The sequence below is a fragment of the Chiloscyllium plagiosum genome, unplaced genomic scaffold, assembly GCF_037043375.1.
Source record: "Chiloscyllium plagiosum isolate Xiang-an unplaced genomic scaffold, Cpla_swu_hap1 HiC_scaffold_12, whole genome shotgun sequence".
Classification (NCBI taxonomy): Eukaryota; Metazoa; Chordata; class Chondrichthyes; order Orectolobiformes; family Hemiscylliidae; genus Chiloscyllium; species Chiloscyllium plagiosum.
This window is the reverse complement of record NW_028270150.1, coordinates 104,060,398-104,128,734: the sequence shown is the minus strand read 5'-3', so window position 1 is coordinate 104,128,734 and position 68,337 is coordinate 104,060,398. Positions and strand designations below refer to the sequence as shown.

General features: G+C 54.8%; 2 non-coding genes and 1 pseudogene across 3 annotated transcripts; 2 read left to right on the top strand and 1 right to left on the bottom strand.

The window, feature by feature from the left end:
• Positions 1 to 38,242: 38,242 nt before the first annotated feature.
• LOC122554906 (NACHT, LRR and PYD domains-containing protein 3-like) lies at positions 38,243 to 49,795 on the bottom strand (annotated as a pseudogene). Its single transcript, XR_015758948.1, has 7 exons — positions 49,734 to 49,795; positions 48,060 to 48,137; positions 47,801 to 47,876; positions 40,810 to 42,529; positions 38,816 to 38,902; positions 38,517 to 38,684; positions 38,243 to 38,360 (listed from the first exon to the last, which is right to left on the bottom strand). The product of XR_015758948.1 is annotated as an NACHT, LRR and PYD domains-containing protein 3-like (transcript).
• A 4,275-nt stretch (positions 49,796 to 54,070) lies between these two features.
• On the top strand, positions 54,071 to 54,142 carry trnag-ucc (transfer RNA glycine (anticodon UCC)). Its single transcript has one exon. It is a non-coding gene; the product is annotated as a tRNA-Gly (tRNA).
• A 9,579-nt stretch (positions 54,143 to 63,721) lies between these two features.
• On the top strand, positions 63,722 to 63,793 carry trnag-ucc (transfer RNA glycine (anticodon UCC)). Its single transcript has one exon. It is a non-coding gene; the product is annotated as a tRNA-Gly (tRNA).
• The last annotated feature ends 4,544 nt before the right edge of the window (positions 63,794 to 68,337 follow it).

Here is a 68,337-nt window from a genome sequence, read left to right as displayed (position 1 = left end):
GGGCCATGGGGTGGTTATGGAGGTGGGGTCAGGGGATGGTTATGGAGGTGGGGTCAGGGGATGGTTGTGGAGGTGGGGTCAGGGGGCGTTTGTAGAGGTGGGGTCAGGGGTTGGTTGTGGAGGTGGGGTCAGGGAGTGGTTGTGGGGTTGGGGTCAGGGGTGGGTGTGGAGGTGGTGTCAGGGGGTTATTGTGATGATGGGGTCAGGGGGTGGGTATGTAGGTGGGGACAGGCGGTGGGTGTGTAGATAGGGTCAGGGGAAGGTGTGGAGGCGGGGTCAGTGTCGATGGTGTGAGGGCGGGGTCAGGGGGTGGTTGTGGAGTTGGGGTCACGGGGTAGGTGTGAATATGGGGTCGGGGTGGTTGTGGGGATGGGGTCGAGGGTGGGTGTGGACGTGGGGTCAGGGGGTGAATGTGGGGATGGGGTCAGGTGGTAGTTGTGGGGATGGGGTCAGGTGGTGGTAGTGGAGGTGGGGTCAGGGGGCGGGTGTGGAGGTGGGGACAGGCGGTGGGTGTGTCGGTTGGGTCAGGGGGTGATTGTGGAGGCGGGGTCAGGACGTGTGTGTGGAAGTGGGGTCAGGGGGTGGTTGTTGAGGTGGCGTCAGGGTTAGGTGTGGAGGTGGGGTCTGGGTTTGGATATGGAGGTCAGGTCTGGGAGTGGTTGTGGGGCTGGTGTCAGCAGGTGGCTGTGGACTTTGGGTAGGGGGAGGGTGAGGAGGTGGGGTCAGGGAGAGTTGTGGGGGTGGGGAAATGGGATGATTTTAGAGGTGGGGTCAGGAGGTGGTTGTGGAGGTGGGGTCAGGGGAACGGAGTAGAGTTGGGACCATGGGGTGGTTATGGAGGTGGGGTCAGGGGATGGTTGTGGAGATGGGGTCAGGGGGTGTTTGTAAAGGTGGGGTCAAGGGGTCAGTATGGAGGTGTGGTCAGGGGGTGGTTGCAGAGGTGGGGTCAGGGTGTGGTTGTCATGGTGGGATCAGGGGGTGGTTGTGGAGTTGGGGTCAGGGGGTGGTTGTGGAGGTGGGGTCAGGGGGAGGGTTCAGGGGGTAGTTGAAGAGGTGGGGTCAGCGGGAGATTCTGGAGGTGGGGTCAGGGGTGGGTGTGAAGGTGGGGTCAGGGGGTGGTTGTGGAGGTGGGGTCAGGGGGTGGTTGTGGAGGTGGGATCAGGGGCTGGATGTGGAGGTGGGGTCAGGGTGTGGTTGTGGAGGTGGGGTCAGGGGGTGGGTGTGGGGGTGGGTTCAGGGGGTAGTTGAAGAGGTGGGGTCAGGGGGTGTTTGTAGAGGTGGGGTCAGGCTTTGGGTATGGGTGTGGGGTCAGGAGGTGAGTGTGGACGGGGGTCAGGGGGTTGGTGTGAAGGTGGTGTCAGGGGGTGGGTGTGGAGGTGGGGTCAGGAGGTGGTTGTGGAGGTGGGCTAAGGGGATGGGTGTGTAGGTGGGGTCAGGGGTGTGGGTGTGGAGGTGGGGTCAGGGGGAGGCTGTGGAGGTGGGGTCAGGGGTTGAGTGTGGAGGTGGAGTCAGGGGGTGGGTGTGGAGGTGTGTTCAGGGGGTGGTTGTGGAGGTGGGGTCAGGAGGTGGGTGTGGAGGTGGGGTCAGGGGTTGGGTGTGGAGTTGGGTCGGGGGCAGGTGTGAAGGTGGGGTCAGGGGTGGTTGTGGAGGTGGGGTCAGGGGGTAGGTGTGGTGGTGGGGTCAGGGGATCGGTGTGTATGTGGGGTCAGAGGTGGTTGTAGGATGGGGTCAGGTGGTGGTTGTGGATGTGGGGTCAGGTGCGAGTGTGGAGGTAGGGCCAGGATGTGGGTGTGGAGGTAGGGTTAGGGGGTGGGTGTGGAATTTGGGTCAGCGGGTGGTTGTGGAGGTGGAGTCAGGTGGTCGGTGTGAAGGTAGGGTCAGGGGTTGAGTGAGTAGATGGGGTCAGGAGGTGGATGTGGAGGTGGGGTCAGGAGGTGGATGTGGAGGTGGGGTCAGGGTGTGGTTGAGGTGGGGTCAGGGGGAGGGTGTGGATGTGGGGTCGGGGAAGGCTGTGGAGGAGGGGTCAGGGAGAGGGTGTGGAGGTGGGTTTTGGGGGGTGGGTATGGAGGTGGCATCAGGGGGTGGGTGTGTAGGTGGGGTCAGGGTTTGGTCGTAGAGGTGGGGTCAGGGGGTGGTTGTGGAGGTGGGTTAAGTGGATGATTAGATTAGATTACTTTACAGTGTGGAAACAGGCCCTTCGGCCCAACAAGTCCACACCGACCCGCCGAAGCGTAACCCACCCATACCCCTACATTTACCCCTTACCTAACACTACGGGCAATTTAGCATGGCCAATTCACCTGATGTGCACATCTTTGGACTGTGGGAGGAAACCGGAGCACCCGGAGGAAACCCACGCAGACACGGGGAGAATGTGCAAACTCCACACAGTCAGTCGCCTGAGTCGGGAATTGAACCCGGGTCTCTGGCGCTGGATGGTTGTGGAGGTGGGATCGGGGGTCTTGTTGTGGAGATGGGATCAGGGGGAGGGTGGGGAGGTGGGGTCAGGAGGTGGTTGTGGGGTTGGAATCAGGGGGTGGTTATGGAGGTGAGGTCAGGTGGCAGGTGTGGAGGTGGGGTCAGGGTGTGGGGGTGGGGTCAGGGGAGGTTGTGTAGGTATGGTCAGGGGGTGGTTGTGGAGGTGGGGTCAGTGTGGAGGACGTGGGGCAGGGTCAGGGGGTTGTTGTGAAGGTGGGGTGACAGGGTGAGTGTGGGGGCGGGATCAGGGGTGGTTTTGGATGTGGGGTCACGGGGTAGGTGTGCATGTGGGGTCAGGGGTGGTTGTGTGGATGGGGTCGGAGGCAGGTGTGTATGTGGGGTCAGGGGTGGTTATGGAGATGGGGTCAGGTGGTGGTTGTGGAGGTTGGGTCGGGGAACGGTGTGGAGGTGGGGTCGGGGAGAGTGTGTAGTTAGGGTCAGGGGAAGGGTGTTGAGGCGGGGTCAGGGGTGGTTGTGGGGATGGGTTCAGGTGGTGGTTGTGGGGATGGGGTCAGGTGGTAGGGGCGGTGGAGTCAGGGGGTGGTGGAGTCAGGGGGTGGGGGTGGACGTGGGGTCAGGGGGGGTGTGGAGGTGGGGACAGGCGGAGGGTGTGTCAGTTGGGTCAGGGGAAGGGTGAGGAGGCGGGGTCAGAGTGGAGGATGTGGGACGGTGTCAGGGGGTGGTTGTGGAGATGGGGTGACAGGATGGATGTGGGGGCGGGGTCAGGGGTGGTTGTGGACGTGGGGTCACGGCGTACGTGTGTATGTGGGGTCAGGGGTGGTTGTGGTGATGGGGTCAGGGGGCAGGTGTGTGTGGGGTCAGGGGTAGTTGTGGAAGCGGTGTCAGGGCACGGGTGTGGAGGTGGGGACGTAGGTAGGGTCAGGGGGTGGGTGTGGAGGCGGGATCAGGGGGTGGTTGTAAAGGTGGGTTCAGGGGAAGGGTGTGGAAGCGGGGTCAGGGGTTGGGTGTGGAGTTGGGTTAAGGGAAGGTTGTGTAGGTGGGGTCACGAGGTGGGTGTGGAGTTGGGTTTAGGGGGTGGCTGTGGGGTTGGAGTCAGGAGGTGGTTATGGAGGTGCAGTCAGGTGGCGGGTGTGGAGGTGGGGTCTGAGTGTGGGTGTAGGGGTAGGGTCAGGGGTGGTTGTGTAGATATGGTCAGGGGGTAGTTGTGGAGGCGGGGTCAGGGGAGGATGTGGGGGCGGGGTTAGGGGGTGGTTGTGGAGTTGGGCTGACAGGGTGGGGGTTGGGTCAGGGGGTGGTTGTGGAGTTGGGGTGACAGGGGTGTGGGGGCGGGGCCAGGGGTGGTTATGGACGTGGGGTCACGGGGTAGGTGTGTATGTGGGGTCAGGGGTGGTTGTGGGGATGGGGCCAGGGGGCAAGTGTGGAGGTGGGGTCAGGTGGTGGGTGTGTAAATAGGGTCAGGGGAAGGTGTGGAGGCGGGGTCAGTGTGGATGGTGTGGGGGCGGGGTCAGGGGGTGGTAGTGGAGTTGGGGTCACGGGGTAGGTGTGACTATGGGGTCAGGGGTGGTTGTGGGGATGGGGTCGGGTGTGGGTGTGGACGTGGGGTCAGGGGATGAATGTGGGGGTGGGGTCAGGGGTGGTTGTGGGGATGGGGCCAGGTGGTGGTTGTGGGGATGGGGTCAGGTGGTGGTAGTGGAGGTGGGGTCAGGGGGCGGGTGTGGAGTTGGGGGTCAAGGGGGTGTGGAGGTGGGGACAGGCGGTGGGTGTGTCGGTTGGGTCAGGGGAAGGGTGAGGAGGCGGGGTCATTGTGGAGGATGTGGGGGCGGGGTCAGGGGGTGGTTGTGGAGATGGAGTGACAGGATGGGTGTGGGGGCGGGGACAGGGGTGGTTATGGACGTGGGGTCACGGGGTAGGTGTGTATGTGGGGTCAGGGAGGTTGTGGTGATGGGGTCAGGGGGCAGGTGTGTGTGGGGTCAGGGGTAGTTGTGGAAGCGGTGTCAGGGCACGGGTGTGGAGGTGGGGACGTAGGTAGGGTCAGGGGGTGGGTGTGGAGGCGGGATCAGGGGGTGGTTGTAAAGGTGGGTTCAGGGGAAGGGTGTGGAAGCGGGGTCAGGCGGTGGGTATGGAGTTGGGTTAAGGGCGGTTTGTGTAGGTGGGGTGAGGAGGTGGGTGTGGAAGTGGAGTCAGGCGGTGGTTGTGGAGCCGGGGTCGGGGTTAGGTGTGGAGCTGGGGTCTGGGTGTGGCTGTGGGGGCGGGGTAAGGGGGAGGTAGTGGGGGCTGGGTCAGGGAGTGGATGTGGAGATGGGGTCAGAGGTGAGTGTGGACGTGGGGTCAGGGGGTGGATGTGGAGGTGGGGTCAGGGAGAGTTGTGGGGGTGGGGACAGCGGATGGTTGTAGAGGTGGGGTCGGAGGTAGGTGTGGACGTGGGGTCAGGGGGTCGTTGTGGAGGTGTGGTCAGGGATGGTTTTGGAGGTGGCATCAGGGGGTTGGTGAGTAGGTGGTGTCAGGGGGTGGTTGTAGTGGTGGGGTCAGGGGGTGGTTGTGGAGGTGGGTTCAGGGGATGGTTGTGGAGGTGGGATCGGGTGTAGTTGTGGAGGTGAGGTCAGGGGAGGGTGTGGAGGTGGGGTCAGTGGGTGGTTGTGGGGGTGGAGTCAGGGTGTGGGTGTGAAGGTGGGGTCAGGGGTTGGGTGTGAAGGTGGGGTCAGGGGGTGGGTGTGGAGGATTGGACAGGAGGTGGCTGTGGAGTTGCTGTGGTGCTGGGGACATGGGGTAGTTGTCGAGGTGGGGTCAGGGGGTGGTTGTGGAGGTGGGGTCAGGGAGTGATTGTGGGGGTGGGGTCAGTGGGTGGCTGTGGAGTTGGGGTCAGTGGGTGAGTGTGAAGGTCGGGTCAGGGGGTGGTTGTGGAGGTGGTGTCAGGGGGTGGTTGTGGAGGTGGTGTCAGGGGGAGGGTGTAGAGGTGGGGTCAGGGGGTGGATGTGGAGGTGGGGTCAGGGGGAGGGTGTAGAGGTGGGGTCAGGGGGTGGATGTGGAGGTGGTGTCAGGGGGAGGGTGTAGAGGTGGGGTCAGGGGGTGGATGTGGAGGTGGTGTCAGGGGGAGGGTGTAGAGGTGGGGTCAGACTTAGGTGTGAAGGTGGGGTCAGGGAGTGTTTGTGGGGGTGGGGTAAGTGTGTGGTTGTGGATTTGGGATCAGGAGGTGGGTGTGGAGGTGGGATCGGGAGAGGGAGTAGAGTTGGGGCCATGGGGTGTTTGTGGAGGTGGGGTCAGGGGGTGGTTGTGGAGGTGGGGTCAGGGGGTGTTTGTAGAGGTGGGGTCAGGGTGTGGTTGTGGAGGTGGGGTCAGGGGGTGGGTGTGGGGGTGGGTTCAGGGGGTAGTTGAAGAGGTGGGGTCAGCGGGAGATTCTGGAGAAGGGGTCAGGGGGTGTTTGTAGAGGTGGGATCAGGCTTTGGGTATGGGTGTGGGGTCAGGAGGTGAGCGTGGACGGGGGTCAGGGGGTTGGTGTGAAGGTGGTGTCAGGGGGTGGGTGTGGAGGTGGGGTCGGGGTGGGTGTGGAGGTGGCATCAGTGTGTGGGTATGGAGGTGGGGTCAGGGGGTGGTTGTGGAGGTGGGTTCAGGGTTGGTTATGGAGGTGGGATCAGGGGGTAGTTGTGGAGGTGGGGTCTGTGGTGGGTGTCGAGCTGGGGTCAGGAGGTGGTTGTGGGGGTAGAGTCAGGGCGTGGGTGTGAAGATGGGGTCAGGGAGTGGGTGTGGCGTTAGGGTCAGGAGGTGAATGTGGAGGTGGTGTCAGGGGATGGTATGTGTGGGTGTGGTCGGGGAGGGTATGGAGGTGGGGTCAGGAGGTGGGTGTGGAGGTGTGGTCACTGGTTGGATGTGGAGGTGGGATCAGGGGTTGGGTGTGGAGTTGGGGTCAGGGGTTGGGTTTGGAGGTGGGGTCGGGGGAGAGTGTGGAGTTGGGGTCAGGGGAAGGGTGTGGAGGTTGAGTCTGGGAGTGGTTGTGGGGCTGGGGTCAGGAGGTGGTTGTGGAGTTTGGGTAGGGGGAGGGTGTGGAGGTGGGGTCAGGAGGTGGTTGTGGAGTTGAGGTCGGGGGAGGGTGTGGAGGTGGGGTCGGGGGAGGGTGTGGAGGTGGGGTCAGGGGATGGGTGTGAAGGTGGGGTCAGTGAGTGTTTGTTGGGGTGGGGTCGGGATTGGTTGTGAAGGTGGGGTCAGGAGGTGTGTGTGGAGGTGGGGTCAGGGGTTGGGTGTTGAGGTGGGGTCAGGGGTTGGTTGTAGTGGTTGGGACGGGGGAGGTTGTGGAGGTGGGGTCGGGTGTTGGGTGTGAAGATGGGGTCAGGGGTGGTTGTGGAGGTGGGCTAAGGGGATGGGTGTGTAGGTGGGGTCAGGAGTGTGGGTGTGGAGATGTGTTCAGGGGGTGGGGTCAGGAGGTGGGTGTGGAATTTGGATCAGCGTGTGGATGTGGAGGTGGGGTCAGGTGGTCGGTGTGAAGGTAGGGTCAGGGGTTGAGTGAGTAGATGGGGTCAGGAGGTGGATGTGGAGGTGGGGTCAGGGTGTGGGGGTGGGGTCAGAGGGAATTTGTGGAAGTGTGGTCAGGGTGTGGTTGAGGAGGTGGGGTCAGGGGGAAGGGTGTGGATGTGGGGTCGGGGAAGGCTGTGGAGGTGGGTCAGGGAGAGGTTGTAGAGGTGGGTTTTGGGGGGTGGGTATGGAGGTGGGGTCAGGGGGTGGATGTGGAGGTGGCATCAGGGGGTGGGTGTGTAGGTGGGGTCAGGGTTTGGTTGTAGAGGTGGGTTCAGTGGATGGTTGTGGAGGTGGGATCGGGGGTCATTGTGGAGATGGAATCAGGGGGAGGGTGTGGAGGTGGGGTGAGGAGGTGGTTGTGGGGTTTGAGTCAGGAGGTGGTTGTGGAGGTGGGGTGAGGAGGTGGTTGTGGGGTTTGAGTCAGGAGGTGGTTGTGGAGGTGGGGTGAGGAGGTGGATGTGGAGGTGGGGTCAGGGGTGGGTGTGGAGGTGGAGTCAGGGGGTGGGTGTGGAGCTGGGTTCAGGGGGTGTTTGTTGGGGTGGAGTCAGGGAGTGGGTGTGAAGGTGGGGTCGGGGGCGGGTGTGAAGGTGGGTTCAGGGGTGTGTGGAGATGGGGTCAGGGGATGGGTGTGTAGGTGTGGTTAGGGTGTGGGTGTGGAGGTGGGGTCAGCGGGAGGTTGTGGAGGTGGGGTCAGGGTGTGGTTGTGGAGGTGGGATCAGGGGGAGGCTGTGGGGTTGGAGTCAGGAGGTGGTTATGGAGGTGCAGTCAGGTGGCGGGTGTGGAGGTGGGGTCAGCGGGAGGTTGTGGAGGTGGGATCAGGGGGATGCTGTGGTGATGGAGTCAGGGGGTGGGTGTGGAGGTGGGTTCAGGAGGTGGTTATGGAGGTGCAGTCAGGTGGCGGGTGTGGAGGTGGGGTCTGGGTGTGGGTGTAGGGGTGGGGTCAGGGGTGGTTGTGTAGGTATTGTCAGGGGGTTGTTGTGGAGACGGGGTCAGGGGAGGATGTGGGGGCGGGGTCAGGGTGTTGTGGTGTTGGGATGACGGGGTCGGTGTGGGGGCGGGGTCAGGGGTGGTTGTGGACGTGGGGTCACAGAGTAGGTGTGTATGTGGGGTCAGGTGTGGTTGTGGGGATGGGGTCAGGGGGCGGGTGTGGAGGTGGGGTCAGGCGGTGGGTGTGTCGGTTGGGTCAGGGGGTGATTGTGGAGGTGGAGTCAGGGGGTGGTTGTGGTGGTGGGGTCAGGGGGTGATTGTAGAGGTGGGGTCAGGGGTTGGTTGTGGAGGTGGGGTCAGGGAGTGGTTGTGGGGGTGGGGTCGGGGGTGGGTGTGGAGGTGGTGTCAGGGGGTTATTGTGAAGATGGGATCAGGGGGTGTGTATGGAAGTGGATTTTGGGGGATGGGCATGAAGGTGGGGTCAGTGGGTGGGTGTGGAGGTGGGGTCAGGGGGTGGGTGTGGAGGTGGGGTCAGGGGGTGGGTGTGGAGGTGGCGTCAGGGGGTTGGTGGGTAGGTGGGGTCAGGGGGTGGTTGTAGTGGTAGAGTCAGGGGGTGGTTGTAGTGGTGGGGTCAGGGGGTGGTTGTGCAGGTGGGTTCAGGGGATGGTTGTGGAGGTGGGATCGGGGTTAGTTTTGGAGGTGAGATCAGGGGAGGGTTTGGAGGTGGGGCCAGGGTGTGGGTGTGGAGGTAGGGTCAGGGGGTGGGTGTGGAGCTTGAGTCACTGGGTGGTTGTGGAGGTGGGGTCAGGTGGTCGGTGTGAAGGTAGGGTCAGGGGTTGTGTGAGTAGTTGGGGTCAGGAGGTGGATGTGGACGTGGGGTCAGGGTGTGGGGGTGGGGTCAGAGGGAGTTTGTGGAAGTGGGGTCAGGTTGTGGTTGAGGAGGTGGGGTCAGGGGGAGGGTGTGGATGTGGGGTCAGTGGGTGGTTGTGGGGGTGGAGTCAGGGTGTTGGTGTGAAGGTGGAGTCAGGGGATGGGTGTGGCGGTGGGGTCAGGGGTTGGATGTGGAGGTGGCATCAGTGGGTGGGTGTGGAGGTGGGGTCAGGGGTGTGGGTGTGGAGGTGGGGTCGGGGGAGGGTGTGGAGGTGGGGTGAGGAGGTGGTTGTGGGGTTTGAGTCAGGAGGTGGTTGTGGAGGTGGGGTCAGGGGTGGGTGTGGAGATGGAGTCAGGGGGTGGGTGTGGAGGTGGAGTCAGGGGGTGGGTGTGGAGCTGGGTTCAGGGGGTGTTTGTTGGGGTGGAGTCAGGGAGTGGGTGTGAAGGTGGGGTCGGAGGCGGGTGTGAAGGTGGGTTCAGGGGTGTGTGGAGATGGGGGCAGAGGATGGGTTTGTAGATGTGGTTAGGGGGTGGGTGTGGAGGTGGGGTCAGCAGGAGGTTGTGGAGGTGGGGTCAGGGTGTGGTTGTGGAGGTGGGATCAGGGGGAGGCTGTGGAGGTGGAGTCAGGGGGTGGGTGTGGAGGTGAGGTCAGGAGGTGGTTATGGAGTTTGGATAGGTGGAGGGTGAGGAGGTGGAGTCAGGGGGTGGGTGTGGAGGTGGGTTCAGGGGTGGCTGTGGGGTTGGAGTCAGGAGGTGGTTCTGGAGGTGCAGTCAGGTGGCGAGTGCGGAGGTGGGGTCTGGGTGTGGGTGTAGGGGTGGGGTCAGGGGTGGTTGTGTAGGTATTGTCAGGGGCTTGTTGTGGAGGCGGGGTCAGGGGAGGATGTGGAGGCGGGGTCAGGGTGTTGTGGAGTTGGGATGACGGGGTCGGTGTGGGGGCGGGGTCAGGGGTGGTTGTGGACGTGGGGTCACAGAGTAGGTGTGTATGTGGGGATGGTGGTCAGGGGGCGGGTGTGGAGGTGGGGACAGACGGTGGGTGTGTAGATAGGGTCAGGGGAAGGTGTGGAGGTGGGGTCAGTGTCGATGGTGTGAGGGCGGGGTCAGGGGGTGTTTGTGGAGTTGGGGTCACGGGGTAGGTGTGAATATGGGGTCAGGGGTGGTTGTGGGGATGGGGTCGAGGGTGGGTGTGGACGTGGGGTCAGGGGGTGAATGCGGGGTGGGGTCAGGGGTGGTTGTGGGGATGGGGTCAGGTGGTAGTTGTGGGGATGGAGTCAGGTGGTGGTAGTGGAGGTGGGATCAGGGGACGGGTGTGGAGGTGGAGTCAGGGGGTGGTTGTGGTGGTGGGGTCAGGGAGTGGTTGTGGGGTGGGGTCGGGGGTGGGTGTGGAGGTGGTGTCAGGGGGTTATTGTGAAGATGGGATCAGGGGGTGGGTATGGAAGTGGGTTTTGGGGGATGGGCATGAAGGTGGGGTCAGTGGGTGGGTGTGGAGGTGGGGTCAGGGGGTGGGTGTGGAGGTGGGGTCAGGGGGTGGGTGTGGAGGTGGGGTCAGGGGGTGGGTGTGGAGGTGGCGTCAGGGGGTTGGTGGGTAGGTGGGGTCAGGGGGTGGTTGTAGTGGTGGGGTCAGGGGGTGGTTGTGCAGGTGGGTTCAGGGGATGGTTGTGGAGGTGGGATCGGGGTTAGTTGTGGAGGTGAGGTCAGGGGAGGGTGTGGAGGTGGGGTCAGTGGGTGGTCGTGGGGGTGGGGTCAGGGAGAGTTGTGGGAGTGGGGACAGGGGATGGTTGCAGAGGTGGGGTGAGGAGGTGGTTGTGGGGTTTGAGTCAGGAGGTGGTTGTGGAGGTGGGGTGAGGAGGTGGTTGTGGAGGTGGGGTCAGGGGTGGGTGTGCAGGTGGAGTCAGGGGGTGGGTGTGGAGGTGGAGTCAGGGGGTGGGTGTGGAGCTGGGTTCAGGGGGTGTTTGTTGGGGTGGAGTCAGGGAGTGAGTGTGAAGGTGGTGTCAGGGGGTTGTTGTGAAGATGGGATCAGGGGGTGGGTATGGAAGTAGGTTTTGGGGGATGGGCATGAAGGTGGGGTCAGTGGGTGGGTGTGGAGGTGGGGTCAGGGGGTGGGTGTGGAGGTGGGGTCAGGAGGTGGGTGTGGAGGTGGCGTCAGGGGGTGGTTGTGCAGGTGCGTTCAGGGGAAGGTTGTGGAGGTGGGATCGGGGTTAGTTGTGGAGGTGAGGTCAGGGGAGGGTATGGAGGTGGGGCAGTGGGTGGTTGTGGGGTGGGGTCAGGGAGAGTTGTGGGAGTGGGGACAGGGGATGGTTGTAGAGGTGGGGTTAGGAGGTGGTTGTGGAGTTGAGGTCGGGGGAGGGTGTGGAGGTGGGGTCAGGGGTGGGTGTGAAGGTGGGGTCAGGGAGTGTTTGTTGGGGTGGGGTTGGGATTGGTCGTGGAGGTGGGGTCAGGAGGTGTGTATGGAGTTCGGTCAGGGGTTGGGTGTGGAGTTGGGGTCAGGGGTTGGTTGTGGTGGTGGGGTTGGGGAAGGGTGTGGAGGTGGGGTCGGGGGAGGATGTGAAGATGGGGTCAAGGGGTGGTTGTGGAGGTGGGCTAAGGGGATGGGTGTGTAGGTGGGGTCAGGGGTGTGGATGTGGAGGTGGGGTCAGGGGGAGGCTGTGGAGGTGGGGTCAGGAGGTGGGGTCAGGAGGTGGGTGTGGAGGTGGGGTCAGGGGTTGGGTGTGAAGGTGGGTCGGGGGCAGGTGTGAAGGTGGGGTCAGGGGTGGTTGTGGATGTGGGGACAGGTGCGAGTGTGGAGGTGGGGCCAGGGTGTGGGTGTGGACGTAGTGTCAGGGGGTGGGTGTGGAGCTTGAGTCAGCGGGTGGTTGTGGAGGTGGGGTCAGGTGGTCGGTGTGAAGGTAGGGTCAGGGGTTGTGTGAGTAGTTGGGGTCAGGAGGTGGATGTGGACGTGGGGTCAGGGTGTGGGGGTGGGGTCAGAGGGAGTTTGTGGAAGTGGGGTCAGGTTGTGGTTGAGGAGGTGGGGTCAGGGGGAGGGTGTGGATGTGGGGTCGGGGGTAGTTGTGAAGGTGAGGTCAGGGGAGTGTGTGGGGGTGGGGTCAGTGGGTGGTTGTGGGGGTGGAGTCAGGGTGTTGGTGTGAAGATGGAGTCAGGGGATGGGTGTGGCGGTGGGGTCAGGGGTTGGATGTGGAGATGGCATCGGGGGTGGGTGTGTAGGTGGGGTCAGGGGTGTGGGTGTGGAGGTGGGGTCGGGGGTGGGTGTGGAGGTGGTGTCAGGGGGTTATTGTGAAGATGAGGTCAGGGGGTGGGTATGGAAGTGGGTTTTGGGGGATGGGCATGAAGGTGGGGTCAGAGGGTGTGTGTGGAGGTGGGGTCAGGGGGTGGGTGTGGAGGTGGCGTCAGGGGGTGGTTGTAGTGGTGGGGTGAGGGGGTGGTTGTGCAGGTGGGTTCAGGGGATGGTTGTGGAGGTGGGATCGGGGGTAGTTGTGGAGGTGAGGTCAGGGAAGGGTGTGGAGGTGGGGTCAGTGGGTGGTTGTGGGGGTGGGGTCAGGGAGAGTTGTGGGAGTGGGGACAGGGGATGGTTGTAGAGTTGGGGTTAGGAGATGGTTGTGGAGTTGAGGTCGGGGGAGGGTGTGGAGGTGGGGTCAGGGGGTGGGTGTGAAGATGGGGTCAGGGAGTGTTTGTTGGGGTGGGGTCGGGATTGGTTGTGGAGGTGGGGTCAGGAGGTGTGTATGGAGGTGGGGTCAGGGGTTGGGTGTGGAGTTGGGGTCAGGGGTTGGTTGTGGTGGTGGGGTCGGGGAAGGGTGTGGAGGTGGGGTCGGGGGAGGGTGTGGAGGTGGGGTCGGGGGTGGTTGTGGAGATGGGGTCAGGGGGTAGGTGTGGTGGTGGGGTCAGGGGATCGGTGTGTATGTGGGGTCAGGGGTGGTTGTAGGGTGGGGCCAGGTGGTGGTTGTGGATGTGGGGTCAGGTGCGAGTGTGGAGGTGGGGCCAGGGTGTGGGTGTGGAGGTAGGGTCAGGGGGTGGGTGTGGAGCTTGAGTCAGCGGGTGGTTGTGGATGTGGGGTCAGGTGCGAGTGTGGAGGTGGGGCCAGGGTGTGGGTGTGGAGGTAGGGTCAGGGGGTGGGTGTGGAGCTTGAGTCAGCGGGTGGTTGTGGAGGTGGGGTCAGGTGGTCGGTGTGAAGGTAGGGTCAGGGGTTGTGTGAGTAGTTGGGGTCAGGAGGTGGATGTGGAGGTGGGGTCAGGGTGTGGGAGTGAGGGTGGGGTCAGAGGGAGTTTGTGGAAGTGGGGTCAGGGGGTGGTTGAGGAGGTGGGGTCAGGGGGCGGGTGTGGATGTGGGGTCAGGGGTGGGTGTGTAGGTGGGGTCAGGGTTTGGTTGTAGAGGTGGGGTCGGGGGTGGTTTTGCGGTTGGAGTCAGGGTGTGGGTATGAAGGTGGGGTCAGGGTGTGGGTGTGGGGGTGGGGCCAGGAGGTGGATGTGGAGGTGGGGTCAGGGAATGGTTGTGGAGGTGTGGTCAGGGGGTGCGTGTGAAGGTAGGGTCAGGGGTGGGTGTGGAGGAGGGGACAGGGGGTGGCTGTGGAGGTGGGGTCAGGGTGTGATTGTGGAGGTCGAGTCAGGGGGTGGTTGTGGTGGTGGGGTCATGGGGTGATTGTAGAGGTGGGGTCAGGGGTTGGTTGTGGAGGTGGGGTCAGGGAGTGGTTGTGGGGGTGGGGTCAGGGGTGGGTATATAGGTGGGGTCAGGAGGTGGGTGTGGAAGTGGGTTTTGGGGGATGAGCATGAAGGTGGTGTCAGAGGGTGGGTGTGGAGGTGGGGTCAAGGATGGGTGTGGAGGTGGCATCAGGGGGTTGGTGGGTAGGTGGTGTCAGGGGGTGGTTGTCGTGGTGGGGTCAGGGGGTGGTTGTGGAGGTGGGTTCAGGGGATGGTTGTGGAGGTGGGATCGGGGGTAGTTGTGAAGGTGAGGTCAGGGTGTTGGTGTGAAGGTGGAGTCAGGGGATGGGTGTGGCGGTGGGGTCAGGGGTTGGGTGTGAAGGTTGGGTCAGGGGGTGGGTGTGGAGGATTGGATAGGGTGTGGCTGTGGAGTTGCTGTCAGGGCGTGATTGTGGAGGTGGGGTCAGGGGGTGGTTGTAGAGGTGGGGTCAGGGGGTGGTTGTAGAGGTGGGGTCAGGGTGTGGTTGTGGTGCTGGGGACATGGAGTGGTTGTCGAGGTGGGGTCAGGGGGTGGTTTTGGGGGTGGGGTCAGGGGGTGGTTGTGGATTTTAGATCAGTGGTTGGGTGTGGAGGTGGGGTCAGGGTTGGGTGTGGAGATTGGGTCGGGGTAGGGTGTGGAGGTGGGGTCGGGGGAGGGTGTGGAGGTGGGGTCGGGGGAGGGTGTGTAGGTAGGGTCAGGGGAAGGGTGCGGAGGCGGGGTCAGGGGGTATGTATGGAGGTGGGGTCAGGGGGTGGGTGTGGAGGTGGGGTCAGGGGAAGGGTGTGGAGGCGGGGTCAGGACGTGTGTGTGGAAGTGGGGTCAGGGGGTGGTTGTTGAGGTGGTGTCGGGTTAGGTGTGGAGGTGGGGTCTGGGTGTGGCTATGGAGGTCAGGTCTGGGAGTGGTTGTGGGGCTGGTGTCAGGAGGTGGTTGTGGAATTTGGGTAGGGGGAGGGTGAGGAGGTGGGGTCAGGGAGAGTTGTGGGGGTGGGGAAATGGGATGATTTTAGAGGTCGGGTCAGGAGGTGGTTGTGGAGGTGGGGTCAGGGGAACGGAGTAGAGTTGGGGCCATGGGGTGGTTATGGAGGTGGGGTCCGGGGATGGTTGTGGAGGTGGGGTCAGGGGGTGTTTGTAGAGGTGGGGTCAGGGGTTGGTTGTGGTGGTGGAGTCAGGGTGTTGGTGTGAAGGTGGAGTCAGGGGATGGGTGTGGCGGTGGGGTCAGGGGTTGCGTGTGAAGGTTGTGTCAGGGGGTGGGTGTGGAGGATTGGACGGGGGTGGCTGTGGAGTTGCTGTCAGGGCGTGATTGTGGAGGTGAGGTCAGGGGGTGGTTGTAGAGGTGGGGTCAGGGGGTGGGGTCAGGGGTGGGTGTGGAGGTGGTGTCATGGAGTTATTGTGAAGATGGGGTCAGGGGGTGGGTATATAGGTGGGGTCAGGAGGTGGGTGTGGAGGTGGGGTCAGGGATGGGTGTGGAGCTGGGATCAGGGGGTTGGTGGGTAGGTGGTGTCGGGGGTGGTTGTCGTGGTGGGGTCAGGGGGTGGTTGTGGAGGTGGGTTCAGGGGATGGTTGTGGAGGTGGGATCGGGGGTAGTTGTGAAGGTGAGGTCAGGGTGTTGGTGTGAAGGTGGAGTCAGGGGATGGGTGTGGCGGTGGGGTCAGGGGTTGGGTGTGAAGGTTGGGTCAGGGGGTGGGTGTGGAGGATTGGACAGGGTGTGGCTGTGGAGTTGCTGTCAGGGCGTGATTGTGGAGGTGGGGTCAGGGGGTGGTTGTAGAGGTGGGCTCAGGGGGTGGTTGTAGAGGTGGGGTCAGTGGGTGGTCGTGGGGGTGGAGTCAGGGAGAGTTGTGGGAGTGGGGACAGGGGATGGTTGTAGAGATGGGGTGAGGAGGTGGTTGTGGGGTTTGAGTCAGGAGGTGGTTGTGGAGGTGGGGTGAGGAGGTGGTTGTGGAGGTGGGGTCAGGGGTGGGTGTGCAGGTGGAGTCAGGGGGTGGGTGTGGAGGTGGAGTCAGGGGGTGGGTGTGAAGGTGGGGTCGGGGGCGGGTGTGGAGGTGGTGTCAGGGGGTTATTGTGAAGATGGGATCAGGGGGTGTGTATGGAAGTGGGTTTTGGGGGATGGGCATGAAGGTGGGGTCAGTGGGTGGGTGTGGAGGTGGGGTCAGGGGATGGGTGTGGAGGTGGGGTCAGGGGGTGGGTGTGGAGGTGGCGTCAGGGGGTTGGTGGGTAGGTGGGGTCAGGGGGTGGTTGTAGTGGTGGGGTCAGGGGGTGGTTGTAGTGGCGGGGTCAGGGGGTGGTTGTAGTGGCGGGGTCAGGAGGTGGTTGTGCAGGTGCGTTCAGGGGATGGTTGTGGAGATGGGATCGGGGTTAGTTGTGGAGGTGAGGTCAGGGGAGGGTGTGGAGGTGGGGTCAGTGGGTGGTTGTGGGGGTGGGGTCAGGGAGAGTTGTGGGAGTGGGGACAGGGGATGGTTGTAGAGGTGGGGTTAGGAGGTGGTTGTGGAGTTGAAGTCGGGGGAGGGTGTGGAGGTGGGGTCAGGGATGGGTGTGAAGGTGGGGTCAGGGAGTGTTTGTTGGGGTGGGGTTGGGATTGGTTGTGGAGGTGGGGTCAGGAGGTGTGTATAGAGTTGGGTCAGGAGTTGGGTGTGGAGTTGGGGTCAGGGGTTGGTTGTGGTGGTGGGGTCGGGGAAGGGTGTGGAGGTGGGGTCGGGGGAGGGTGTGAAGATGGGGTCAGGGGTGGTTGTGGATGTGGGGTCAGGTGAGAGTGTGGAGGTGGGGCCAGGGTGTGGGTGTGGAGGTAGGGTCAGGGGGTGGGTGTGGAGCTTGAGTCACTGGGTGGTTGTGGAGGTGGGGTCAGGTGGTCGGTGTGAAGGTAGGGTCAGGGGTTGTGTGAGTAGTTGGGGTCAGGGGGTGGATGTGGACGTGGGGTCAGGGTGTGGGGGTGGGGTCAGAGGGAGTTTGTGGAAGTGGGGTCAGGTTGTGGTTGAGGAGGTGGGGTCAGGGGGAGGGTGTGGATGTGGGGTCAGTGGGTGGTTGTGGGGGTGGAGTCAGGGTGTTGGTGTGAAGGTGGAGTCAGGGGATGGGTGTGGCGGTGGGGTCAGGGGTTGGATGTGGAGGTGGCATCAGTGGGTGGGTGTGGAGGTGGGGTCAGGGGTGTGGGTGTGGAGGTGGGGTCGGGGGAGGGTGTGGAGGTGGGGTGAGGAGGTGGTTGTGGGGTTTGAGTCAGGAGGTGGTTGTGGAGGTGGGGTCAGGGGTGGGTGTGGAGGTGGAGTCAGGGGGTGGGTGTGGAGGTGGAGTCAGGGGGTGGGTGTGGAGGTGGAGTCAGGGGGTGGGTGTGGAGCTGGGTTCAGGGGGTGTTTGTTGGGGTGGAGTCAGGGAGTGGGTGTGAAGGTGGGGTCGGAGGCGGGTGTGAAGGTGGGTTCAGGGGTGTGTGGAGATGGGGGCAGAGGATGGGTTTGTAGATGTGGTTAGGGGGTGGGTGTGGAGGTGGGGTCAGCAGGAGGTTGTGGAGGTGGGGTCAGGGTGTGGTTGTGGAGGTGGGATCAGGGGGAGGCTGTGGAGGTGGAGTCAGGGGGTGGGTGTGGAAGTGAGGTCAGGAGGTGGTTATGGAGTTTGGATAGGTGGAGGGTGAGGAGGTGGAGTCAGGGGGTGGGTGTGGAGGTGGGTTCAGGGGTGGCTGTGGGGTTGGAGTCAGGAGGTGGTTCTGGAGGTGCAGTCAGGTGGCGAGTGCGGAGGTGGGGTCTGGGTGTGGGTGTAGGGGTGGGGTCAGGGGTGGTTGTGTAGGTATTGTCAGGGGCTTGTTGTGGAGGCGGGGTCAGGGGAGGATGTGGGGGCGGGGTCAGGGTGTTGTGGAGTTGGGATGACGGGGTCGGTGTGGGGGCGGGGTCAGGGGTGGTTGTGGACGTGGGGTCACAGAGTAGGTGTGTATGTGGGGATGGTGGTCAGGGGGCGGGTGTGGAGGTGGGGACAGACGGTGGGTGTGTAGATAGGGTCAGGGGAAGGTGTGGAGGTGGGGTCAGTGTCGATGGTGTGAGGGCGGGGTCAGGGGGTGTTTGTGGAGTTGGGGTCACGGGGTAGGTGTGAATATGGGGTCAGGGGTGGTTGTGGGGATGGGGTCGAGGGTGGGTGTGGACGTGGGGTCAGGGGGTGAATGCGGGGTGGGGTCAGGGGTGGTTGTGGGGATGGGGTCAGGTGGTAGTTGTGGGGATGGAGTCAGGTGGTGGTAGTGGAGGTGGGATCAGGGGACGGGTGTGGAGGTGGAGTCAGGGGGTGGTTGTGGTGGTGGGGTCAGGGAGTGGTTGTGGGGTGGGGTCGGGGGTGGGTGTGGAGGTGGTGTCAGGGGGTTATTGTGAAGATGGGATCAGGGGGTGGGTATGGAAGTGGGTTTTGGGGGATGGGCATGAAGGTGGGGTCAGTGGGTGGGTGTGGAGGTGGGGTCAGGGGGTGGGTGTGGAGGTGGGGTCAGGGGGTGGGTGTGGAGGTGGGGTCAGGGGGTGGGTGTGGAGGTGGCGTCAGGGGGTTGGTGGGTAGGTGGGGTCAGGGGGTGGTTGTAGTGGTGGGGTCAGGGGGTGGTTGTGCAGGTGGGTTCAGGGGATGGTTGTGGAGGTGGGATCGGGGTTAGTTTTGGAGGTGAGATCAGGGGAGGGTTTGGAGGTGGGGTCAGTGGGTGGTCGTGGAGGTGGGGTCAGGGGGTGGTTGTAGAGGTGGGCTCAGGGGGTGGTTGTAGAGGTGGGGTCAGGGGGTGGTTGTGGTGCTGGGGACATTGGGTGGTTGTCGAGGTGGGGTCAGGGGGTGGTTTTGGGGGTGGGGTCAGGGGGTGGTTGTGGATTTTAGATCAGTGGTTGGGTGTGGAGGTGGGGTCAGGGGTTGGGTGTGGAGGTTGGGTCGGGGGAGGGTGTGGAGGTGGGGTCGGGGGAGGGTGTGGAGGTGGGATCGGGGGAGGGTGTGTAGGTAGGGTCAGGGGAAGGGTGCGGAGGCGGGGTCAGGGGGTGGTTGTAAAGGTGGGTTCAGGGGAAGGGTGTGGAAGCGGGGTCGCGGGTGGGTATGGAGGTGGTGTCAGGGGGTGGCTGTGGAGGTGGGGTCAGGGGAAGGGTGTGGAAGCGGGGTCAGGGGGTGGGTATGGAGGTGGGGTCAGGGGGTGGGTGTGGAGTTAGGGTCAGGGGAAGGGTCTGGAGGCGGGGTCAGGACGTGTGTGTGGAAGTGGGGTCAGGGGGTGGTTGTTGAGGTGGCGTCGGGGTTAGGTGTGGAGGTGGGGTCTGGGTGTGGCTATGGAGGTCAAGTCTGGGAGTGGTTGTGGGGCTGGTGTCAGGAGGTGGTTGTGGAATTTGGGTAGGGGGAGGGTGAGGAGGTGGGGTCAGGGAGAGTTGTGGGGGTGGGGAAATGGGATGATTTTAGAGGTGGGGTCAGGAGGTGGTTGTGGAGGTGGGGTCAGGGGAACGGAGTAGAGTTGGGGCCATGGGGTGGTTATGGAGGTGGGGTCCGGGGATGGTTGTAGAGGTGCGGTCAGGGGGTGTTTGTAGAGGTGGGGTCAGGGGTTGGGTTGTGGTGGTGGGGTCAGGGAGTGGTTGTGGGGGTGGGGTCAGGGGGTGTTTGTAGAGCAGGGGTCAAGGGGTCAGTATGGAGGTGTGGTCAGGGGGTGGTTGCAGAGCTGGGGTCAGGGTGTGGTTGTGGAGTTGGGGTCAGGGGGTGTTTGTGGAGGTGGGGTCAGGGGGTGGGTGTGGGGGTGGGTTCAGGGGGTAGTTGAAGAGGTGGGGTCAGCGGGAGACTCTGGAGGTGGGGTCAGGGGTGGGTGTGAAGGTGGGGTCAGACTTAGGTGTGAAGGTGGGGTCAGGGAGTGTTTGTGGGGGTGGGGTAAGTGTGTGGTTGTGGATTTGGGATCAGGAGGTGGGTGTGGAGGTGGGATCGGGAGAGGGAGTAGAGTTGGGGCCATGGGGTGTTTGTGGAGGTGGGGTCAGGGGGTGGTTGTGGAGGTGGGGTCAGGGGGTGTTTGTAGAGGTGGGGTCAAGTGGTCAGTATGGAGATGTGGTCAGGGGGTGGTTGTAGAGGCGGGCCCAGGGGGTGGTTGCTGAGGTGGGGTCAGGGTGTGGTTGTGGAGGTGGGGTCAGGGTGTGGTTGTGGAGGTGGGGTCAGGGGGTGGGTGTGGGGGTGGGTTCAGGGGGTAGTTGAAGAGGTGGGGTCAAGGGGTGTGTGTAGAGGTGGGCCCAGGCTTTGGTATGGGTGTGGGGTCAGGAGGTGAGTGTGGACGGGGGTCAGGGGGTTGGTGTGAAGGTGGTGTCAGGGGGTGGGTGTGGAGGTGGGGTCAGGATGTGGTTGTGGAGGTGGGCTAAGGGGATGGGTGTGTATGTGGGGTCAGGGGTGTGGGTGTGGAGGTGGGGTCAGGGGGAGGCAGTGGAGGTGGGGTCAGGGGTTGAGTGTGGAGGTGGAGTCAGGGGGTGGGTGTGGAGGTGTGTTCAGGGGGTGGTTGTGGAGGTAGGGTCAGGAGGTGGGTGTGGAGGTGGGGTCAGGGGTTGGGTGTGGAGTTGGGTCGGGGGCAGGTGTGAAGGTGGGGTCAGGGGTGGTTGTGGAGGTGGGGTCAGGGGGTAGGTGTGGTGGTGGGGTCAGGGGATCGGTGTGTATGTGGGGTCAGGGGGGGTTGTAGGATGGGGTCAGGTGGTGGTTATGGATGTGGGGTCCGGTGCGAGTGTGGAGGTAGGGCCAGGGTGTGGGTGTGGAGGTGGGGTCAGGGGGTGGGTGTGGAGGTGGGGTCAGGGGGCGGGTGTGGAGGTGGGGACAGACGGTGGGTGTGTAGATAGGGTCAGGGGAAGGTGTGGAGGTGGGGTCAGTGTCGATGGTGTGAGGGCGGGGTCAGGGGGTGTTTGTGGAGTTGGGGTCACGGGGTAGGTGTGAATATGGGGTCAGGGGTGGTTGTGGGGATGGGGTCGAGGGTGGGTGTGGACGTGGGGTCAGGGGGTGAATGCGGGGTTGGGTCAGGGGTGGTTGTGGGGATGGGGTCAGGTGGTAGTTGTGGGGATGGAGTCAGGTGGTGGTAGTGGAGGTGGGATCAGGGGACGGGTGTGGAGGTGGAGTCAGGGGGTGGTTGTGGTGGTGGGGTCAGGGAGTGGTTGTGGGGTGGGGTCGGGGGTGGGTGTGGAGGTGGTGTCAGGGGGTTATTGTGAAGATGGGATCAGGGGGTGGGTATGGAAGTGGGTTTTGGGGGATGGGCATGAAGGTGGGGTCAGTGGGTGGGTGTGGAGGTGGGGTCAGGGGGTGGGTGTGGAGGTGGGGTCAGGGGGTGGGTGTGGAGGTGGGGTCAGGGGGTGGGTGTGGAGGTGGCGTCAGGGGGTTGGTGGGTAGGTGGGGTCAGGGGGTGGTTGTAGTGGTGGGGTCAGGGGGTGGTTGTGCAGGTGGGTTCAGGGGATGGTTGTGGAGGTGGGATCGGGGTTAGTTGTGGAGGTGAGGTCAGGGGAGGGTGTGGAGGTGGGGTCAGTGGGTGGTCGTGGGGGTGGGGTCAGGGAGAGTTGTGGGAGTGGGGACAGGGGATGGTTGCAGAGGTGGGGTGAGGAGGTGGTTGTGGGGTTTGAGTCAGGAGGTGGTTGTGGAGGTGGGGTGAGGAGGTGGTTGTGGAGGTGGGGTCAGGGGTGGGTGTGCAGGTGGAGTCAGGGGGTGGGTGTGGAGGTGGAGTCAGGGGGTGGGTGTGGAGCTGGGTTCAGGGGGTGTTTGTTGGGGTGGAGTCAGGGAGTGAGTGTGAAGGTGGTGTCAGGGGGTTGTTGTGAAGATGGGATCAGGGGGTGGGTATGGAAGTAGGTTTTGGGGGATGGGCATGAAGGTGGGGTCAGTGGGTGGGTGTGGAGGTGGGGTCAGGGGGTGGGTGTGGAGGTGGGGTCAGGAGGTGGGTGTGGAGGTGGCGTCAGGGGGTGGTTGTGCAGGTGCGTTCAGGGGAAGGTTGTGGAGGTGGGATCGGGGTTAGTTGTGGAGGTGAGGTCAGGGGAGGGTATGGAGGTGGGGCAGTGGGTGGTTGTGGGGTGGGGTCAGGGAGAGTTGTGGGAGTGGGGACAGGGGATGGTTGTAGAGGTGGGGTTAGGAGGTGGTTGTGGAGTTGAGGTCGGGGGAGGGTGTGGAGGTGGGGTCAGGGGTGGGTGTGAAGGTGGGGTCAGGGAGTGTTTGTTGGGGTGGGGTTGGGATTGGTCGTGGAGGTGGGGTCAGGAGGTGTGTATGGAGTTCGGTCAGGGGTTGGGTTTGGAGTTGGGGTCAGGGGTTGGTTGTGGTGGTGGGGTTGGGGAAGGGTGTGGAGGTGGGGTCGGGGGAGGATGTGAAGATGGGGTCAAGGGGTGGTTGTGGAGGTGGGCTAAGGGGATGGGTGTGTAGGTGGGGTCAGGGGTGTGGATGTGGAGGTGGGGTCAGGGGGAGGCTGTGGAGGTGGGGTCAGGAGGTGGGGTCAGGAGGTGGGTGTGGAGGTGGGGTCAGGGGTTGGGTGTGAAGGTGGGTCGGGGGCAGGTGTGAAGGTGGGGTCAGGGGTGGTTGTGGATGTGGGGACAGGTGCGAGTGTGGAGGTGGGGCCAGGGTGTGGGTGTGGACGTAGTGTCAGGGGGTGGGTGTGGAGCTTGAGTCAGCGGGTGGTTGTGGAGGTGGGGTCAGGTGGTCGGTGTGAAGGTAGGGTCAGGGGTTGTGTGAGTAGTTGGGGTCAGGAGGTGGATGTGGACGTGGGGTCAGGGTGTGGGGGTGGGGTCAGAGGGAGTTTGTGGAAGTGGGGTCAGGTTGTGGTTGAGGAGGTGGGGTCAGGGGGAGGGTGTGGATGTGGGGTCGGGGGTAGTTGTGAAGGTGAGGTCAGGGGAGTGTGTGGGGGTGGGGTCAGTGGGTGGTTGTGGGGGTGGAGTCAGGGTGTTGGTGTGAAGATGGAGTCAGGGGATGGGTGTGGCGGTGGGGTCAGGGGTTGGATGTGGAGATGGCATCGGGGGTTGGTGTGTAGGTGGGGTCAGGGGTGTGGGTGTGGAGGTGGGGTCGGGGGTGGGTGTGGAGGTGGTGTCAGGGGGTTATTGTGAAGATGAGGTCAGGGGGTGGGTATGGAAGTGGGTTTTGGGGGATGGGCATGAAGGTGGGGTCAGAGGGTGTGTGTGGAGGTGGGGTCAGGGGGTGGGTGTGGAGGTGGCGTCAGGGGGTGGTTGTAGTGGTGGGGTGAGGGGGTGGTTGTGCAGGTGGGTTCAGGGGATGGTTGTGGAGGTGGGATCGGGGGTAGTTGTGGAGGTGAGGTCAGGGAAGGGTGTGGAGGTGGGGTCAGTGGGTGGTTGTGGGTGTGGGGTCAGGGAGAGTTGTGGGAGTGGGGACAGGGGATGGTTGTAGAGTTGGGGTTAGGAGATGGTTGTGGAGTTGAGGTCGGGGGAGGGTGTGGAGGTGGGGTCAGGGGGTGGGTGTGAAGATGGGGTCAGGGAGTGTTTGTTGGGGTGGGGTCGGGATTGGTTGTGGAGGTGGGGTCAGGAGGTGTGTATGGAGGTGGGGTCAGGGGTTGGGTGTGGAGTTGGGGTCAGGGGTTGGTTGTGGTGGTGGGGTCGGGGAAGGGTGTGGAGGTGGGGTCGGGGGAGGGTGTGGAGGTGGGGTCGGGGGTGGTTGTGGAGATGGGGTCAGGGGGTAGGTGTGGTGGTGGGGTCAGGGGATCGGTGTGTATGTGGGGTCAGGGGTGGTTGTAGGGTGGGGTCAGGTGGTGGTTGTGGATGTGGGGTCAGGTGCGAGTGTGGAGGTGGGGCCAGGGTGTGGGTGTGGAGGTAGGGTCAGGGGGTGGGTGTGGAGCTTGAGTCAGCGGGTGGTTGTGGATGTGGGGTCAGGTGCGAGTGTGGAGGTGGGGCCAGGGTGTGGGTGTGGAGGTAGGGTCAGGGGGTGGGTGTGGAGCTTGAGTCAGCGGGTGGTTGTGGAGGTGGGGTCAGGTGGTCGGTGTGAAGGTAGGGTCAGGGGTTGTGTGAGTAGTTGGGGTCAGGAGGTGGATGTGGAGGTGGGGTCAGGGTGTGGGAGTGAGGGTGGGGTCAGAGGGAGTTTGTGGAAGTGGGGTCAGGGGGTGGTTGAGGAGGTGGGGTCAGGGGGCGGGTGTGGATGTGGGGTCAGGGGTGGGTGTGTAGGTGGGGTCAGGGTTTGGTTGTAGAGGTGGGGTCGGGGGTGGTTTTGCGGTTGGAGTCAGGGTGTGGGTATGAAGGTGGGGTCAGGGTGTGGGTGTGGGGGTGGGGCCAGGAGGTGGATGTGGAGGTGGGGTCAGGGAATGGTTGTGGAGGTGTGGTCAGGGGGTGCGTGTGAAGGTAGGGTCAGGGGTGGGTGTGGAGGAGGGGACAGGGGGTGGCTGTGGAGGTGGGGTCAGGGTGTGATTGTGGAGGTCGAGTCAGGGGGTGGTTGTGGTGGTGGGGTCATGGGGTGATTGTAGAGGTGGGGTCAGGGGTTGGTTGTGGAGGTGGGGTCAGGGAGTGGTTGTGGGGGTGGGGTCAGGGGTGGGTATATAGGTGGGGTCAGGAGGTGGGTGTGGAAGTGGGTTTTGGGGGATGAGCATGAAGGTGGTGTCAGAGGGTGGGTGTGGAGGTGGGGTCAAGGATGGGTGTGGAGGTGGCATCAGGGGGTTGGTGGGTAGGTGGTGTCAGGGGGTGGTTGTCGTGGTGGGGTCAGGGGGTGGTTGTGGAGGTGGGTTCAGGGGATGGTTGTGGAGGTGGGATCGGGGGTAGTTGTGAAGGTGAGGTCAGGGTGTTGGTGTGAAGGTGGAGTCAGGGGATGGGTGTGGCGGTGGGGTCAGGGGTTGGGTGTGAAGGTTGGGTCAGGGGGTGGGTGTGGAGGATTGGATAGGGTGTGGCTGTGGAGTTGCTGTCAGGGCGTGATTGTGGAGGTGGGGTCAGGGGGTGGTTGTAGAGGTGGGGTCAGGGGGTGGTTGTAGAGGTGGGGTCAGGGTGTGGTTGTGGTGCTGGGGACATGGAGTGGTTGTCGAGGTGGGGTCAGGGGGTGGTTTTGGGGGTGGGGTCAGGGGGTGGTTGTGGATTTTAGATCAGTGGTTGGGTGTGGAGGTGGGGTCAGGGGTTGGGTGTGGAGGTTGGGTCGGGGGAGGGTGTGGAGGTGGGGTCGGGGGAGGGTGTGGAGGTGGGGTCGGGGGAGGGTGTGTAGGTAGGGTCAGGGGAAGGGTGCGGAGGCGGGGTCAGGGGGTATGTATGGAGGTGGGGTCAGGGGGTGGGTGTGGAGGTGGGGTCAGGGGAAGGGTGTGGAGGCGGGGTCAGGACGTGTGTGTGGAAGTGGGGTCAGGGGGTGGTTGTTGAGGTGGTGTCGGGTTAGGTGTGGAGGTGGGGTCTGGGTGTGGCTATGGAGGTCAGGTCTGGGAGTGGTTGTGGGGCTGGTGTCAGGAGGTGGTTGTGGAATTTGGGTAGGGGGAGGGTGAGGAGGTGGGGTCAGGGAGAGTTGTGGGGGTGGGGAAATGGGATGATTTTAGAGGTCGGGTCAGGAGGTGGTTGTGGAGGTGGGGTCAGGGGAACGGAGTAGAGTTGGGGCCATGGGGTGGTTATGGAGGTGGGGTCCGGGGATGGTTGTGGAGGTGGGGTCAGGGGGTGTTTGTAGAGGTGGGGTCAGGGGTTGGTTGTGGTGGTGGAGTCAGGGTGTTGGTGTGAAGGTGGAGTCAGGGGATGGGTGTGGCGGTGGGGTCAGGGGTTGCGTGTGAAGGTTGTGTCAGGGGGTGGGTGTGGAGGATTGGACGGGGGTGGCTGTGGAGTTGCTGTCAGGGCGTGATTGTGGAGGTGAGGTCAGGGGGTGGTTGTAGAGGTGGGGTCAGGGGGTGGGGTCAGGGGTGGGTGTGGAGGTGGTGTCATGGTGTTATTGTGAAGATGGGGTCAGGGGGTGGGTATATAGGTGGGGTCAGGAGGTGGGGTCAGGGATGGGTGTGGAGCTGGGATCAGGGGGTTGGTGGGTAGGTGGTGTCGGGGGTGGTTGTCGTGGTGGGGTCAGGGGGTGGTTGTGGAGGTGGGTTCAGGGGATGGTTGTGGAGGTGGGATCGGGGGTAGTTGTGAAGGTGAGGTCAGGGTGTTGGTGTGAAGGTGGAGTCAGGGGATGGGTGTGGCGGTGGGGTCAGGGGTTGGGTGTGAAGGTTGGGTCAGGGGGTGGGTGTGGAGGATTGGACAGGGTGTGGCTGTGGAGTTGCTGTCAGGGCGTGATTGTGGAGGTGGGGTCAGGGGGTGGTTGTAGAGGTGGGGTCAGTGGGTGGTCGTGGGGGTGGAGTCAGGGAGAGTTGTGGGAGTGGGGACAGGGGATGGTTGTAGAGATGGGGTGAGGAGGTGGTTGTGGGGTTTGAGTCAGGAGGTGGTTGTGGAGGTGGGGTGAGGAGGTGGTTGTGGAGGTGGGGTCAGGGGTGGGTGTGCAGGTGGAGTCAGGGGGTGGGTGTGGAGGTGGAGTCAGGGGGTGGGTGTGAAGGTGGGGTCGGGGGCGGGTGTGGAGGTGGTGTCAGGGGGTTATTGTGAAGATGGGATCAGGGGGTGTGTATGGAAGTGGGTTTTGGGGGATGGGCATGAAGGTGGGGTCAGTGGGTGGGTGTGGAGGTGGGGTCAGGGGATGGGTGTGGAGGTGGGGTCAGGGGGTGGGTGTGGAGGTGGCGTCAGGGGGTTGGTGGGTAGGTGGGGTCAGGGGGTGGTTGTAGTGGTGGGGTCAGGGGGTGGTTGTAGTGGCGGGGTCAGGGGGTGGTTGTAGTGGCGGGGTCAGGAGGTGGTTGTGCAGGTGCGTTCAGGGGATGGTTGTGGAGGTGGGATCGGGGTTAGTTGTGGAGGTGAGGTCAGGGGAGGGTGTGGAGGTGGGGTCAGTGGGTGGTTGTGGGGGTGGGGTCAGGGAGAGTTGTGGGAGTGGGGACAGGGGATGGTTGTAGAGGTGGGGTTAGGAGGTGGTTGTGGAGTTGAAGTCGGGGGAGGGTGTGGAGGTGGGGTCAGGGATGGGTGTGAAGGTGGGGTCAGGGAGTGTTTGTTGGGGTGGGGTTGGGATTGGTTGTGGAGGTGGGGTCAGGAGGTGTGTATAGAGTTGGGTCAGGAGTTGGGTGTGGAGTTGGGGTCAGGGGTTGGTTGTGGTGGTGGGGTCGGGGAAGGGTGTGGAGGTGGGGTCGGGGGAGGGTGTGAAGATGGGGTCAGGGGTGGTTGTGGATGTGGGGTCAGGTGAGAGTGTGGAGGTGGGGCCAGGGTGTGGGTGTGGAGGTAGGGTCAGGGGGTGGGTGTGGAGCTTGAGTCACTGGGTGGTTGTGGAGGTGGGGTCAGGTGGTCGGTGTGAAGGTAGGGTCAGGGGTTGTGTGAGTAGTTGGGGTCAGGAGGTGGATGTGGACGTGGGGTCAGGGTGTGGGGGTGGGGTCAGAGGGAGTTTGTGGAAGTGGGGTCAGGTTGTGGTTGAGGAGGTGGGGTCAGGGGGAGGGTGTGGATGTGGGGTCAGTGGGTGGTTGTGGGGGTGGAGTCAGGGTGTTGGTGTGAAGGTGGAGTCAGGGGATGGGTGTGGCGGTGGGGTCAGGGGTTGGATGTGGAGGTGGCATCAGTGGGTGGGTGTGGAGGTGGGGTCAGGGGTGTGGGTGTGGAGGTGGGGTCGGGGGAGGGTGTGGAGGTGGGGTGAGGAGGTGGTTGTGGGGTTTGAGTCAGGAGGTGGTTGTGGAGGTGGAGTCAGGGGGTGGGTGTGGAGGTGGAGTCAGGGGGTGGGTGTGGAGGTGGAGTCAGGGGGTGGGTGTGGAGCTGGGTTCAGGGGGTGTTTGTTGGGGTGGAGTCAGGGAGTGGGTGTGAAGGTGGGGTCGGAGGCGGGTGTGAAGGTGGGTTCAGGGGTGTGTGGAGATGGGGGCAGAGGATGGGTTTGTAGATGTGGTTAGGGGGTGGGTGTGGAGGTGGGGTCAGCAGGAGGTTGTGGAGGTGGGGTCAGGGTGTGGTTGTGGAGGTGGGATCAGGGGGAGGCTGTGGAGGTGGAGTCAGGGGGTGGGTGTGGAGGTGAGGTCAGGAGGTGGTTATGGAGTTTGGATAGGTGGAGGGTGAGGAGGTGGAGTCAGGGGGTGGGTGTGGAGGTGGGTTCAGGGGTGGCTGTGGGGTTGGAGTCAGGAGGTGGTTCTGGAGGTGCAGTCAGGTGGCGAGTGCGGAGGTGGGGTCTGGGTGTGGGTGTAGGGGTGGGGTCAGGGGTGGTTGTGTAGGTATTGTCAGGGGCTTGTTGTGGAGGCGGGGTCAGGGGAGGATGTGGGGGCGGGGTCAGGGTGTTGTGGAGTTGGGATGACGGGGTCGGTGTGGGGGCGGGGTCAGGGGTGGTTGTGGACGTGGGGTCACAGAGTAGGTGTGTATGTGGGGATGGTGGTCAGGGGGCGGGTGTGGAGGTGGGGACAGACGGTGGGTGTGTAGATAGGGTCAGGGGAAGGTGTGGAGGTGGGGTCAGTGTCGATGGTGTGAGGGCGGGGTCAGGGGGTGTTTGTGGAGTTGGGGTCACGGGGTAGGTGTGAATATGGGGTCAGGGGTGGTTGTGGGGATGGGGTCGAGGGTGGGTGTGGACGTGGGGTCAGGGGGTGAATGCGGGGTGGGGTCAGGGGTGGTTGTGGGGATGGGGTCAGGTGGTAGTTGTGGGGATGGAGTCAGGTGGTGGTAGTGGAGGTGGGATCAGGGGACGGGTGTGGAGGTGGAGTCAGGGGGTGGTTGTGGTGGTGGGGTCAGGGAGTGGTTGTGGGGTGGGGTCGGGGGTGGGTGTGGAGGTGGTGTCAGGGGGTTATTGTGAAGATGGGATCAGGGGGTGGGTATGGAAGTGGGTTTTGGGGGATGGGCATGAAGGTGGGGTCAGTGGGTGGGTGTGGAGGTGGGGTCAGGGGGTGGGTGTGGAGGTGGGGTCAGGGGGTGGGTGTGGAGGTGGGGTCAGGGGGTGGGTGTGGAGGTGGCATCAGGGGGTTGGTGGGTAGGTGGGGTCAGGGGGTGGTTGTAGTGGTGGGGTCAGGGGGTGGTTGTGCAGGTGGGTTCAGGGGATGGTTGTGGAGGTGGGATCGGGGTTAGTTTTGGAGGTGAGATCAGGGGAGGGTTTGGAGGTGGGGTCAGTGGGAGGTCGTGGAGGTGGGGTCAGGGGGTGGTTGTAGAGGTGGGCTCAGGGGGTGGTTGTAGAGGTGGGGTCAGGGGGTGGTTGTGGTGCTGTGGACATTGGGTGGTTGTCGAGGTGGGGTCAGGGGGTGGTTTTGGGGGTGGGGTCAGGGGGTGGTTGTGGATTTTAGATCAGTGGTTGGGTGTGGAGGTGGGGTCAGGGGTTGGGTGTGGAGGTTGGGTCGGGGGAGGGTGTGGAGGTGGGGTCGGGGGAGGGTGTGGAGGTGGGATCGGGGGAGGGTGTGTAGGTAGGGTCAGGGGAAGGGTGCGGAGGCGGGGTCAGGGGGTGGTTGTAAAGGTGGGTTCAGGGGAAGGGTGTGGAAGCGGGGTCGCGGGTGGGTATGGAGGTGGGGTCAGGGGGTGGCTGTGGAGGTGGGGTCAGGGGAAGGGTGTGGAAGCGGGGTCAGGGGGTGGGTATGGAGGTGGGGTCAGGGGGTGGGTGTGGAGTTAGGGTCAGGGGAAGGGTCTGGAGGCGGGGTCAGGACGTGTGTGTGGAAGTGGGGTCAGGGGGAGGTTGTTGAGGTGGCGTCGGGGTTAGGTGTGGAGGTGGGGTCTGGGTGTGGCTATGGAGGTCAAGTCTGGGAGTGGTTGTGGGGCTGGTGTCAGGAGGTGGTTGTGGAATTTGGGTAGGGGGAGGGTGAGGAGGTGGGGTCAGGGAGAGTTGTGGGGGTGGGGAAATGGGATGATTTTAGAGGTGGGGTCAGGAGGTGGTTGTGGAGGTGGGGTCAGGGGAACGGAGTAGAGTTGGGGCCATGGGGTGGTTATGGAGGTGGGGTCCGGGGATGGTTGTAGAGGTGCGGTCAGGGGGTGTTTGTAGAGGTGGGGTCAGGGGTTGGTTGTGGAGGTGGGGTCAGGGAGTGGTTGTGGGGGTGGGGTCAGGGGGTGTTTGTAGAGCAGGGGTCAAGGGGTCAGTATGGAGGTGTGGTCAGGGGGTGGTTGCAGAGCTGGGGTCAGGGTGTGGTTGTGGAGTTGGGGTCAGGGGGTGTTTGTGGAGGTGGGGTCAGGGGGTGGGTGTGGGGGTGGGTTCAGGGGGTAGTTGAAGAGGTGGGGTCAGCGGGAGACTCTGGAGGTGGGGTCAGGGGTGGGTGTGAAGGTGGGGTCAGACTTAGGTGTGAAGGTGGGGTCAGGGAGTGTTTGTGGGGGTGGGGTAAGTGTGTGGTTGTGGATTTGGGATCAGGTGGGTGTGGAGGTGGGATCGGGAGAGGGAGTAGAGTTGGGGCCATGGGGTGTTTGTGGAGGTGGGGTCAGGGGGTGGTTGTGGAGGTGGGGTCAGGGGGTGATTGTAGAGGTGGGGTCAAGTGGTCAGTATGGAGATGTGGTCAGGGGGTGGTTGTAGAGGCGGGCCCAGGGGGTGGTTGCTGAGGTGGGGTCAGGGTGTGGTTGTGGAGGTGGGGTCAGGGTGTGGTTGTGGAGGTGGGGTCAGGGGGTGGGTGTGGGGGTGGGTTCAGGGGGTAGTTGAAGAGGTGGGGTCAAGGGGTGTGTGTAGAGGTGGGCCCAGGCTTTGGTATGGGTGTGGGGTCAGGAGGTGAGTGTGGACGGGGGTCAGGGGGTTGGTGTGAAGGTGGTGTCAGGGGGTGGGTGTGGAGGTGGGGTCAGGATGTGGTTGTGGAGGTGGGCTAAGGGGATGGGTGTGTATGTGGGGTCAGGGGTGTGGGTGTGGAGGTGGGGTCAGGGGGAGGCAGTGGAGGTGGGGTCAGGGGTTGAGTGTGGAGGTGGAGTCAGGGGGTGGGTGTGGAGGTGTGTTCAGGGGGTGGTTGTGGAGGTAGGGTCAGGAGGTGGGTGTGGAGGTGGGGTCAGGGGTTGGGTGTGGAGTTGGGTCGGGGGCAGGTGTGAAGGTGGGGTCAGGGGTGGTTGTGGAGGTGGGGTCAGGGGGTAGGTGTGGTGGTGGGGTCAGGGGATCGGTGTGTATGTGGGGTCAGGGGGGGTTGTAGGATGGGGTCAGGTGGTGGTTATGGATGTGGGGTCCGGTGCGAGTGTGGAGGTAGGGCCAGGGTGTGGGTGTGGAGGTAGGGTCAGGGGGTGGGTGTGGAATTTGGGTCAGCGGGTGGTTGTGGAGGTGGGGTCAGGTGATCGGTGTGGAGGTGGGGTCAGGTGGTCGGTGTGAAGGTAGGGTCAGGGGTTGAGTGAGTAGATGGGGTCAGGAGGTGGATGTGGAGGTGGGGTCAGGCTGTGGTTGAGGTGGGGTCAGGGGGAGGGTGTGGATGTGGGTTTTGGGGGGTAGTATGGAGGTGGCATCAGGGGGTGGGTGTGTAGGTGAGGTCAGGATTTGGTCGTAGAGGTGGGGTCAGGGTGTGGTTGTGGTGGTGGGTTCAGTGGATGGTTGTGGAGGTGGGATCGGGGGTCATTGTGGAGATGGGATCAGGGGGAGGGTGTGGATGTGGGGTCAGGAGGTGGGTGTGGGGGTGGGGTCAGGGGAGGTTGTGTAGGTATGGTCAGGGGGTAGTTGTGGAGGTGGGGTCAGTGTGGAGGACGTGGGGCAGGGTCAGGGGGTTGTTGTGGAGGTGGGGTGACAGGGTGAGTGTGGGGGCGGGATCAGGGGTGGTTTTGGATGTGGGGTCACGGGGTAGGTGTGTATGTGGGGTCAGGGGTGGTTATGGAGATGGGGTCAGGTGGTGGTTGTGGAGGTTGGGTCGGGGGACGGTGTGGAGGTGGGGTCGGGGAGGGTGTGTAGTTAGGGTCAGGGGAAGGGTGTTGAGGCGGGGTCAGGGGTGGTTGTAAAGGTGGGTTCAGGGGAAGGATGTGGAGGTGGGGTCAGAGTGTGGGTGTGGAGTTGTGTTAAGGGATTGTTGTGTAGGTGGGGTCAGGAGGTGGGTGTGGAAGTGGGGTCAGGGGGTGGTTGTGGAGGTGGGGTCGGGTGTAGGTGTGTAAGTGGGGTCTGTGTGTGGCTGTGGAGGTCGTGTCTGCGAGTGGTTGTCGGGGTGGGGTCAGGAGGTGGTTGTGGAGTTGGGGTTGGTGGAGGGTGAGGAGGTGGAGTCAGGGGGTGGGTGTGGAGGTGGGTTCAGGGGTGGCTTTGGGGTTGGAGTCAGGAGGTGGTTGTGGAGGTGCAGTCAGGTGGCGAGTGCGGAGGTGGGGTCTGAGTGTGGGTGTAGGGGTGGGGTCAGGGGTGGTTGTGGAGTTGGGGTCACGAGGTAGGTGTGAATATGGGGTCAGGGGTGGTTGTGGGGATGGGGTCGAGGGTGGTTGTGGACGTGGGGTCAGGGGGTGAATGTGGGGATGGGGTCAGGTGGTAGTTGTGGGGATGGGGTCAGGTGGTGGTAGGGGAGGTGGGGTCAGGGGGCGGGTGTGGAGGTGGGGACATGCGGTGGGTGTGTCGGTTGGGTCAGGGGGTGATTGTGGAAGTGGGGTCAGGGCGTGATTGTGGAGGTGGGGTCAGGGGGTGGTTGTGGTGGTGGGGTCAGGGGGTAATTGTAGAGGTGGGGTCAGGGGTTGGTTGTGGAGGTGGGGTCAGGGAGTGGTTGTGGGGGTGGGGTCGGGTGTGGGTGTGGAGGTGGTGTCAGGGGGTTATTGTGAAGATGGGGTCAGGGGGTGGGTATGGAAGTGGCTCTTGGGGGATGGGCATGAAGGTGGGGTCAGAGGGTGCGTGTGGAGGTGGGGTCAGGAGGTGGGTGTGGAGGTGGCGTCAGGGGGTTGGTGGGTAGATGGTGTCAGGGGGTGGTTGTAGTGATGGGGTCAGGGGGTGGTTGTGCAGGTGGGTTCAGGGGATGGTTGTGGAGGTGGGATCGGGGGTAGTTGTGGAGGTGAGGTCAGGGAAGGGTGTGGAGGTGGGGTCAGTGGGTGGTTGTGGGGGTGGGGTCAGGGAGAGTTGTGGGAGTGGGGACAGGGGATGGTTGTAGAGGTGGGGTTAGGAGGTGGTTGTGGAGTTGAGGTCGGGGGAGGGTGTGGAGGTGGGGTCAGGGGGTGGGTGTGAAGATGGGGTCAGGGAGTGTTTGTTGGGATGGGGTTGGGATTGGTTGTGGAGTTGGGGTCAGGAGGTGTGCATGGAGGTGGGGTCAGGGGTTGGGTGTGGAGTTGGGGTCAGGGGTTGGTTGTGGTGGTGGGGTCGGGGAAGGGTGTGGAGGTGGGGTCGGGGGAGGGTGTGAAGATGGGGTCAGGGGTGGTTGTGGAGACGGGGTCAGGGGATGGGTGTATAGGTGGGGTCATGGGGTGGGTGTGGAGGTGGGGTCAGGGGGAGGCTGTGGAGGTGGGGTCAGGGGGTGGTTGTGGGGGTGGGGCCAGGAGGTGAATGTGGAGGTGGTGTCAGGGAATGGTTGTGGAGGTGTGGTCAAGGGGAGGGTTGGAGGTGGGGTCAGGGGTTGGTTGTGGAGGAGGGGTCAGGGTGTGGGAGTGGGGGCGGGTTCAGAGGGTGGCTGTGGAGATAGGGTCAGGGAGTGGTTGTGGGGTTGGTGTCAGGGGGTGGTTGTGAAGGTGGGGTCAGGGGGAGGTTGTGGAGGTGGGGTCAGGGGGTGTTTGTGTAGGTGGGGTCAGGGGGTGGTTGTGGAGGTGTGGTCAGGGGGTGGTTGTGTAGGTGGGGTCAGGGGGTGGATGTGAAGGTGGGGTCAGCGGGTGGGTGTGGAAGTGGAGTCAGAGGGTGGGTATGTAGGTGGAGTCAGAGGGTGGGTGTGGAGGTGGGGACAGGCGGTGGGTGTGTAGGTAGGATCAGGGGAAGGGTGTGGAGTTGGATTAAGGGAAGATTGTGTAGTTGGGGTCAGGAGGTGGGTGTGGAAGTGGGGTCAGGGGGTGGTTGTGGAGGCGGAGTCGGGGTTAGTTGTGGAGCTGGGGTCTGGGTCTGGCTGTGGAGGTCAGGTCTGGGAGTGGTTGTGGGGCTGGGGTCAGGAGGTGGTTGTAGGGTTGGAGTCAGGGGGTGGTTATAGAGGCCAGGTCTGGGAGTGGTTGTGGGGCTGGGGTCAGGAGGTGGTTGTGGAGTTTGGATAGGGGGAGGGTGAGGAGGTGGGGTCAGGGTGTGGTTGTGGGGGCGGGGTCAGGGGGAGGTTGTGCAGGTTGGGTCAGGGGGTGGATGTGGAGATGGGGTCGGAGGTGGGTGTGGACGTGGGGTCAGGGGGTGGATGTGGAGGTGGGTCGGGGAGAGTTGTGGGGGTTGGCACAGGGGATGGTTGTAGAGGTGGGGTCAGGAGGTGGTTGTGGAGTTGAGGTCAGGGGAGGGTGTGGAGATGGGGTCAGGGTTGGGTGTGAAGGTGGGGTCAGGGAGTGTTTGTGGGGGTGGGGTCAGGGGGTGGTTGTGGTGGTGGGGTCAGGGGATGTGGGGGTGGGGTCAGGGGATGTGGAGGTGGGGTCGGGGGAGGGTGTGTAGGTAGGGTCAGGGGAAGGTGTGGAGGCGGGGTCAGGGGGTGGTTGTAAAGGTGGGTTCAGGGGAAGTGTGTGGAAGCGGGGTCAGGGGGTGGGTGTGGAGGTGGGGTAATGGTGTGGGTGTGGAGTTGGGGTCAGGGGTTGCGTGTGGAGGTGGGGTCAGGGGTTGGGTATGGAAGTGGGGTCAGGGGAGGGTGTGGAGCTGGGGTCAGGGGGTGGTTGTGGAGGTGGGGTCAGGGGGTGGTTGTGGGGTTGGAGTCGGGGTGGTTATAGAGGTGGGATCAGGGGGATGGAGTGGAGGTGGGGGCAGGGGGTGGTTGTGTAGCTGGGGTCAAGGGGAGGTTGTGGAGGTGAGGTCAGGGTGTGTTTGTGTAGGTGGGGTCAGGGGTGGCTGTGGAGGTGGGGTCAGGGGAGATTATGGAGGTGGGGTCAGGGGGAGATTGTGGAGGTGGTGTCAGTGGGTGTTTGTGTAGGTGGGGTCAGGGGGTGGTTGTGTAGTGGGGTCAGGGGGTGGATGTGAAGGTGGGGTCAGGGGATGGGTGTGTAGGTGGGGTCAGAGGGCGGGTGTGGAGGTGGGGACAGGGGGTGGTTGTAAAGGGGGGTTCGGGGAAGGGTGTGGAAGCGGGGTCAGGGGGTGGGTGTGGAGGTGGGGTCAGGGGGTGGGTGTGGAAGTGGGGTCAGGGGGTGGTTGTGGAGGCGGGGTCGGGGTTAGGTGTGGAGCTGGGGTCTGGGTGTGGTTGTGGAGGTCAGGTCTGGGAGTGGTTGTGGGGCTGGGGTCAGGAGGTGGTTGTGGAATTTGGGTAGGGGGAGGGTAAGGAGGTGGGGTCAGGGTGTGGTTGTGGGGGTGGGGTCAGGGGGAGGTTGTGGGGGCTGGGTCAGGGGGTGGATGTGGAGATGGGGTCGGAGGTGGGTGTTGAGGTGGGGTCAGGGGTTGGGTGTGGAGGTAGGGTCAGGGGAAGGGTGTGGAAGCGGGGTGAGGGGGTGGTTGTTGAGGTGAGGTCAGGGAGAGTTGTGGGGGTGGGGACAGGGGATGGTTGTAGAGATGGGGTCAGGAGGTGGTTGTGGAGTTGAGGTCAGGGGAGGGTGTGGAGGTGGGGTCAGGGTTGGTGTGAAGGTGGGGTCAGGGAATGTTTGTGGGGGTGGGGTCAGGGGGTGGTTGTGGAGGTGGGATCAGTTGGTGGGTGTGGAGGTGGGGTCAGGCGTTGGGTGTGGAGGTAGGGTCAGGGGAAGTGTGTGGAAGTGGGGTCATGGGGTGGGTGTGGAGATGGGGTCAGGGCTTGGGTGTGGAGGTTGGGTCGGGGGAGGGTGTTGAGGTGGGGTTGGGGGAGGGTGTTGAGGTGGGGTCCGGGGAAGGGTGTGGAGTCGGGGTCTGGGGGTGGTTGTAAAGGTGGGTTCAGGGGAAGGGTGTGGAAGCAGGGTGTGGGTGTGGAGGTGGGGTCAGGGGGTGGGTGTGGCGTTGGGTTGAGAAGGTTGTGTAGGTGGGGTCATGAGGTGGGTGTGGAAGTGGGGTTAGGGGGTGGTTGTGGAGGCGGGGTCGGGGTTAGGTGTGGAGGAGGGGTCTGGGTGTGGCTATGGAGGTCAGGTCTGGGAGTGGTTCTGGGGCTGGGGTCAGGAGGTGGCTGTGGAGTTTGGGTAGGGGAGGGGGAGGAGGTGGGGTCAGTGAATGTTTGTGGGGGTGGGGTCGGGTTTGGTTGTGGAGGTAGGGTCAGGGGTTGGTGTGGAGGTGGGGTCAGGGGTTGGGGGTGGAGATGGGGTCAGGGGTTGGGTTGGGTCGGGGAAGGGTGTGGAGTTGGGGTCAGGGGAGGGTGTGGAGTTGGGGTCAGGGGTGGATGTGAAGGTGGGGTCAGGGAGTGTTTGTGGGGGTGGAGTCAGGAGGTGGGTGTGGAGGTCAGGTCAGGCCAGGGATTGGGTGTGGAGTTGGGGTCGGGGACAGGTGTGACGGGGTCAGGGGTGGTTGTGGAGCTGGGGTCAGGGGGTGAGTGCGGTGGTGGGGTCAGGGGATCGGTGTGTATGTAGGGTCAGGGGTGGTTGTAGGGTGGGGTCAGGTGGTGGTTGTGGAGGTGCGGTCAGGTGCGAGTGTGGAGGTGGGGTCCGGGAGTGGATGTGGAGGCTGGGTCAGCGGGTGTTTGTGGAGGTGGGGTCAGATGGTCGGTGTGAAGGTAGGGTCAGGGGTTGTGTGAGTAGTTGGGGTTAGGAGGTGGATGTGGAGGTGGGGACAGGCGGTGGGAGTGGAGGAGGGATCAGGGTGTGGGAGTGGGGTTGGGGTCAGAGGGAGGTTGTGGAGGTGGGATCGGGGGTAGTTGTGGAGGTGGGGACAGGCGGTGGGAGTGGAGGAGGGGTCAGGGTGTGGGAGTGGGGTTGGGGTCAGGGTGTGGGTGTGAAGGTGGGGTCGGAGTGTTTGTGGGGGTGGGGTCAGGGGGTGGTTGTGGAGGTGGGGTCAGGTGCGAGTGTGGAGGTGGGGGCGGGGGTGGGTGTGAAGGTGGGGTCAGGGGGTGGTTGTGGATGTTGGGTCAGCAGGTGATTGTGGAGGTGGGGCCAGGTGGTCGGTGTGAAGATAGGGTCAGGGGTTGTGTGAGTAGCTGGGGTCAGGAGGTGGATGTGGAGGTGGGGACAGCCGGTGGGAGTGGGGTCAGAGGGAGATTGTGGAGTTGGTGTCAGGGGGTGATTGTGGAGGTGGGGTCAGGGGGCGGGTATGGAGGTGTGGTTGGGGGAGGCTGTGGAGGTGGGGTCAGGGAGAGGGTGTGGAGGTGGGTTTTGGGGGGTGGGCATGAAGATGGGGACACCCAGGTTGAGTTGCTAAGAAGGCATACGGTATGTTAGCTTTTGTTGGTAGAGGGATTGAGTTTCAGAGCCACGAGGTCATGCTGCAGCTGTATAAAACTCTGGTGCAGCCGCACTTGGAGTATTGCATACAGTTCTGGTCACCACATTATAGGAAGGATTTGGAAGCTATGGAATGGGTTCAGAGGGGATTTACTCAGATGTTGCCTGGTATGGAGAGAAGGTCTTATGAGGAAAGGCTGAGGGACTTGAGGCTGTTTTCGTTAGAGAGAAAAATATTGACAGGTGACTTAATTGAGACATAAAGATAATCAGAGGGTTAGATAGGGTGGACAGTGAGAGCGATTTTGCTTGGATAGTGATGGCTAGCACGAGGGGACATAGCTTTAAATTGAGGGGTGATAGTTATAGGACAGATGTCAGGGGTAGTTTCTTTACTCAGAGAGTAGTAGTGGCATGGAATACCCTGCCTGCAACAGTGGTAGACTCGCCAATTTTAAGGGCATTTAAATGGTCATTGGATAAACATATGGACAAGAATGGAACAGTGTAGGTTAGATGGGCTTCAGATTGGGTTCACAGGTTAGCAAAACATTGAGGGCCGAAGGGCCTGTACTGTGCTGTCATGTTCTCTGTTCTACAAATCATTCAAATTCTTTCTTATATTTCAAGAATTACTTTATACAGAAAAAAATCTTTGTACATATAGTCACAAATGCAGGTCAGCTTTACACAATAGCATTTCAAGGAAAAAAATAAACATTGGAGTTTGATTCTATTCAAACAAACCAAAGACCTCTTACACATACAAGACATTTACATGCATTTGAGTCACGAGGCGAGAGTCTGAAAACTGAACGGACCCCCATTTTACTTCAGCAGAAACACCTCAGACAGTGGTCTTTCCCCACTGTATCTTGGGTAAAAATAACACCTTTACACCTCAGTGACAAGCTTCTTTACTGTCCATTTCCCAGCTGTGGATGTTATTGGTAAGACCATTGTAACTGTCATAGAGTCTGAGTCCGACAGCACAGAGGCATGCCTTTTAGCCTAAACTGGTCCATGCTGACCACAATGTCCGTCCACACTAACCCCATCTCCCTGCACTTGGCCCACATCCTTCCAATCCTTTCCTATCCACCTATTTTTCCAAATGCCTTTTAAATGTTGTCAGTGTATCCACCTGAAGCACTTCCGCTGGCAGCTCATTCCATATGCGTACCACCCTCTGGGAAAAAAGATTGCTCCTCAGGTTCCCTTTTATTCTTTCCCCTCTAACCTTAAACCAATGCTGTCTAGTCTTCGATTCCCCAACCCTGGGAAAAAGACTGAGTGCATTCATCATATCCGTGCCTCTCATGATCGTATGCACCTCTATAAAAAGGTACCGTTCCTCAGTCTCCTACACTGTACAAAAAAAGGTCCGAGCTTGTTCAACCTCTCCCCGTAACTCAGTCTGTTCAGTCCAGGCAACAGTCTTGTAAATTTTTTCTGCTCTCTTTCAGTTTAATAACATGCTCAATTTAACAGTTTAATGTCAGCTGAAATTGCCCAAAAAGTTGTTCTTGGTCTGTCTACTTGAATCGTTGATGTAACTTTCTGACACACTGAGGGAAACAGTAGGATAATTCCGAGGCACTGAACGTAGTACTCACTCACACCCTGACTGAGCTCAAACTGGAAGCTGGGAAACAGCGAATAAGATTTCAACTCCAAGTACAGCCATTTAAAGGGAGGGACGAGAATGTTGCTGTGATGAAAGGAGTGATGTTTATTAATGGAAATGTTTACACTGTAACTTTCAGCCCAGGTCTCATATCCTGCAATGACTTCAGTTGTCCGGGTGACGTGAAGGAGTTCTCCACCAGCCTAAAATTATTGAAGATGAAATAAACAGATTGAGCAATGTAACTAATAGGGAGTGAAGTTATTATTTCGAAAAGCAATTAAATAACTTTCACCAACAAATCTGACAAAGACATTAAAATGCTGCTTTGTGTATGAACCATTCAGACAGACACTCACCAGATTTGTTTCAGATTCCTGCACTTCCGTATGAGTTGGCAGAGAGTGGGGACAGATTGGCATGTGAAGGAGTTTGATCCCAGGTTCAGATACATAACTGACTGGTTTACACTGATGGCAGAGAGGAGATCCTTAGTGCAAGAATCTGTGAGACCAACATCCCAAAGACTGTGAGGCAGAGAGCAGAAAAGCGAAATAACAAGAGTCCGCATTAATTTCATTTTAATCAATACTGATAACAATGTGCACCGTTCAACATTCACATCTTTACGTACACAAATTCAGATTTTAGTACTTACTCAATTTTCTGTATTTTACAGTCCGGTTTCCCGAGAGCCAGAGCCAGCTGTTTTACTCCTGAATCTCCAAGTTTATTGCCCCGCAGTCTAAACAGAAACATATAGAGGGCGAGAAACAAGCTGAATCAAATCAGGATCTGATTTTTATTCTTAGATGTCCCAGAACTGCTGAAAAACCCCAGCAAATTGAATGTTCAAAGTTTCTCCAATTGACAATGCATTGCACCTTGTCCCACTCTACATACACTTGGATCAGTCAGCAGATGTGCTTGTTCAATAAATCGCCATCTGTGTCAAGCCTTTCAGTGTCTCTCCACCAGGTTTCACTCTGAACATCATAATCAGTCTGTGGGCAGACACTGATACACCTGGTCATGTTTGTGGAACATGTGTCACTACTGCAGGCTCTTCAGCTCAGGAATTCTGGACAAAGGCTGATTTCCCACCAGTTAAATAACAGAGCTTGTGTTTTTCTGCAGCTGCTGTAAGCTCCATCCCTCAGAAACTTTCAGATCAATATTCTGAATGTTAAAAATTCTTAAATGTTACAGCATTATTTATAAGGAAATAGAGTCTTTTGAGTTGATTCTCTATTAAATTGGGCCTATATTTATTTTGGCTGGCTTGGCAGTTGGAGGAATGTTTGGAACTCCCCCCGTAGAGCAAAGACACACACACCCGTGGATTATTCGAAATTCCTCAATTCATTGCTCTGGGTTGACTCAGGAGCCCTAACTGGTATATTTCTGCACGACATCAAGAATACCGAATAAACTATTATACCAACACCTTTTCTCTCAGATAATATTGGTTTACAAGTTAATTAAAGAATTGACTGACATCACGAGCAAGGCACCCACTTCCAACATTTTTTAACAAAGCAGCAGGAATCCCAAGCAAAATGTCTTTTAGTCACCTGTATTTGCTGTCATTGATGCCGTGTGCTAAGCTCATACCACTCTGAGGGACAGGCTAAGTTCCCTCAGTTGTAGATCACTATCCTGCAGTTGCTCTTTGCTTCCTGTCACTGAATATTTAGTGTTCGTGCTCCAATCCATATTTGATAGTTGGAGGAATTTCAGACAGAGATTGACAGCAAGAAATGTGGTCCTGAATCTTTCAAACAGCTCCAAAAGGTAAGTGATTTACTGCAGCGCTCGAAATTCTCAAAAGTCGACACCACTACCTATTTCTTCTGGGAATTTCCAATCCCAGATTCCGAAGAAATGTGCAGTGCAGTCTCCGTCAGGGAACAATGGTGGGGCAGAGGTAGGAGGAGATAGACACCTCTCCTCTACTTGGCAGATGGTAAGTTGTAAATTTAAAGGCCCAGACTGCTAGTGAATAGGTGAGTGAATAGGGAGGTAGGAGAACATGGGTGAGGTGGACTAGGTAGCTGAGTGGAAAGTCAGATCAGGAGGCTGGTTTGAAGGTTGGATCAGGTGTGAAGAGCTAGGTCTCAGTCAGACTGTTTGAAGAGAGGGGATGGTCAGCAATAATTAGGGGCTAGTGGTTAACCTGGTCTTAACATCTCCAGGGCATCTACCCAGCAAAGAACTGTCCAAAACCTCTGACCCTAGATGAGAATCAGAGATATCTGTAGAGAGTCCAGCTGGGGAATTGCTATTTTAAGACTTCCCAGGCAATTTCCATGAAGGTCCGTATACTAGGACCTTGGTAGAACAGCATCACACATCTTTGATGACCTAGACACTACTATTTGGCCCATGATTAATTATCAGTATAATTATCAGATCCTTTTAATGACATATGTTGACTAATCCCACACAAACAGTGAAATCCTTTGTTCAGAAGATCCAAGTTTAAATTTTCAGTTCTTGAATAAAAACTGGTCATCTTATTATCAGTTATATTGATTTTGGATCTATTTCTGTGAATTAAGTGAATCATTTGTTTCCTTTCCATCTAGAGAAATGGCACAATCTGTGACCGTTTGCCAATTTGTTTAGCGGTTTGCGATAAGGAAGAATTACCTCACCACCTGACACTTGTGAAGAGTAGGTATCGGTTGCTGAAGGTCTGCACACTCAATGCTGCAGAATTGCAAGTCAAGTTCTTGTATTAAATCACATAGTCCAATGAGGTGAGACAGGACTGCACAGTCAACTGGTTTCAGGACCAGCCCACGGAACGTAAGGATTTCTGCAGAACCGAGTACGATCTGAGTCAATGCTTTATTCTGAGTCTCAAACAAGTAGTGCAACATATTCTTTTTGTCATTTGGACTTGCTGTGTTTTTAATCTGACTTTTAACCTTCTGCTGCACCCAGTCAATCACTCGACAGGTTGTTGGATGGGGAAACCGACCCAGAAAACGCTGCAGGGGTTTAGCTGCCTGTGGAGAGGAGAGACCAGCAACAAAACGGAGAAATATATCAAATCGACCATCCTCCTCACTGAGACTCTGGATATCCTCAGGATCTGCAGACAGGAAATGAGCAAGTGCAGCTACAAACTCTTGGATGGTGAGATGTGGGAAGGTGTAAACCACACTCTGGACTGAGACATCTCTCTCCAAAAGTTCCATCAGGAACCCAGACAGGAACTGGGACGGTTGTAGATTGTACTGGATCAAATCACCATTTCGAAACACAATCTTCTTCTCAGACACTCCAGTGAAGGCCATCTCACCAAGCTTCAGTAACACATCACGGGGATCTTCAATCTCTCGGCCATGGTGTTCCAGAATGTTATAAATATAGTAGGAATACAGTTGGGTGATGGTCTTGGGAACTTGTTGCTGTTTCCTGTCCTTTTCTGTGAAAAAGGGACCCAGTGACAGACCGAGGATCCAGCAGAACAAAGGGCTGTAACACATGGTGTACAGGATCTCATTCTCTTCTATGTGCTTAAAAACAGCTGCTGCCACTTTCTGATCATCAAAAAACTTGTTGAAATATTCCTTCTGTGCATCTCCAACAAACCCCAGGATTTCAGTCCAGACACTGATCTCAGCCTTTTCCAATAAATGTAACTCAGTGGGACGAGTGGTTACTAACACCGAACATCCTGGGAGTAACTTATGCTGGATTAAACTGTACACAATGTCAGACACATCACACCAACACTCAGGATCTGTGCACATAAACGGAGATTCTGTATTTCCCTGATTGTCAGAAAAATCAATTTTGCCCTTGAATTCATCCAAACCATCGAATATAAACAGCAATCCCTCAGGGTTTTTCCAGACTTCTCCCAGAACATCCCCAAAGTAAGGATACTGACTCTGTATCAGCTTCCTCAGGTTTATTCTCTCGTTAATAGTGTTCAAATCCCGGAAGTTAAAACTGAAAACAAATTGAAATTGAGGGTATATTTTCTACATGGCCCAGTCATAAACAATCTTTTGCACCATTGTTGTTTTCCCAACCCCTGAGGCTCCAATCATTACCACCATAATTCCAGATGTGGAATTTCTTTGGGAGAAACTGCTCTGGAACAACTGCTCAGTTTGTAGTTTTTCCAGTTCTCTCTGGAGATGTTTCTCTCTGCACCTCTCATGGTGTCGGCCTCGTGCCAGCAGTTCATGTTCTACAACTGTCCGATCTCGTCCATTAGAGATGAGCGTTAACTCCGTGTACTGATCAACAAGCTGGAAAATCTTCACCTTCTCCTTCATTAGAATTGTGTTCACTTTCAGTTTCTCAGTTTGTACCCAGAGCAACTCCTTGTGTTTCTGCTGAACACCCTGAACTGGAACAGAGGGAGAAAGCCGTTCTCAATGTTAGATGTACTGTCACTATAACAATTTCTCAACATCATTTCATGATTTAATATTTACTATTGAATAAATTGTTGCAAATATTGTTTACAACTTCTGTCAACTTGCACGCAGCAACTGAATCTGATGACACCAGGTTATAGACCAGGTTGATTCGAATCACAACCTTCCAGAGCACTGCTCCTTCGCCAGAAAAGACAGCGATTTCAAATAAACCTGTTGGACTATAATGTGGTGACATGTGACTTCTCTTTTCTCTGGCGATTAGAAGGGATAACCAGAATAAAAAGTGTGTTGCGCCTGGCTGTAGCACCTCAAGGAGGATTCTGGGTAAGCCAAGATGGAGGACAGGAAAAGAAATTGTGGCTGTAACAGCTACTCCTTTTTTGAGATACTTTAGATGTTGGAGCTGACTTCCTCAAATTCCAGGAGCAGCAATTACTGTTTTAGAAGCTGTTGCACTGTTTTGGAACTTTAGGGGAAAAAAGATCAAAACAATGGGACTTTAGAAGGAGGAAGACAGACAAAGGCAGCGACCACATGGTCGGAAAAAGAAACCTACAGTGCTGTCTGACACAGCAGTGAATCTGCATAGTTATTGCCTTTGCTGTTTAAGTTCAAGTATCTCTGGACATCGGAGTGCATCCAGGAAAAAATACCAAACAGCAGAATTCACAGCTGACCTTAGAGGAACCTGTTTGGGAGAGCCCACAGCACAGGAACAGATAAGTGCATAGTCTTTTAAGTGTAACCTTGCTATAAATCTACCACCTCCAAACGGACCCCACCACCAAGGATATATTTTCCTCCCTTCCCCTATTAGCGTTCCGAAAAGTCCACTCCCTCCATGACTCCCTCGTCAGGTCCACACCCCCCACCAACCCAACCTCCACTCCCGGCACCTTCCCCTGCAACCGCAAGAAATGCAAAACCTGCACCCACACCTCCCTCCTTACTTCCCTCCAAGGCCCCAAGGGATCCTTCCATATCCGCCACAAATTCACCTGCACCTCCACACACATCATTTACTGCATCCGCTGCACCCGATGTGGCCTCCTCTATATTGGGGAGACAAGCCGCCTACTTGCGGAACGTTTCAGAGAACACCTCTGGGACACCCGGACCAACCAACCCAACCACCCCGTGATTCAACACTTCAACTCCCCCTCCCACTCCAGCACGGACATGCAGGTCCTTGGACTCCTCCATTGCCAGACCATAGCAACACGACGGCTGGAGGAAGAGCGCCTCATCTTCCGCCAAGGAACCCTCCAACCACAAGGAATGAACTCAGATTTCTCCAGTTTCCTCATTTTCCCTCCCCCCACCTTGTCTTAGTCCCAACCCTCGAAGTCAGCACCACCTTCCTAACCTGCAATCTTCTTCCTGACCTCTCCGCCCCCACCTCCACTCCGGCCCTCACCTTAACCTCCTTCCACCTATCACATTTCCAACGCCCCTCCCCCAAGTCCCTCCTCCCTACCTTTTATCTTAGCCTGCTTGGCACACCCTCCTATTCCTGAAGAAGGGCTCATGCCCGAAACGTCGATTCTCCTGCTCCTTGGATGCTGCCTGACCTGCTGCGCTTTTCCAGCAACACATTTTCAGCTCTGATCTCCAGCATCTGCAGTCCTCACTTTCTCCTATAAATCTGCAAGACTGAGTAGAGTGGGTTCTTTCTTGATTATATCTATTATTGAGATCTGTCTCAGTTAAATTTTAAAAATATAAACCATAAATTACTAAGTATTAGGTTAGCCTGGAGCAGTGTTTTGAGAGCTGTAAGACTGGGCTATTTTCTGGGTCTGTAGATTGTGAAGCAAAGATGGCCTTCAGTTGAGTGATGTGGTCTTCCTGTTGGATGTGGGAGATTAGGGAGAGTTTCCATGTTACTGATGATTATGTCTGCAGGAAGTGTGTCTGGTTATGAATCCTATCGGATCATATGGATCGGTTGGAACGGCAGTTAGAGGCAATACGGAGTTTACAGGAACTGGGGATGTGATGGATGGCAGTTACAGGAAGGGGGAAAAGCTAAAGATACAATTAACTCCAAGAAAGGGAAAAGGGGTAGGCAGGTGGTGCAGGAGTCTCCTGGGGCTATCCCCATCTCAAACAAGTGTGCTGTTTTGGAAAATATAGAGGGTGATGGACTCTCAATGGAATGTAGGACAAACAGCCAAATTATTGGTATCAAGACTAACTCTAATGTAATGAGTTCCAAGCGATCGATTGTGATAGGGCACTCTAGTCAGAGGCACAGACAGATGTTTCTGCGGCCAGCAGCGAGAATCAGAATGGTGTGTTGCCCTCCTTGGTGCCAGGATCAAAGATATCTTGGAGAGGGTGCAGAATGTTCTCAAAGGGGAGTGGGACCAGCAGGAGGTCATTGTACACATTGGAACTAATGACATAGGAAGGGAAAGGGATGAGATTCTGAAGAGAAAATGAAGAAAGTTAGGCAGGGATTTAAAAAGGAGGTCCTCGAGGATAGTAATATCTGGATTATTCCCGGTGCTACGAGCTAGTGAACGTAGAAATAGGAGGATAGAGCAGATGGATGCATGGCTGAGGAGCTGGTACAGGGGAGAAAGGTTCACATTTTTCAATCATTGGAATCTCTTCTGGACTCGGAGTGACCTGTATAACAAGGACGGATTGCACTGGAATTGGAAGGGGACTAATATATTGGCAGGCAGATTTGTTAAGAGCCGCTTGGGAGGATTTAAACAAATAAGTGGGGGGGGTGGAACCCAGGGAGATAGTGAGGAAAGAGATCAGTCTGAGACTAGTACAGTTGGGAAAAGGAGCAAGTCAAACAGTCAGGACAGGCAGGAACAAAGCAGGAAACCAGGGAGGACTGATAAATGAAACTGCAATGCAAGAGACCTAACTCTTTATGTAATCTTTTCATTCACAGATCCTTACAGAAACTCTTGCTACCTGTATGACATTTTCACCCAGCTTCCTGTAATGCTCTAACTTATTTGCTCTGATTAACCTTTTAATCATTCTCTGTTATGCTTCATTTGCTGACGAGGAATCGGGACTGCTGCATATCTTTCCTTGACATATCCTCCACTTGACCAATACAACCAAGCCCAAGGATCAAACCAGGCTCAAAGCCTATCCACCACCTCTAAGGCACAATTAGCTCCAAATTTCCTGGAGGAGTAACACTGAAAAAATTTGACACTTGACAGGCCAAATCAGGTTCCCATTTTGCATCCCATCAATCTTCAACATTTACTCCCTTCACCACTAGCCAGTGGTGCGCCAACAACAAGAATCATTGCACTAACTCATCAAGGCTCCTTAGACCACACATTCTAGACCTGCAACCTCTATCATCGTGAAGGACAAAGACATCAGAGACAAGGAACCACCTGCAAGACCCTCTCCAAGTCACACACCATGAAGACTCGGAACTAGGTTCTGTGCCTTCACTGGTGCTCAGTCAAATTAGTGTTTGGCAACCAGGAGCAGTCCTCGTCAAGCAGTTGCTTTCTTTAGAGGTCAAAAATCCACAACAGTGCAGAAACAGGCCATTTGGCCCAACAAGTCCACACCGACCCTCCAAAGAGTAGCATTCGCCTACCTCTACTACTCCACATTTACCCCTGACTAATGCACCAAGCCTCTGAACTGGATGGTCAATTTAGATTAGATTAGATTAGATTAGATTACTTTACAGTGTGGAAACAGGCCCTTCGGCCCAACAAGTCCACATCGACCCGCCGAAGCGCAACCCACCCATACCCCTACATTTACCCCTTATCTAACACTACGGACAATTTAGCATGGCCAATTCACCTGACCCTGCACATCTTTGGACTGTGGGAGGAAACCGGAGCACCCGGAGGAAACCCACGCAGACACAGGGAGAATGTGCAAACTCCACACAGTCAGTCGCCTGAGGCGGGAATTGAACCCGGGTCTCTGGCGCTGTGAGGCAGCAGTGCTAACCCCTGTGCCACCGTGCCGCCCACATTAGCACGGCCAATTCACCTGACCCGCACGTCTTGGACTGTGGGAGGAAACCAGAGCACCCGGAGGAAACCCACGCAGACACAGGGAGAACATGCAAACTCCACACAGACAGACAGTCACCCGAGGCTGGAATTGAACTTGACTCCCTGGCCCTGTGAGGCAGCAGTGCCTACCACTGAGCCATTGTGCAAAAAGATTAAGAAGATGGAGAAACACCAAGAGGAAGAGCTACCAAACACTTGAACAGACCATTGCCACAAACTACACAGATCAATACACTCTGCACCATCTAGCTGTCAGGTCTGAGATGGGTAAACCACATTCACCTGGCACAGATCATACATTTTACACATCATAACTAGACAGAAACTTTGTCATGAACATTAAAAGCTAACTTCTAATAATTTGGAAATTCTCAATCAATTACTCTGCGACTCCTGAACTTTCCTGCCTCCCACCATTCTCACTCCTATTCCAATGCTCCAGTCTCTACAACAATCGAGGTGCCCTCCCTCTCTCTGGTGACTCAGGAGGCCTACTCCACCATATTCACTGCTGTCCATCAGAGGGCTAACGTCTGTACATGGAGAGTGGCTCTCAATAACTCATTACCTTGCAGCCTCCACCTGCCCCTGCCCACCAAATGCCAGCTTCTTTCCTTCACCCACCTAGCTGGCATCCTGGCCCTTGCAATTATCCCTCTCTCACCTCTCATGCCCTGCAGCTTCAACTGCTGCTGCTCCTAGTATTTAGGCCTCAGGCTGAATGATGTTAGGGAGGTTTATGGAGGCTTGATGTTTTTCCAATCTAAGGCCGTTCCTATCCCATACTTGCTGCTGCTGCTGCTAGGCTCACTGGTGAGAAACTGCTCTGACCAAAACCTTCCACCTGTATTTGGAATGATTGTCACAGGTTGTTTAGGACACCATGGGAACAGACTGATGAGTAAAAAAATAATTTAGTCCTGGGCTCTAGTGGCACAGGGGGCAGTGTCTCTGCTTCTGGGTCACAAGGCCCATGTTTGAATGTCACCCGCAGAGGAGTGTTGTAGGATTTTCAAACAGGTTGATAAATCGTGAATAAAACACCTTGGCAAGCCTCATTCTGGCCACTGGGTGACCAAATGGACAAGCCTATTCTACATGATCACTTTCTCCTCAATCTGCTCAGCCCCGAGCCTGTTCCCACTTCCTATGTAAAGTTCTTGCTTGAGATCAGAAGCTTTTTCCAGGACAGAAATTCTATGAAAATACCTGTGTCCATTTCCACTCTTGAAGATATCAAATTTTCTCTCCTGTTCAAATCTTCACCTTCCCAAATAATAATGCTCTGAAACAAAAAAAAATTGAAAACATTACATTGCCCATTAAACCTTCCTCTATGTCAATGCAACTGCTGTTAGCTCTGGAACTGAACACTTCCCACTTGCCAGCATTTGGTCTATATCCTTCTAAACCTTTCCCATCCATGTACTTGTCCAAATGTCTTTTAAGTGTTGTAATTTGTACCCACCTCGACTGCATCCTCTGGCAGCTCATTCCATATACAGTACACACCATCCACTGTGAAAAAGTTGCACAAATTTAGCAGCTGTAACAAAATGACAGACATTAAACTCACATGAGGCATCTGATGGAGACTGGCTTCCCAGGGTCACACAGTGTCTGATCTCTCTGGCTCCAACACCCCCCTCCCCCCAGGGTCACACAGTGTCTGATCTCATTGGCTCCAACACCCCCCTCCCCCCAGGGTCACACAGTGTCTGATCTCTCTGGCTCCAACACCCCCCTCCCCCCAGGGTCACACAGTGTCTGATCTCTCTGGCTCCAACACCCCCCTCCCCCCAGGATCACACAGTGTCTGATGTCACTGGCTCCAACAACCCCCTCCCCCCAGGGTCACACAGTGTCTGATCTCTCTGGCTCCAACACCCCCCTCCCCCCAGGGTCACACAGTGTCTGATCTCATTGGCTCCCACTGCACACCCCCTCCCCCCAGGGTCACACAGTGTCTGATCTCTCTGGCTCCAACACCCCCCTCCCCCCAGGGTCACACAGTGTCTGATCTCTCTGGCTCCAACACCCCCCTCCCCCCAGGGTCACACAGTGTCTGATCTCATTGGCTCTAACACCCCCCTCCCCCCAGGGTCACACAGTGTCTGATCTCTCTGGCTCCAACACCCCCCTCCCCCCAGGGTCACACAGTGTCTGATCTCATTGGCTCTAACACCCCCCTCCCCCCAGGGTCACACAGTGTCTGATCTCTCTGGCTCCAACACCCCCCTCCCACCAGGGTCACACAGTGTCTGATCTCATTGGCTCCAACACCCCCCTCCCCCCAGGGTCACACAGTGTCTGATCTCATTGGCTCTAACACCCCCCTCCCCCCGGGGTCACACAGTGTCTGATCTCTCTGGCTCCCACTGCACACCCCCTCCCCCCAGGGTCACACAGTGTCTGATCTCATTGGCTCTAACACCCCCCTCCCCCCAGGGTCACACAGTGTCTGATCTCTCTGGCTCCAACACCCCCCTCCCACCAGGGTCACACAGTGTCTGATCTCATTGGCTCCAACACCCCCCTCCCCCCAGGGTCACACAGTGTCTGATCTCATTGGCTCCAACACCCCCCTCCCCCAGGGTCACACAGTGTCTGATCTCTCTGGCTCCCAATGCACACCCCCTACCCCCCAGGTTCACACAGTGTCTGATCTCTCTGGCTCCCACTGCACACCCCCTCCCCCCAGGGTCACACAGTGTCTGATCTCATTGGCTCCAACACCCCCTCCCCCCAGGGTCACACAGTGTCTGATCTCTCTGGCTCCAACACCCCCCTCCCCCCAGGGTCACACAGTGTCTGATCTCTCTGGCTCCAACACCCCCCTCCCCCCAGGGTCACACAGTGTCTGATCTCATTGGCTCTAACACCCCCTCCCCCCAGGGTCACACAGTGTCTGATCTCATTGGCTCCAACACCCCCCTCCCCCCAGGGTCACACAGTGTCTGATCTCATTGGCTCCAACAACCCCCTCCCCCCAGGGTCACACAGTGTCTGATCTCTCTGGCTCCAACTGCATCCCCAGTTGGACTTCCCGGAACAATCTGTGCTTGTAGTAACATTACAGTATGACTACATATCCTCACTATAACCTTCCACGAGCAGAAAGAACATCAATCCCATTTCTCACCGTCTTCACAAAACAACCAGCAACTTCCCTCCGACTGCAGGAAACACCAGCTTCCGGGTGCGCGAAATGGCTACATGGTTATGGGGCGGGGCATCGAACACGGTCTGTCCGATTGGATGTCGCGGCTGTCAATCTCCCCGTTCTAGCCAATGGGAGGCTGGAGAGGACCGGTCTCCTGGGGTTCTTATGATCCGATTGGTCAGCTTTGTAGGAATGGGGCGGGGATTAGTTTGAGGTTGGAATAAGGGAAGTGGGGTGTGTTCATAGAAAAGGTTCAGCAGAAGGGTCACTGCATGGGCATGATGATACTTTCCAGCAATTTCTTACTTTTCTTCTGATTTCCAAGGTCCACAGTTCCTTTCGTTGAGAATTCAGTGGAGTCTAGAGAATGGGGGCGGGACCTAGAGAGAGGGAGAGAGAAGGACAAAGAGATTGACTTCGTAGTTAGAAAGTGGGAGATGGAGTCATGGAATTTCTTCTTACAGCACAGAAAAGTGACCATTGCCCAATCACATTTGTGCCAGTTATCTAATATCCGTCTATTTTTTAATCCCATTTTCCAGTACTTGACACCGTAGCTTTCTATGATTAATCTCTAAATGTTTCTCAAATGGTTTAGATAGTTCACGACTCTCTATAACCCCCCCCCCCCACCTCACTCTTTTCAGGCAGTGAATCTCATGTTTCAGAATGAAATTCCAGTTGTCACAGCTCTGTAGTCAAAGGCTTTTGTCCCTGTTACTACACTAATTTTCATATAACCTGCAAACTTCTTGAATTGAATTGAATTTATTTATTGTCATGTGTACTGAGGCACAGTGAAAAGCTTTGTCTTGCGAGCAATACAGGCAGATGACGAGTTAAATAGCATAGATAACTAAATATTAGGTATAGAGCGGCAAAAACAAAAACACAGGTACAGGCAAATGTTAAGAGTTTGTGAGTCCTTTTAGTATTCTAACAACAGTAGGGTAGAAACTGTTACAAAACCGGCTGGTGTGTGTGTGTTCAGCCTTCTGTACCTTCTCCCCGATGGCACAGGTTGTAGAAAAACATTGCCAGGGTGAGATGGATCTTTGAGAATGCTGGCGGCCTTTCCTTGACAGCGGGCCTAGACCATAAGACCATAAGACATAGGAGTGGAAGTAAGGCCATTCGGCCCATCGAGTCCACTCCGCCATTCAATCATGGCTGATGCGCATTTCAGCTCCACGTACCAGCGTTCTCCCCGTAGCCCATTTGCCGTTATGCCAAATTTCTTCAGCTGCCTGAGGTAGAAGAGACGTTGGGCCTTTGTAACCAGTGTGTCCACATGGAGAGTCCAAGAAAGCTTGTTGTGGATGACCACTCCCAGGAACTTGACACTCTCCACTCGTTCCATCTCTGGGCTGTTAATGTGTAGGGGGGCATGAGTAACATCCCGCCGAAAGTCAATAATGAGTTCCTTGGTTTTGCCGACATTGAGAGCTAAGTTGTTCTCAGTGTACCATTTTTCCAGGTCTTCCACCTCCCATCTGTAATCTGTTCTGAGATTCGACTGACTATGGCAGTATCATCAGCGAACTTGTAAATGGCATTATCTAGTATTTGGCGATGCAGTGAGTATCGTAGGGCACTGAGTACGCACCCTTGGAGGGCTCCAGTGTGGCGTGTTAGTGAGGATGAAATATTGTCCCATTATGGCCTGTGGGTCAGGAAACTGAGGATCCAGTTGCAGAGAGTGGGGCTTAGCCCGAGATCACTAAGTTTAGTAATCAGTCTCGAGGGGATAACAGTATTGAAGGTTGAACTGTAGTCAATGAGTAGGATTCTTACATAGCTGTTCTTGGTGAGGAGTGAAGGGCAACTAATAGGGCATCTGACATGGATCTGTTGGTCCGCAAATTGGATTGGGTCAAGAGTAATGGGGAGGCTGGAGTTGATTAATGCCGTGACCAGCCTTTCAAAGCACTTCATGACCACCGAAGTTAGGGCCACTGGGCGGTAATCATTGAGACATGCTGCATGAGCCTTCTTAGGCACAGGGATGATGTTGACCCTCTTGAAACAGGCAGCGACAGTGGCTTGCTGCTGGGAGAGGTTGAAGATGTCCGAGAAGGCCTCTGCCAGTTGATCTGCACATGCCCTGAGTGGGAGATGGATTCACACGAAGGAAAACTGATCTGACCTCTGATGCAATGACTGTTGGGATAGGTTCGTCAGGACTTGTCAGAATAGGTGTTACCTCTCTGCCGAAATTCTGCTCAAAGCGAGTATAGAAGCCGTTGAGATGATCTGGGAGGGATATGTCACCACCTGCTATCTTGCACTGTCTCTTTTTAGAACCTGTGGTGTTCTTCAGTCCTTGCCATAGTTGCCGGGTGTCGGTCTGGGTCTTTAATTTGGATCGGTATTGGTTCTTGGCTGTCTTAATGGCTCTGCAAAGGTCATACCTAGATTCTTTATATTTGAGTGGGTCTCCTGATCTGAAGGCCTCGCCTGGTTTTTAGCAGGTTCTGCGTGTCCTGATTCTTCCAGAGTTTCCAGTTGGGGAACGCCCGGATTGACTTCCTAGGTATGCAGTCCTCAGTTGACATTCATTTTGAGATAACTTCAGTACAAGAGCAGGGGATGTACGGCTGAGGCTGGATAAGGCTCTGGTCTGACCACATTTGGAATATTGTGAGTAGTTTAGGACCCCATGTCTAAGGAAGCATGTGCTGGCCTTGGAGGGAGTCCAGAGAACATTCACAAAAATGATTCTGAGGATAATGAGCTTGTCGGACAAGAAATGATTGAGAACTTTGGATCTGTACACATTGGAGGTTAGAAGGATGAGAGGAGATTTCATTGAAATGTACAGAATACTGAGAGGCCTGGATAGAGTCGATGTGTAGTAGACCTTTCCACTAGTGACTAGGATCTGGGGGGCACAGCCTCAGAGCCAAGGGAACGACTCTTTAGAAATGAAATAATGAGGAATTTCTTCAACCAGAGGGCGGTGAATCTGAGGAACTCATTGCCGCAGAGGGCTGTGGAGGGTAAATCATTAAGGGTATGTAATACTCAGATAGGTAAGATCTTTACTGGTAAGGGGATTAAAGAATTATGGAGAGAAGGCAGGAGAATGGGGTTAAGAAACATATCAGCCATGATTGAATGGCAGAGCAGACTCAATGGGCTGCTCCTATTTGTTATGGTCTGTCCACAACCCACAAACAACAAAAAATAATTCACTGATATGAAGAGTCTACAGAAATTGACACGTTCACCCAAGTGATGAAATGGTGATTGGACAAAGGAGTTGAAAGTGAAATCAATTTTCATAATAAAGAACAATGTGTTTCCATTGGTTAAAAAAATGGAAACATCAGAAAGCAGAATTATGATCCCCTAATTGATAAAGAAGTTCAGAGTGAAATAGGTTTTCATAATGAAAAACAAAGTAATTCCATTGGCAAGAAAGAATTAGAAAAATCAGAAAATGGATTTTTGATACTCGCTTACTGAACTGTCACCTGGAGTTTCCTCTTCTCCAGAGTTACTGCAGCATCTCCTCAGTCTAACAGCATCTCCTCAGTCTAACAGCATCAGTCTAACAGCATCTCCTCAGTCTAACAGCATCCCCTCAGTCTAACAGCATCTCCTCAGACTAACAGCATCTCCTCAGTCTAACAGCATCTCATCAGTCTAACAGCATCTCCTCAGTCTAACAGCATCTCCTCAGTCTAACAGCATCCCCTCAGTCTAACAGCATCAGTCTAATAGAATCTCCTCAGTCTAACAGATCCTCTTTTTTGCTGTTTTGTTTGAAGAAAACCCTTCACAAAATTTAAAACCCGAAAGAACTGCGGATGCTGTAAATCAGAAACAAAAACCAAAGTTGGTGGTAAAGTTGTATGAGAGAAAGGCGAAAGTGGGTACTGCAGATGCTGGAGATGAGAGTCTAGAGGAGAGTGGTGCTGGAAAAGCACAGCAGGTCAGGCAGCATCCGAGGAGCAGGAGAATGGATGTTTCGGGCAAAAGCCCAAATCAGAATTAACGTTTCGGTCCAGTGGCCCTTTCTGAGAACGTCACAAGTTTTAATTGTGTGATAGTTCCAGGGATGAGCTGAGATTTTCTGGGTATTTTTGTCCTTGATTTATTTCAGATCATGAGAAATGCTGGTTTGTGTGTATTAAAAAGTGTGGATTAAAAGGTATAATGAGAATTACCCAAACAGTAAAACTCAGTCTTTTATTACTTCTGAATTCTAATATTTCACTGCAAAATGTGCAACAAAAAACGAACGAAGTTTCGAATCAAGAACTATTGCTCGAATTGCACATCAGCTGATGTCCAGAGTTGTCTCTAACGTAGCGATGGTGGTATAGTGGTGAGCATAGCTGCCTTCCAAGCAGTTGACCCGGGTTCGATTCCCGGCCATCGCAAGCTGTAGTTTTTAAACCACTCAACAGCAAAAAGACCATTTCCAGCAGTGGGAATGAAACACTCACATCTGCACATCACCTTGAGTCAGCCACATTAACGGGGCCAAACCTCTGGAGTGCGGCCACCACTTTGAAATTGAGGATGCGCCCTGGAAGATTAAGGAGTCAGGTCGATACCCATTTCAAATAAACTGGTGTCATGACAGAAATCCTGACCTTTTCATTTTATTTCAAGATTTCACTCCTTTCAACATTACTCTCAGTTTTTTCGTGAAATACAACCTAATATCAAGTGAAAAGTGGGTGGGCAGTCCATTGTTTATGGGTACAGCATTATTTATTATATCAGATCGGTTATTTTATTTTTTAATTGAAATGTACACCAATCTGACTGTGTCGAGCACAGACAGAATCTGTTTGCTCACTTCATTCACCCTGACAGACTCTTGAGTATTTCTGCGGGTTGGTTGCAATTCCCACTTGTGGCCAGTAGTGGTCACTAACTTGCGGAACAATGAAGTTCCCAGATCAGAGAGAAGGAGAGAACAGACAATAATTGTTGCCCTTGTGTTGGACGGTGCAGGTCAGAAATAGGAGGAGTGGAGACCAGCTACTTTTATATTTCCAGTAATGAGAAAATGACTCGGTAAAACTCCGAGAGATGATAGAAATGACCACACAGTGAGTGAAAGTTTAATCCAAGATAAAGTTAAAAAATCACACATTGTTACCTGATGAAGGAGCAGCTATTGCTTCCAAATAAACCTGTTGGACTATAACCTGGTGTTATGTGGTTTTTAACATTGTCCACCCCAGTCCAACACCGGCTCCTCCACGTCATCATCCAAGATAATCATCATGGATGTGTTAAGGGAAGGTAGTGTCTGATCAACTTGACTGATTTTGTTTAAAGGATAAAGAATGAAGGAAGTGTTTGTGATGTAGACCAATCTGATGATAAGAAAAATGCTGCATGTGTTCTGAAATAGTTCAGTTCCTCAAGGTTCAGAAACTAAACAGAAATTGCTGGAGAATCAGCAGTGTTGCACCTTCAGTGGGGAGAAAGCAGAGTTGACATTTTGGGTCTCGTACGTCTCCATCTGATGAAGTGTCGCAATTCTTTGATTTTTCCTCAGGCTTCAGTATTAGTCACCTGTTTGCCTGGTGTATATATCACTGTTGTGGAATTGGTGTCGGATATCGAATTTGCAGATGATAAAACATTCGTCATTGGTTTTGGGGAAGCTGTCTGCAGACTGTGGGGAGATCTACATCAGTTGGTGAGCTACACAGCAAAGCTGTGAAAGGGGATTCGATCTGGAGAACGTTGGGATTCAGTAAACGATCACTGGTCCCATATCTATCATCCTCTCTACAGACTGGTCAACATGAACCAACAAAGAGATCTTAACTGTCCCCTCAATCTACTTATTATCTTGTTTATATGAAAGTAAAGGTAAATTTGAACAATTCTGTTACTGTACTCAATTTCAGCCAATACATATCCTCACACTCAGACCCCTCTCTGATTTAAGATGCTCCTTCACATAGAGTCATAGAGTCATAGAGATGCACAACACAGAAACACATCCTTTGGTCCAATCCGTCCATGGTGACCAGATATCCCAACCTATTCTAGTCCCAACAGCCAGCACCTGGCCCATATCCCTCCAAACCCTTCCTATTCATATACCCATCCAGATGCCTTTTAAATGTTGCAATTGTACCAGCTTCCTCTGGCAGCTCATTCCATGCACGTACCACCATCTGTGTGAAAAAGTTGCCCCTTAGGTCTCTTTTATATCTTTCCCCTCTCATCCCAAACTCTAGTTCTGGGCTCCCTCATCCCAGGGAAAAGACTTTGTCTATTTATCCTATCTATGCCACTCATGGTTTTATAAACCTCTATAAGGTCACCTCTCAGCCTCCGACGCTCCAGGGAAAACAGTCCTCGCCTATTCGACCTCTCCCTGCAGCTCAAATCCTCTCACCCTGGCAACATCCTTGTTAGTCTTTTCTGAACCCTTTCAAGTTTCACAACATCCTTCCAAGAAAGGAGACCAAAATTGCATGCAATATTCCAAAAGTGGCCTAACCAATATCTGTACAGCCGCAACATGACCTCCCAACTTCTGTACTCAATACTCTGACCAGTAAAGGAAAGCATACCAAATGCCTTCTTCACTATCCTAGCTAACTGCAACTCTACTTTCAAGGAGCTATGAACCTGTACTCAAGGTCTCTTTGTTCAACAACACTCCCTATAACCTTACAATTAAGTGCATAATTCTTGCTAAGATTTGCTTTCCTAAAATGCAGCACCTCACATTTATCTAAATTATCCATCTGCCACTCCTCAGCCCATTGGCTCCATTGATCAAGATCCCATTGTAATCGGAGGTAACCCTCTTCGCTGTCCAGTATATCTCCAATTGTGGTGTCATCTGCACAACTTACTTCACAATCATTTGTATAAATAATGAATTGCAGTGCACCCAGCACTGATCCTTGTGGCACACCACTGGTCACAGGCCTCCATTCTGAAAGGCTGCATCTATATTTGCCTCTTTGAATGTTTTTTTTGTCAACTAATATCTCCTTTGGTGGATCAACATCAGCTCTACTTAAACTAAATAACTGCAGAGCTTGAAGATTTGCAATGAAAACAGAAATTATTGGTGAAACTCAGCAGGTCTGGCAACATAGAGTCATACAGCATGGAAATAGATTCCTTGTCCTAACTTATCCATGCCACCCAGATTTCCGAAACTGAGCTAGTCCCACTTGCCTGTGTTTGGCCTATATGCCTCTAAACCTTTCCTAACCATGTAACTGTCCAAAGGTATTTTAAATGTTGTAATTGTACTTTTCTCTACCACTTCCTCTGACATCTCATTCCACATACTGACCATCTCATTTGTTGTCAAGTCCTTTTTAAATCTTTCCCCCTCTCCTTAATCCCGTGTCCTCTAGTTCTGAACTCACGTGCCATGGGAAAAAAACCTTGTCTGTTCACCTTATCTATGACTTTATAACCTCTATATGGTAAAGCCTCAGCTTCCTAATCTCCAGGGGAAAAGGTTCTAGCCTATCAAACCTCTCCTTATAACTCAAACCCTCTTGTCTTGGTAATATCCTTGTGAATCTTTTTTGCACCCTTTCGGGTTTAATAACATCCTTCAGGCAAGGCGACTAGGATTGAACACAGTACTCCAGATGTGGTCTTATCAATGTCTACGGCCGTAGCACAACACCTCCAAAGGCCTTACCATTAACTGTGTAAAAACCTTGTCAAAATCTTTGCTAAATTCAATGTCTACCACCCTGCCTTCATCTATCGTCTTGGTCACCTCTTCACAAAACTCAATCAAATATATGAGACACAATTCCCACACACAAAGCCGCGCTGACTATCCTAATCAGTCCTTACCTTCCCAAATGCATGTAGATCCTGTCTGTTAGAAACAGCTTCTCCATTATTGATGTCTGGCTCACCAGTTTGTAGTTCCCTGGCTTTTCCTTGCAGCCTTTCTTAATTGTAGTATAAATTAGCCACCCTTCAGTCTTCTGGCACCTCGACCATGGCTGTCGATGATTCCGATATCTCTGCTAAGATCCCTACAATTTCTTCCCTAGCTTCCCACAATGGTCTGGGATCCAGTTGACCAGGTATCAGGGATTTATGTAGCTTCATGCATTTTAAGATCTCCAGCACCCCTTCTTCAAGACATGTGGATGTTTTTCAAGACATCGCTATTTATTTCCCTGAGTTGTCTCTAGCCTCTGTGTTCTTCTCCACAGTAAATATTGACGCGAAATAGTGGTTTAGGATCCCACCCATCCTTTCGTGGCTCCATGGATAGATGGCTCCTTTGATTTTTAAGGGAACCTGTTCTCTCCCCAGTTACTCTTTTGCCCTAATATACTTGGTGAACCTCTTTGGATTCTCATTAACCTTATCTGCCCACGCTATCTCCTGTCCCCTTTTTGCCCTCCTGATTTCCCTCGACACACCCTGAACTCCTCAAGCAATCAGTTGATCCCATTTGTCTGTACCTGACATATTTCTCCTTCTTTCTCTTGACCAGACCCTCAAAATCTGTTGTACAATTCTATCAGTGATCACCCCTTTTGTATTTCTCAGTCCCCCCCCCGCCCCACCCCGCCATATAGCTTCACTGGACCGTGTCCCAGGAATGTCCTCTCTAAGGACTACCATAATGCTTTCCCTAATCAAAACACCAGGCGCCTCCTCTTTTGCCTCTCTTTCTATTCTTGGAATGTACCTCGGAACATTGAGCTGCTAGTCTTGTCCTTCCCTCAGCCATATTTCTGTAATAGCTATCCCAGTCCCATGCTCTCGTCCATGCCCTGAATTCATTTGCCTTACCAGTCTAGCCTCTTGCATTGAAATAAATGCAGTTTAATTTATCAGTCTTAGCTTGTTTTCTGCTGTGCTCTTGCCTGCCTTGTCTATTTAACTTGTTTTCTTTAACTTCTATACCAGCCTCAACCTTCTATCTCGTCTCACTACCGTGTAGATTGGCCGCTCCCTGCCAGATGAGTTGAACCCCTCCTGATCAAGTCTCCCCACCACAACCCATCCATCTTGTGCAGGTCACTTCGACTCCAGATCAGACCCAATGATCCAAAAATCTGATTCACTGCTGCCTACAGCACCTCCTCAGCCATATATTCATCTGTCATCTATTCCTACTCTTACGAGCATGTGGCGTTGGGAGTAATCCAGAAATTATTATCTTGAGGTCCTGCTTTGTAACCTCCTGCCTAACTCCCTCTATTTACTTTGCAGGGCCTCATCCCTTTTCTTCTACCTCTGTGTTTGGTACCGATGTGTAAAATGACCTCTGGCAGCCAACATTCCCCTTTAAGAATGTGCTGCAGTCGTTCTCTGACATCCTTGACCCTGGCACCAGGGAGGCAACAAAGCATCCTGGAATCACGCTCACAGCTGCGGAAATGCCTGCCTGTGCCCCTGACTAGACAGCCCCTATCACAATTGCTTGCTTGGACTTTGCCATACCCTGCGTTAAAGTAAAGCCAGTTGTGGTGCCAAAGACCTGGCTGATGCTGCTATTTTCTCTTGAGAAGCTATTCCCCAACAGTATCCAAAACTGTATAATTGTCTTTGAGTGGAATAGAGTGAGGACTGCAGATGCTGGAGATCAGAGCTGAAAATGTGTTGCTGGAAAAGCGCAGCAGGTCAGGCAGCATCCAAGGAGCAGGAGAATCGATGTTTCGGGCATGAGCCCTTCTTTGAGAGGGATAGCCACAGGAAACACCTGCACTATCTCTCTTAGTAGTCACCCATCTTTCTGACTGAAACTGCAGTGCGATCACCACCCCAAAACTTGTATCTGTCACACTCTCACTGACTGTGTCCACTTTGGTAATTAACCAGTTTTCATTAGACGGTCTGCTTTGAAGCAGCTGAAGTAATGACATTGCAGGGATTGCCGTTTGTATAGATAGACCATCTAATTCAATGTCTTGGAAAATCTCAGCAGGTCTGGCAGCATCTGTAAGGAGAGAAAAGAGCTGACGTTTTGAGTCTGACTGACCCTTTGACAAAGGGATAGTCAGCTCTTTTCTCTCCTTACAGATGCTGCCAGACCTGCTGAGATTTTCCAGCATTTTCTCTTTTGGTTTCGGATTCCAGCATCCGCAGTAATTTGCTTTTATTTAAGTCAATGTCTTATTGATTAAAGGACAACTACCTGATGAACCAACAGCACTCCGAAAGCTAGTGCTTCCAAATAAACCTGTTGGTCTATAACCTGGTGTTGTGTGATTTTTAACCTTGTACACCCCAGTCCAACACCGGCACCTCCACATCATGATTTAAAGGAAGGAGAGGAAGTCTTTGCAATTTGAGGAGAGAGCTGTATCTGCTTAAACGTTTGAGCATGTCTGGGAGGGAAGAGTCTATACACTGGCTCCACCTGATTGGCTACAATAAGCAACGTTGAAATCAGTCAGATTTAATGTTAGAATATCATGCGATATTAGATTGGATTACTTACAGTGTGGAAACAGGCCCTTCGGCCCAACAAGTCCACACCGACCCGCCGAAGCGCAACCCACCCAGACCCATTCCCCTATATTTACCCCTGCCCCTAACACTACGGGCAATTTAGCAAGGCCAATTCACCTAGCCTGCTATATGCAGCAAGGTTGGCTGGGGAAAGTGTTGCTGAACAAACAGACTTTGGAGTGCAGGTTCATAGTTCCTTGAAAGTGGAGTCACAGGTAGATAGGATAGTGAAGAAGGCATCTGGTATGCTTGCCTTTATTGGTCAGTGCATTGAGTTGAGAGGTCATGTTGCAGCTGTGAAGGTCACTGGTTAGGTCACTTTGAGAATACTATGTGCAATCCTGGTCTCCCTGCTATAGGAAGAATGTTGCCAAACTTGAAAGGGTTCAGAAAAAAATTGATGAGGATGTTACGATTAGGGATAGTGAAGGGAACTTGTGCCTGGAGTCGGAGGAGGTAGGGGAGGTCCTTAGTCAATACTTTGCTTCAGTATTCACTAATGAGAGGGACCTGTTATATGTGAGGACAGTGTGAAACAGGCTGACATGCAGGAACAGGTTGATGTTAAGAAGGAGGATGTGCTAGAAATTTTGAAAAACATGAGGCTAGATAAGTCCCTTGGGCCAGACAAGATATATCCAAGGTTGCTATAGGAAGCAAGGAAAGAGATTGCTGTGCCTTTGGTGATGATCTTTGCATCCTCACTGTCCAGTGGAGTAGTAACAGATGATTGGAGAGTAGCAAATGTTCTTCCCTTGGTCAATAAAGGGAATAGGAATAACCCTGGGAATCACAGTCAGTCTTACGTAAGTGATGGGCAAATTACTGGAGAGGATTCTGCGAGACAGAATTTTAGGTCATTTGGAAAACCATAGTTTGATTAGAGATCATTAACATGGCTTTGTGTGGCCTATCACGGCCTCACAAGTCTTACTAAATTCTTTAAGGATGTGACATAACACATTGATGAAGGTAGAGCAGTGGATGTGCTGTGTATGGATTTTAACAAGGCATTTGATAAGGTTCCCCATGGGAGGCTCATTCAGAAAGTAAAGAGGCGAGGGATACAGGGAAATCTGGCTGTCTGGATACAGAACTGGCTGGCCCATAGAAAACACAGAGTGATGGTAGATGGAAAGTATTCAGCCTGGAGCTCAGTGACCAGTAGTGTTTCACAGGGATCGGTTTTGGGACTTCTGCTGTTTGTGATTTTAATAGATGACTTGAATGAGGAAGTGGAAGGTTGAGTTAGTAAGTTTGCTGATGACATGAGGTTGGTGGAGTGGTGGATAGTGCGGAGGGCTGTTGTAGATTGCAATGGGGCATTGACAGGATACAGAACTGGGCTGGGAAACGGCAGATGGAGTTCAACCTGGAAAAGTGTGAAGTGATTCACTTTGGAAGGTCGAATTTGAATGCAAATTACAGGGTTAAAGGCAGGATTCTTAGCAGTGTGGAGGAACAGAGCGATTTGGGGTTCACATCCACAGATCCCTCAAAGTTGCCACCCAAATTAACTGGATTGTTAAGAAGGTTTATGGGGTTTTAGATTACTTACAGTGTGGAAGCAGGCCCTTCGGCACAACAAGTCCACACCGCCCCGCCGAAGCGCAACCCACCCATACCCCCACATTTACCCCTTACCTAACACTACAGGCACTTTAGCATTGCTAATTCAGCTGACCTGCACATCTTTGTGACTGTGGGAGGAAACCCACGCAGACACGGGGAAGAACGTGCAAACTCCACACAATCAGTCGCCTGAGGCAGGAATTGAACCCAGGTCTCTGGCACTGTGAGGCAGCAGTGCTAACCACTGTGAGCAGGGGGATTGAGTTTAAGAGCCATGAGGTTATGCTGCAATTGTATAAAGCCCTGGTTAGACCTCACTTGGAATATTGTGTTCAGTTCTGGTCACCTCATTATAGGAAGGATGTGGAAGCTTTAGAGAGGGTGCAGGGGAGATTTGCCAGGATGCTGCCTGGACTGGAGGGCATGTCTTATGAAGAAAGGCTGTTCTCATTGGAGTGAAGAAGGATGAGAGGTGATTTGATCAAGGTGTACAAGATGATGAGAAGTTTAGATAGTGTGGATAGCAATAGACTTTTTTCCCAGGGCATAAATGGCTATCAGAAGGGGACATAATTTTAAGGTGATTGGAGAAAGGTTTAGGGGAGTTGTCAGAGGTAGGTTCTTTACACAGAGAGTGCTAGCAGTGGTACTAGAGACAGATACATTAGGGATATTTAAGCGACTATTGGATAGGCACATGGATGACAGTAAAATGAAGGGCATGTAGGTTTGTTTAATCTTAAAGTAGGATAAAAGGTTGGCACAACACCAAGGGCCGAATGGCCTGTACTGTGCTGTACTGTTATATGTTCTACCTTACCAGGGTTTGAGCTATAGGGAGAGGCGGAATAGGCTTGGGCTATTTCCCCTGCAGAGTCAGAGGCTGAGGGGTTGACCTTACAGAGATTTATGAAATCATGTGGGGCATGGATAGGTTAAATAAGCAAGGTCTTTTCCCCTGGGGAGGAGGATTCCAGAACTAGAGGGCTGAGGTTTAAGGTGAGAGGGGAAAGATTTAAAAGGGCAACAAAGGGCTAGTGTGTGTATGGAATGTGTTGCCAGAGGAAGTGGTGGAGGTTAGTACAATTACAACATTTAAAAGGAATCTGGATGGGTATATGAATAGGAAGGGTTTAGAGGGATATGGGCTAAATGCTGACAAATGGGTTAGATTAATTTAGGATATCTGGTCGGCATGGATGAGCTGGACTGAAGAGGCTGTTTTCGTGCTGTATATCTCTATGACTCTATGACTGCCTTCTGTATGCTCCTCAACACTGCTCCAATCAATCCATAAGATCTGAGAGGTGCTGTAGACATGTTTCCTGCAGGTGTAGTCACCAGGGACAGTTGACTGCTTCCTGACCTCCCACATCTGAGGAGCATACCACTCCATTGCCATGTCTGCTCTCTTTTAACAGCTATCGGGCTACTGAGATAAAAAGAGGTCCTTGTTGCTGCTCTTCGGCCCGATCTTAGATCTAACCAGACACAGCCTCTCTACCTCACTTGTCTAAATGCCCCCCACACTTAGCTATACTCGCAAGATTTTCAGTCTCTCGCCAGTCCTACTCCACGCTGGGAGCACTCACGACACCGGGTTATAGTGCAACAGGTTTATTTGAAACCACAAGCTTTTGGAGCTCCTTCCTTTAATAATATATTATAAGGCTTGTCCTGTTACAAGAATCAGACATGAGCAGGATTAGGTTAACTCCCTGCAATGTTTAAACTTGCAATGTTTAAACTTGCAATGTTTAAACTTGCCTTAGACATGACCCTTCCATTCCACAGAGTGACTCTTCGTTAAAACTGAAGAATTCTGAAGCTGGTGCTGCCAAATCTGCTGAGTTTCATCAGCAATTTCTATTTTTATTTCAATCCCATTGAATCTGTTATGATAAGAGTCTTGTAAACTATATTTGGGGTTTATGCAAAGGCTCTGTTACAGTGCGATGGTGGTATAGTGGTGAGCATAGCTGCCTTCCAAGCAGTTGACCCGGGTTCGATTCCCGGCCATCGCAAGTTTATAGTTTGCAATCCAGGGTTAGTGGCTGCTCCAAAACAATTCGGCAAACAGCTACTTACTTCTCCCCATGATAATTATTGGTGAATCGCTCCTTATTTCTCTTAATGACTGTGTTTTTGGTGAATCCCAGTGTAGAATCTGATTTTCTTACTCTTTTTCCTCAGCTGCTTCCCAGTTCTTGTTTAAACATCCATTCCTGCACAGAGATTGTTTTATTACTGAAACTGAGATAATGTACACAGTGGGAATCTCAAATGATTAACACAAGCTTGTTGAAAATACTAAACAGGACCGGCAACTTCTGTATTCAAGGGAGGATTAAAGTCTCAGATCAGCAAGTGGTTAAAATACAACCGTGCCTCAAAACACCAGAACTTTTATTTTTATTTCGTTTTTGTATCTTTATTTGGAATTGGCTCTTTCTGTATTTCATCTAATTCATTGTTCAACTCAGATCTTTTTTTTCTGCACGATCTTTAGTAAAATGTCAGTGAGCAAGTTCATAAACGTAGGGGGAGAGTGTGGTGCACCCCACTCTGATCCGCAATCCTCACTTCCTCCAAATTCATAAATGTCCAAACAATATTCCTCATGACATTGAATCGGTTGTTTTATTTTTTAGTCTAAATGCGCACAGTCTTGAGCGTGGAAGTTACAAATCTGTTTCCTAACATTAGCTGGAACTTTAACTTTAACCTTGACAGACCCTGAGAATTTCCGCGTTTGGCTTGCAGTTCCCACTTGTGACCGGTAGTGGGCGCTAACCTGTGAAACAATGAAGTTCCCAGATCAGAGGGAGATGGGGACGTCAGACAATGTTTGTTCCCCTTGTATTTTTTTTATTAAACAATACGCAGTTTGTAAAACAATTAACATTAACAGCTGTAACAGAGGAACAGCAATTTTACGAGGGAAAGGAGTGGCAAAGCCAGGCCCCAACCCTACAGTTCAACCAGTTTTCAGGGAAATGAGGACAAACCTCAAATCCCACTTTCAATCATTACAAAGCACTAACAATGATATTTGTACATATAAGACAGTCCAATTACATTTTTAAAAATGCATACAATATAGACCACAAGCAACCCACCAGTCCCTCCCACCTTCCGGCCACTCTAAGGCAGCCTGCCTCTATGCCCCTTCCAGTTCTCGGTCCACCTCATGCCCCTTCCAGCTCTCAGTCTACCCTGACACACCTTCCGGCCATCTCAAGGACAGCCCACCCTGGTTTGTTCTCCTTGTATCGGACGGTTCAAGTTAGAAATAATGAGTGGGGACCAGCTGCTATTATATTTCCCGTGGTGAGAAAATGATTGGAAAATCTCTGAGATACAATAGAAATGATCAAATGGAGTGTGAAAGTTTAATCCAGGAGAGTCAGCATGGACTCGTTAAGAGAAGATCGTGACTGATGAACTTAACTGATTATCTTTTAAGGAACAAGATTATTAATTGAGATAGCATTTGTGATGTAGGTCAAACGGATCACAGGAATATGTTCTTGGCTGAAATAGCTCAGTTGTGAGAACGTTAGCCTAAAGATCTGACCTGGTTCAAACCTGATGTTGGACAAGAGTTGGTTTTACTGACACAATGACAATGCTTCTTTCTTTGCTATAAACTGCCTGTAGTTCCATGACCCCATGTAACAGTGTGGTAGCAAGGTAAAGTAACAGGTTAGATTGATAATGACACCAAAGTGAAAGGTAATGATGGATTCATGTTTGCATGATTGGAAAGTTGGTTTCGAAACAGAGGAACAAGGACGGGCTGTTTTGCCCCTGAAGCATGTTCCACCATTCAAAAGCCAGATCCATGGCCTAACTCCATATGCCTTGGGCCTATATTCCTGAAGAAGGGCTTATGCCCGAAACATCGATTCTCCTGTTCCTTGGATGCTGCCTGACCTACTGCGCTTTTCCAGCAACACATTTTCAGCTATATTCCTTGATACCCTTGCTTTTAAAAATGTTTATCTCAGATTTCAATTTAACAATTGAATGAGGAACAACCATTCCACTAGTCATGTGCGTCTAAGTGCTTTCCACCGTTCCTCCAGGCCCTAATTCTTACACTATGCCCCTGTTTCTAGAATCTTTAACCAGTGGAAAGAGTTTTCTTTATCAACCCTGTCTTTTCCTGTTAATTTGTTGAAGAGTTCAATTGTCTCAGTCCATAAGCATTAAATTCTAATGAATAAAGGCCTAATTTGATTAAATTGATTGCATACCTTGACCCCTGAAGCCCAGGTATCAGCCTTGTAAACCTATGTTGAACTCCCTCCAGAGCTAAAACAGTATGATGCCCAGCTCTGCTCACAGTACTCTAAGTGGGATCTAGCTAGGATTTTCCATACCATATGCATCCCCTTACTCCAGCCTTTTAGATTTGAAGGCCAGCATTCCATTAGCTGCCTTGATTATTTTCTGCACCTGAACCTCAAAATCTCCTTGGACATCCACTGTATTTAACAACTTGCCTTCTAAAAATAATTCCAATCTATCCTTGTTCGTTCCAAATGGATAACTTGACTCTTGTTTATATTGACATCCAACGGCCTCAGTCTTGCTCAGTCACCTAATCTATCAATATCATGTTGTAATTTTATTACACTTTCTTCAATTTGCCCAGTTTTGTGGATGCCACTATCAAAGGGGAAATGAAATGGTGAATAGTTGAGAGCCCCACCACAGATCTCGATGGATCACTAGCCACAACCTTACAGTTTGATGGCTTACCAACTATTCCGACTCCCTGTTTCCTGCCACTCAACCAATTTCCTATCTATGTCAGGAATCAGGCCTCAGTTTGATGGGACTTTATCAAGACCCTTCTGGAAGTCCATATAAACAACACCCAGGACTCAGGAAGCCCCCAGAAAGACAGAGTTTTTCATTTTATTTGAAATTAAATGTCACCCCTTTCAATGTTACACTCAGTTTTTGGTGGGAGGGAAACTGCACGGTCTCAAGAAAAATGTAACTGGGCAGTTCACAAATATCCAAATAACATTTGTTCTTATGTAGATTTGGTTGTTTTTATTTTTCAATCTAAATGTGGGGCAGCACGGTGGCTCAGTGGTTAGCATTGCTGCCTCACAGCGCCAGGGTCCCAGGTTTGATTCCAGCCTCGGGTGACTGTCTGTGTGGAGTTTGCACATTCTCCCCGTGTCTGCGTGGGTTTCCTCTGGGTGCTCTCGTTTCCTCCCACAGTACAAAAGATGTGCAGGTCAGTTGAATTGGCCATGCTAAATTGTCCCGATTTTTGGTGCATTAGTCAAAGGGAAGTGGGTCTGGTTGGGTTACTCTTCGGAGGGTCGGTGTGGACTGGTTTGGCTGAAGGGCCTGTTTCCACACTGTAGGCTGGTTTGGCTGAAGGGCCTGTTTCCACACTGTAGGGAATCTAAAAAAAACTGAGTGTGGGATGTACATGAGCCGCTTCATTAATCCTGACAGCTTCTGAGAATTCCTGCAGGTTGGTTGCTGTTCCAATTTATGGCCAGTAGTAGGCTCTCACCTGAGGAGTAGAGAAGTTCCCAGATCAGAGATGGAGACAACAGGCAATAATTGTTCCCCTTGTGCTGCATAGTGCGAGTCAGAAGTAATAAATGAAGACCCTCTGTTATCAGATTTCAAGTGGTGGGAAAACTCTGAGATATGATAGAAATGACCAGAAAGAGAGTGAAAGTTTTATCCAAGAGAATCAGCTGGAATTTGTTAAGGGAATGTTGCGTCTAATGGATCTGACTGATTTTCTTTGCAGGAACAAAAATGGTCAATGGAGGGAGTGTTTGTGATGGAGATCAAATTGTTTATAGGAAAATTGCTAGGCTGAAATAATTCATTTCCTCAAGGTTCAGACACTAATTAGAAATTGCTGGAGAATCTTAGCAGTTTGGGACCTTTAGTGGGAAAAAAGCAGAGTTAATATTTATGGAGTCATATAATCACACAGCACGGAAACAGACCATTCTGTCCAATCAGCCCATGCCAACATAATCCCAACTAAACTAATCTCACCTTCCTACTCTTGGCCCATATCCCTCCAACCTTTCCTAGTCATGTATCTATCCAAATGTCTTTTTAAAACATTTAATTATTGAAAAATGTTTCACTATTTTACAAATAAAAAATGAAAAAACCATAAAAGTACAAAAGTGCAGAAAAATAGAAATATTATCATGCTATTATTATATTACAGTAACGTTAACAATAAACTGCCTGCTACTCTTCAAAATACAATCGTCACATATTTACTTCACCCAAATTAAATTAAACTCAAATTAAATAACATAGCATTAAATTATATTACAATCCACTAAAATTGAATTACATTACATTACGTTATTCCACTCGCCGCATCTCCCACAAGGCTCCTCACCATGGGAGCAACAGTTATTATGCCTGTATTTACTAGGCCTCACTCACCACTGGGGCCCCCAGACCACCATATATGGTCCTCATGGCTACATAAAGGCCCTAATCAGTGCCACTGATAGGTCGATGGTCTATATAATTTAGAAAGGGCCACCATGTCTTA